Consider the following 71,504-nt stretch of genomic DNA (forward strand, 5'->3'; position numbering starts at 1 on the left):
TTATTCATGAGAGACACACAGAGAGAGGCAGAGACACAGGCAGAGGGAGAAGCAGGCTCCCTGTGGGGAGCCCGATCCAGGACTCGATCCCAGGCCCCCAGGTTCATACCCTGAGCCGAAGGGAGACGCTCAACCATCCAAGCGTCCCCCTAAGAAAGAAAATCTTAAAAAAATTCCTTTACAGCACGGGCGCCTGGCTGGCCCAGTCAGAAGAGTTGGCAGCTCTTTATCTCAGGATCTTCAGTCCAAGTCCCACATTGGGCATGGAGCCTACTTCAAACAAACAAATCTAAAACATTTCTTTTTTTTTTAAGATTTTATTTATTTATTCATGAGAGACACAAAGAGAGAGAGAGGCAGAGACACAGTCAGAGGGAGAAGCAGGCTCCACGCAGGGAGCCCAACGTGGGACTGGATCCCGGGGCTCCAGGATCACGCTCTGGGCCAAAGGCAGCGCTAAACCGCTGAGCCACCCAGGCTGCCCTAAAACACTTCTGTATAGCTTTACGTTACAAAATTGTTTTGGCTCTAAGTCTTCTTTTTTTTTTTAAATTGAGGTAAAATTTACATAACATAGAATTAGCTATTTTACAGGGAAAATCTCACCAGCCCTTAGTACATTTAGAGTGTTGGGCAACCACCACCTGCATCTAATTCCAAGACATTGTCGTCACCCCAAAAAGAAACCCCATACGCATTAATCAGTCACATCTTCCCCTCACACAGTAGCCTGATTTCTACCTCCATGGAGTTGCCTGTTCTGGACATTTCAAATGGAATCATATAACATTTGTCCTTTTGTCGGGCTTCTTGTACTTAGCATAATGTTTTTGAGGTTCATTTATGTTGTAGCATGAGTTAGTATGGATTCCTTTTTATGGCTGAATAATATTTTGTTTATCCATTCATTTATCAATAGAAATTTGGTTGTTTCTACTTCTTGCCGATTGTAAATACAATTGTGTACAAGTTTTTGGTTGGACCCTGTTTTCCATTCTTTGAGGTACATACCCAAGAGTGGAATTGCTGGGTCATATCGTAGCTGGATGTTTAGGTTTTTGAGGAATCGTCAAACTTTTCCAGAGCAGCTGCACCATTTTGCATTTCCACCAGCAATCTCACCATATCCTTGCTGAAACTTGTTACTTTCTGGCTTTCAAAATTTATCCACTTATATCAGAGCTAGCCTTGTGGGTGTGGAGTTGTATCTGTTGTGGTTCACACTGCTTTTTAGCTTTGCAGTGGCACACTTGGTTTTACATTGGAATCTCCAGGGTTTTTATTTTTTTTGTAAAAATCCCATTGTGTGGTCTGCACCTCTGTCAGCAGCTTTCAAAGCTCCCGAGGTGATTCCAGTAATCAGGCAAAGTTGAGAATCACTGTGTCGAAGATTCCAGGATGCTCTCGGTTACACGGTCTTTTTAATCAGAAATTCAGATCATGTTTAACTTACTGGGCCAGGCCCACATTTATCTGAAAACCGGCGGGGAAGTGATAACAGATTTCTGTCAGCCACTCCAAACCTAATAGCTAAGGCCAGGTTTTTGTTTTTGTTTTGCTTTGTTTAAAAGAAAGGAAGTGATTTCACCACAGCTGCACACAGGGGGCAGGGAGGCAGGGTATCTCCAAGGGTCCCAAGTGAACTGCTGAAAACAGAAAAAACGAAACGGTAAAACAAAAGGCTCCTGGCTTCGGTGGCAGGTGCAGCTGCTGAGGGCTGCTGGTCCCCACTCTGCCCCCCACCTCCGTTCACAAGGAAAGTCTGGAAAAGCAGCACCGGTGGTGGCCACTGGGTTCTTACACCCGGGAGAGGTTTCCAGTTAGCACCCTGCTTCTCTGCCACCACCTTCCCCTCTCTAACAGACAGCCTTTTACCACTTTCTTTTCTTTTTTTTTTTTTTTCCTTTTACCATTTTCAACTTCCTTCTTCCCACTAGGTAGTTACTTTTGCTAACTGAGCTGGACAAACTGTGTAGCTATACCTCTGAGTTTATAAAGATTTTATTAAAAAAAGATTTTATTTATTTGAGAGAGAGAGAGAGATTGAGAGAGAGAGCAGGGGGAGGAACAGAGGGAGAGGAACAAGCAGACTCCGAGCTGAGCACAGAGCCCAACGTGGGGCTCCATCTAACGCCCCTGAGATCACAACCTGAGCCAAAATTGAGTCAGATGCTCAATCGATTGAGCCACATAGGCGCCCCTATTCCTCTGAGTTTACAAAAACTGTCCAAGTTGGCCTGACCGGGAAGAAGCAGGTGGGGCCATGTGAAGGTGAGCCTTGGATAAGAGTAATACCTGACACAAGTAGCATTTTGCTCTAGAGGATCACCTCTGGTTCTTCGCTCTAAGCACTGACTTCATGTTATTGTCACAATTGTTACCGCCTTCCAGCCACTCTCCCACCCCCCGGAGCACACCTGACACCTGGTGTGGAACTCGGACCGCGGGGAGCCGTGTGGGCCTGTCACACGAGGACTGGGCCTGTGGCAGGGGCTTTAGGGGAGCTTCTAAGGAGGCCAGCTGTTCTCTGGACTGGAGGTAATTCCATGATTGGGGCCCTTGGTAGGTCTTATCATCGGGCAGCAGGGAAGACGAAGACAGGACAAAGGCTGTGAATGGTAAAGAAGCAGCAGTCACTCATATGAGCCAGGATCCGGGGATGTGTGGAGACTTCTGTGGTTTGGACAAGGTTCGCTTGTTCTCCGTGTTCAGACGGGATTACAGAGTGGTCTTGTTTTGGTCTTGTCCCATCCCGGTCACAGAGTGGCCTTGTCTGATGTTGGCGTTCTGGGTAATTATTTATGTTCAACGGAAGACTGTCTGGCCAGTTCCCAGATGGCAGGGGCTGCTTTTCTGTCTCAGGCCTCACTTTCGGCCAAGAGCAGACAAGGTCAGGCCAGAGGGTATGAATCCATGAATATCCACATTTTCACCTTTGCCAAGATTCTGTTGATTAGGAGGTTGTTTCAAGAGTGCAGGCTGTGGTTCGGTAAATTTCTCTTGCTTTTCTGTTGTAGGATAGGTTGCTGAATTGGCTGGTGTGACAAAAGCTGCTCAGGATACACCGGTCAACTGTACCACAAGCAATTCCCACAAACAAAATGATTATTCATCCTGTAACACGCCTTGAAGCCAGGGACCTAGATTATAAAACCTAGACAATGAGAACACATTCTAGCATCCCAATAGGTACTCACAGCCCAGTTGGAAGTGTTTATCTTTTAAAAGATTTTATGTATTTATTCATGAGAGACACAGGCAGAGGGAGAAGCTGGCTCCCTGCAGGGAGCCCGAGGTGGGACTCGATCTTGGGTCCCCAGGATCACACCTGGGATCACACACCAGGAAGGTGGCGTTAAACCGCTGAGCCACAGCGGTTGAGCTCTGCCTTTGGCTCAGGGCCTGATCCTGGAGTCCCATGTCGGGCTCCCTGCATGGAGCCTGCTTCTCCCTCTGCCTGTGTCTCTGCCTCTCTGTCTGTCTCTCATGAATAAATACATAAAATCTTAAAAAAAAAAAAAAAACTGCTGAGCCACCCAGGCTGCCCTGGAGGTGTTTAAAGAGGCCTCAAGGCTTCAAGCCCATGACTTACCTTTAACAATCTTGCCAGGATTGTGTCATTAGTAGGTAATATGCTACATTGCAAACATCTTCACAACTCCTAAAATCACCTCAACAATGTGCGCTGGATTTCGGGGCCTATTTATCTCTGATATTGTGGTATGTCAGGAAGCATTTTTGTTAAAGTCCACTTCTGTTACGGCTATCTGATTAGCTAATGGCAAAGCATCTCAAGGAATTCCATCTGTATTTTCCACCTTGCAGAGGCAAGGTGGGGGCACTTAGGCTGGCCACTGCTGGCTGCACGGCAGGCCCTATGCTGCTGAGCAGGATCGGCTACATCATTTGCAGGCTCAGTGCAAAATGAAAACACGGGGTCCCTTGTTCAAAACTGTGAAGAGTTTCAAGAAAGTGAGAGCAGAGAAACCAAGTATAGGGCCATTCTGGGTGCGAGGCCCTGTGCCAGTGCACGCTTCACAGGCTCTAGAGGCCCACCGTGCTGCGGCATGACAAGAGGTACACCTGAGACCTCTGGAGTCCTACTGTCCATGCTGCGTGGCGAGGGACAACTGTGTCGCCCTGACCTGAGTCCGGCGGAGGAGAAGCGTTGGAGATTACTCCTGGACAAAAGCAGGAGCTGCATGCAGTCTAAGGTACAGAGGCTGAGAGGCTGAGATAACAGAAGAGCTCAGGAACTGGAGGATCTGGGAATCCCAGGAGAAAGGAAAACACTGAGGGCAACAAACAGGTGGCTGTGGGTAGGAAAAGATGAATGCAAGTCGTGAAAAGGAGATCCAGTTCTTAACCGGATGGTCTGTTAAGAGAACACTAGTGAAGACATTGCCCAGTTTTTGTGAAAGGGTGAAAGACTCAGGAAAACAGCCACCAGGGATTGCTCTTGGGAGAGGTGGGTTGCCTGCCGAGTTTCTTCATGCTTTTTGGGGGGGCACGGAAGTTCACTCCTTTAACCTCGGTCCAGCCATTCGGGCACTTCCCGCGGAGCTTGGGGACGCGGGAGCCGCACCGAACACCGATGGGATGATGGAAGCGTCTGCCTCGTGGCCCTGTCGGTGGAAGGGAGGGGCTCAGTGCGCCCTCCTGTTCTGTCCTGTGCCACGTCGCGCCGCAGACCAGCCGGACACCCAAAGTGAAAGGCAAGCCCACGGCGGGAAGGGCCAGCGCCTGGAACAGGGGCATCAGCGGTGCGGGGGCCCTGGGGATGCCGCAGTTCCCCAAATCCACAGCAGCCGCCTTGCCCTCCTCCCACTCGCTTCTCCACCCTTCCCGTTTCTCACGCAAACGTGGGTAACTGAAATACCCAAGACGTTTTCGTTTGGTCCTGGAGTGCGAGCCGACCGTCGCTAATAATAATGGCAACGATTCCAAAGGGCTTAAGGGGAGCGTTTGAAGAGTCAGGGGAAGGGCGGCAGCACTTTCCGAGTACGGGTGGATCGCGGCGTCAGACTTGGCCAGGAAAGAAGAGGGGCCTTGGCTGGGGGGATGGTCTGGGGAAGTGCAGGGGGTGGGCCCCCCGGAAGTCGTGCTGCGCTGTTCAAACCTAAGGTGACCTAACGGATGGCGGGAGCGCCCGCCGATCCCGGGCGCGGGAGCGGCCATTGGTGACGCACGCCGGGGAGCTGGGCGCCCACGCCTCCAGCGCTGCCTGCCCGAGGCCCCACAGCCAGCGCGCCGAGGTCGGGGCGGCGGGCGTCCTCGCTTCCTCCCTCCTGGAGGCGGGCCCGGCCCCGCCCCCGCGCCCCGGAGCGCTCCCGCGGCCCCTCCCACCTCCTCGCCCGGCCGCCCCGCGCGCCGCACTCCCCGCCGGCCGCAGCCCGACGCGCCGCGCGGCCCCCCGTCTCCCGCGGCCGCCTGCCCCAGGCATGGCCCAGGGCCTCGCCTCACTATGGCAGCAGCACGGCACAGCACGCTCGACTTCAAGCTCGGCGCCAGAGGTGAGCGCGCGCGGCCGCCACCTGCCCGGCCGCCCCCGCCGCCCGCCGGGCTGGGGCCAGCGGGGACCGGGCGGGGCGCGCGCCGCGGGCCGAACAATGCGGACGGCCCGCGCGGCCCCGGCGTCCCTGCGGCCGCAGCGCCGAGCGCGCACCGGCGGCCGGGGCGGAGGCCGCGCCCGGGCTCCCGCCGCAGCGCCGGGCCTGGAGGGGCCGCCGCCCGCCCCGGCCCCCCGGCCCCCGCCCGCCGGCGGCGCCGCCCTTCGAGGCCCGGGTCGCCCACCCACGCCCCGTGCGGGCGTGGGCGCCCCTGCCAGGGTCCCCTTGGCGCCGCGCGGCTCGGGAGGGCCCCCCCCCCCGCGTCGGCGGAGCCCCTTAGGGCGGCGGTGCCGGGGCGGGGGGCGTGCGCCGCGCGGGGCCGCCCGCGTGACCTTTTCCTGTTCGCGGAGGCGGGTAAATTCCCTCCAGCCCGGGGCGGGGGCTCCCCTCGTGGGAGCGGTGCTGGGGCAGGACCGTGCGGCGCTGGCCGCATTCCTGGCCGGCTGCGTAGGAGACGGGTCCCGCCGAAGGGGACGGGAAAGGAAGCGACGATGGGGGGGTGAAGTCTGGGCGCGGGAACCCCAGCTCCCCGACCCCAGGAGGCTCGGAACACAGGCCACCCAGGGGGCTGGGAGGTCGGCCCGAGCGATAGTTACGAACGGGAAGGGCTTCTGCCTGCTTTTCTCTGCGGGTTTCTAACGTGGGGGGAGGGGAAGCACGCCCCCCCCCCCCTTTCTGGTGGCTCTGAAACCTTGAAGTGCTGCAGGCTGGAATCTGCGCTGCCCGTACCTCGCACTTGGGACGGCGCCTCTGATCGGGCCTTTTCACCGTTTTCCTCGAATGGAATGGATCAGCCTTTTCTGTTCCCACGTAAAACCTGCACTTTCTCACTTTCTCTTCGCCTTTTGTGAAATTCTGAAAACTCATTTTGCATTTTCGCCCCCAAGCTGAGAGGCCCTCCGAAGGCAAAGATTTAATAAAAACAAAACTTTGAGGATTCGAAGCAAGACCGGGGTTTTTGCATCTTGTCTTTCTCCATTGCCTCCGCATGGGACTTTGGCCTTCTGTCTCCACCTGAGTATTATTCTCCCGGTGGTAAAAAAAAAAAAAAAAAAAAAGGAAAAGGGGGGGGTGGGGGAAGGACGGCGCACACTTCATAAAGCTTAGCGTTTATATATATATATATATATATATATATATATATATATATATATATATATATATATATATATATATATATATTAAAGATTTATGCATGAGAGAGAGGCAGAGACACAGGCAGAGGGAGAAGCAGGCTCCATGCGGGGAGCCCCATGTGGGATTCGTTTCCTAGACCCCGGGATCACGCACGCCCTGAGCCAAAGGCAGATGCTCAACCGCTGAGCCACCCAGGCGCCCGCCCCCCCCCCCGCCTTTTTTTTTTTTTTTTAAGATTTTATCGGCTTAATGTTAATATTAAGGGACTTGCTGTAAAACACTACAATGTTCTTAAGTAATGTCAGTGTATTCCGTGGTTGGGAAGGGACTTGGACAAAACAAAGCACTTTTGAGTTCCCATGTTTTTTAGTTGAGGCTAGAGACAGATGACTGGGAGAGTCAGGAGATAAAATGGTGATTGGGGCGTGCAGATAGTGTTGGGTGTGAGGTGGCTAAGGTTTTGTTGAGGAATTACCCTGCCAATTTCAGGGATTAGTGGTTAGTGAAGGTTCTTGCATACTCAATTTAGAGGTGAGGAGGGTCCCTCAGCTAGGAGGGGCGTCTAGGAAGGGTCCCTGGTGGTAAGCAGGTGTGAACACTGACCTGTACTTATTGAACGTGGCTTTTCTAGGCTCTATGGAGGGTGATTTCGGGATGAGGCTGGATGATTCTGGCACTTCAGCCTGTGTAGGTTCCTGAAGCCTTAAACAGCTTTCAGCTTGATTCAGGTGTGGTATGTTGAAGTGATGGCTCACAACGGGCTTCTGTGTTCTCTTGGAAAAGTCGGGGGAACCTTCACTTTATGGAGAAAAAGAGAGCTTTATTTCTTAACATGCCTTTTAAAAGATTTTTTAATTTATTTGATAGAGAGTGCACAAGCCTGGGGGTGGGGGAGCAGAGGGAGAGGGAGAAGCAGGAAGACCCACACGTGGTTCCATCCTGGGACCCTGAGATCATGATCTGAGCCAAAAGGGGATGCTTACCCAACTGAGCTACCCAGGTGCTCCTAATCTTTTTTTTTTTTTTTTTAAATTAAGTAATCTCTTGCCCAGCACAGGGCTTGAACTCAGGACCTGGAGATCAAGAGTCACATGCTCTAGGGACTGAGAGAACTTTAACACTTGGGGCTGACCCTGGCTCGAGAGGGAGAGAACCACAGACGCACAGTTTAGAAGGAAGCAGGAGAAGCTGGCAGGTTCTAAGCTGGCAAGGTGTGGAAGCAGCATCTAAATAATTTAGTTGTGCAAGGAGAAAATAAAATTAAAAAAATTTCCCAGCCAATTATCCTTCAGTCTCAGCCTGTTGATCTTAAAGATGAGAAAATTTTGATGACGAGCTGAAGAACATTCTAGGAAGAAATAATGAGGGGGATGTGTATGTATTCATCTTTGTTCTTTTTTTTTTTTCAATCTTTGTTCTTAAGTCCCTACAAAAGTGTTTTGGGAGGAAGACCACTCTGATTCTTATTGTGTTTCCCCATCACTTAATTTGGGGGAGACCTGTCACCCTTGCCATCCATCAGTAGGTGTCTACACTTGGAAAACGAGAGGATCTGGCTAGATTGGGATCTTGTAAACTCTTTAATTTTCAGTGAGGGGAACTTGGTGAGAAATCTACCACCTGTGTGTGAGGTCTCCAAAAACATTTATTTTAATTGATAATAATGAGTCAAAAGGCATTAGTCTTGGCATGGTGAGTCCTGGATGTGACTCAAGGGTGAGTCAAGTGCCTGTGGAGCCTGGATACATGTTCTTTTTCCCATTTGTCAGTAATCCTTCCTAATGCTCCAGTTCCATGATGTGATTTTAATGGAATTAAACTTGAACCACTTAGTTATTATGATGCGATCCCATGTAACTTAGCAGTGCAAGCCAGCTAGTACCCAGCAGCCACCGGGCCACTAAGGGCAATTATAGGTTGGGCCTGGTGGTGCCTGTTTCGTGTTGTGGCTGATGATGTAACTCAGGAAATTTTGATTTTTGCTAAAAAACAAAACCTCATCTCTGGACTGGTGGAGGACACATGATTTCCTAGTCTGAGACTCTAGGCAGCAAGCGGGCTGCATACACAGACGTGAGTGGGGTACGCTTGGCCTCTGCCTGCCTGTTAACGTCTCAAGCCAGCCTCAAAAGCTCTAGCGATTTTCCTCTCTCCATGTCTCATTTCTTCCCCTGGGCTGGGAGTATCCTCATAGGCAGACCTCCAGAGTCTGTATCCTGGACACAGTTCTGGAACATCATAGATGTTTGATAAGTGCTGGTTAAGATGGACCTGATGGATGTTACGGTCAAGATGAAAAGCTAGTTCAAGTGCCCTGGGGAAAACAAGGCACACGTTTAGGAGTCCTGTGTGAGGAAACCTGCCTGATGCTGTTATGTTCTTCGGGTTGTGGACCACTGATCTATAGTTTACATGGGGAAATGAAGTGACTCACGTTAGTCCAATTCAGAAAGTTTTATAACAAAGATCTTGTTTAAAAAATAAAGAACAGGGTTGCCTGGGTGGCTCAGCGGTTGAGCGCCTGCCCTCCTCGGCTCAGGGCGTGATCCCGGGGTCCTGGGATCGAGTCCCACGTCGGGCTCCCCGCATGGAGCCTGCTTCTCCCGCTTCCTGTGTCTTTGCCTCTCTCTGTGTGTCTCTCATGAATCAATAAAATCTTAAAAAAAAAAAAGAACAGAAGGCTACTTGAGTAGGGCTTAGCCAGAAAGGTTTAGGACAGGGGCTCTTATTTTGTACCTTTGACCTTCATCAAGGAAGACTGGAGCCCCTCTTAGAGTAAGAATTTTACTTTTTTGGTGGGGGGGGAGGGGAAGAGGGAGAGAATTTTAAGCAGGCTCCACACCCAGGGGCCGATCTCACAACCGGGAGATCCTGACCTGAGCCCAAATCAGACTTAACCGACTGAGCACCCCCAGGCGCCTCTCAGTGTAAGAATTTTAAATGCATAAAGTAACCACATTATTTTAAGATACAATTTCAGAATTAAAATCCAAAATAATGTAGCATAGTAGTAATATGTGCTTCTTCAGTCAATAGCATATTTAATATGATACATTCTAGCATCAGGCCTAATAACTTCCATAATTTCGAAGCAGAGCTGAGAAAATCGTATTTCAGCTGTGATGTAAGAAAAAGCTGTGGTTTTATTGGTGACGATGGCCACCATCGTTGATGTGTGGTTTTACAAGCATAACTGAAGAAAATGCTAAGTTTTAATTAGTGAAAATAAGGATGTGTATTTTTTTTTCCCATCGGAGTTCACAGACCCCTGGATTGTATCCACTGGCCCCCGGGGAGTCCATGGACCCCTGGTTCAGACCCCCTACAAACTGGAGAGGGAAAGGAGGGGGCCAGTTCTGTATATTGTTTCTTTCAGGCTGAGTAGGTTTCCACTCAAGCCCAGACTGTAAGCAAATGTCCCTGGTTCCTCTTCAAGACAGACATCTCTTTGAAAACATAAAAGCCGGTATTTATTAGTTGCCTCCTGGGCTAGGCATTGCCCTAAGCGCATTACACGTTATTTTACGTAATCCTCACAACAACCCTGTGGTAGGTCCTGTTATCCCCATTTTAAAGATGAATAAATAGGCCCATTGAAGCTTTTCACCTTATAAATGGGGTAGCTGGGATTCAAAGCTCTGTCTGTTTGATTCCAAGGCCTTTGTTAATTCCACGACTGTGAAGCCTCTTAGTTTAAGGCAGTGATTCTCAAAGACCCTTCTCCCTTCCTCCCCCTTCCTGGGGACATTTTATGGTTATCGCAAGTGGGGAGGCACTGCTAGTATTTTGTAGGTCAGGGGTGCTTGCTCAACATCCTCCGTGCACAGGACAGCCCCCCCCCCCCCCGCAGCGTTGACAGCCCCAGATGTCAACAGTGCTGGGGCAGAGAATCCCTGATGGAAGTTCTAGCTAGGCCGTTGCTATAATGCACATGACAGATCATCAGCAAAATTTCCACGGTTCTTTTAGGAAGTCTCCATTAGGCATAAATCAGTAGTTAGAGGGGGAGGGTGGGCTTTACCTTCCTCCAGGGTTTGTCCTGGGGTCGGTTAGGAGCAGAGGGCTCGGCCAGTACTTCCTGCTCTGCTGAGCCTGGGACTTCAGATGATTCTGTTGACCCTCCCTCCCTCCCTCCCTCCCTGATTTCCCGAGCCTTCCACCCGTCCTCAGAGCTTCCACTCTTTCCGTGTGTTTCTTGAGCGAGCTGCTTTCTGGTAGAAGCATATTGTCTTTGTGTGATTCATAGCTATAAGCACAAAACCTAAAAAATCCAGTTTTGATTGCATCTAGTGTTTTGGTTGTTCAAGAGGAGAAGCTTTCCCCTTTGTCTCAGCATTAGCATCCCTTGTCCAAACACTTTATCTACCTTTGTGATAACAACACCCCTGCCCCCACACTCTCGCTTTAACAATGAAACCTGAAGGGAGCTGATGACTGGGAAGGGGGAAATGCGTGCCTGGGTCCTTTTCTAGATTGACTGAAGTCTGGGCTGGGGGAGTTTCTGGAATTTGCATTTTTAACCGGCTTCCTCCCAGTAATTCTGATGCTAAGTGAATCTGAGAATCACTATAATAGGATCCTCACTAAAAACAAAAACCCCTTGTACCAGGAACGTGGGGCACCCCCTAACCCCAGGCACCAGTCAGCAGAGCATTAAGTCCTGTGGATTGGGCCTGCTATGCTCTCGGTTTCCTTGCTCACCTTTTTCCTGGCTACACTTCTTGGCCAGAGTCTCCCAGTCTGTCTCCATTTTGGGGAAGGGCTCGGATCACCACAAACTCAACGGATTCCTGTCCCTTTTCTCATTTAAAAAGCCCCCTGTGTGTCCTCATCACCATGTGGATAAAGTAGAAACTCCTTGTCAGCTCTTCCTGGGGCCATCTCAACCCAGCCATCCCTCCTCCACACATTTTGAGTCTCACACTCCCTGTGCTTCCAAGTAGCTGGGAGGCACCCAGGCACAGAATTTAACAGCTCTGGGGAAGGCATTTTTCGTCCTTTAGGTATTCTCTCATACTTGAATGCTGTTTGCAAATGTTTTATGGACTGCTTGGGGGAGGTCTCAATGGAATCTCCCTGCATTTGGCACACTCTTTTGCTTTGTTGTTTTTTTTTTTTAACTCCCTTTCCCTTCAACTCTGCAAAAGATTCTTAATTGCACTAATCAAGCTCTATTTGACTCCAGGCTGAGTAATTGCACATTGCTGGGAATTAGTTTTGTGAGCTTGCCATTAAAAAAATTGTATAAAGCATAATGAATCTTTTTAGAGTGTAGTTCCAAGGCTACACCCATTTCTTTAAACCTGTAGAGGTAGTGTGCGGTAAAATGAGCTCGTGCTTTATCTCAAGAAGCCTCATCTAGTTATTTGGTCATTCTCTGTCGGTACTTTAAGTGCTGTGCAAGGGATAACAGCTGTTGAAGAAATTGACTCCATCATCCAGGCATTAGGAACAGTCTCCACCCCAGCTAATGAGAGAGGTGCATTTTCAAGTAATCTGAAGCCCTGCATGTGACATTTCTTCAGGATAGCATTTTCCAATTTACTAATCAGCTTCTAGACCCTTTGCTGTGTGTGTGTTGAGGTGGGAAAGGTGCTTTTAGGGTGGTTAAAATTAAAGACGAGATAAAATATACATCATGTGTGGCAAAAATTTAATATTTTTAACGAACAGCAAGCCAGAAGGTCTTATGAATAGATACTAGTATGCCATTAAAAACAAAGTCCTGTGATTAGGTAATGTAAAAAAGAAAAAAACATACAAGCTGCCTAGAAGTATAAAGGTGTCCCACGTAACAAGGAGAGAAGCAAATTGGATACTGAGAAAGACTTAAGGTATCGATATTTAGAGCATGAGGAACTCGTCTACCCAAATGGAAGGTTTTGCAGTGGAGGAGTTACCGGTTTCAAGATCTTTGCATCTTCATTGTGTGTGAAATGGGCTGTATCTGAGTGGCCACTCAGGCCTTTGTTACCTCCTTGGGAGACACAATCTCAGAGTTAGGAAAAGTTAGAGCTGTGGGTGTCAGGCTTTGTACTCGGTACGATTTGGAATGACAGGCTTTGTAATTTGACTTGAGACCCACAGGGTCATACTAATCCTTGGCAGGTAAGGATCAGTTAGAAAGTTGCTGGGCTGTGGTTGGGCATCTGTTTTTGTATATGTGCTGCCGAAGCGAGCACTGGGCGTCTGTTTTTGCAACCATGTACAGTAGAGCTGTTAGTGAGTTGAGTTTCTGGAGTCCAGCATCGCCCTGCACTTGTAACCCAGGCCTGCCCCTGTGTGCTGCCGCGCCAGCCACCATTTCATGGGAGTTTACTTCCAGGCTCAGTTCTTTTGAAGAGTCAGGAAACCTCCTCAATTGAATCTTGAAACCAAGTATGTAAACCATTGCACAAATGCTCTTTGAAACCCTTACAACTAGGCACTTATCCAGACCCCAGGAAAAACCACTCTGGGGCCCCATGTTGTGGTGGGCCTGGATCTCATTAAACTGATACTGTCATCTGTGTTCCGGAAGGAGCCACTGAGCTAGTGACCATGCTTGGGATCAGACGCGTGTTGGTGTTAAGCAGCAAACCCAAAAGGAGCTGCTAAGAACCGGTAGCATCTTCTAGATGACCCTCGGGTAGTTTCACACGCGCCTTAATTTCTCCCTCTGCGTAAAGGTGCTAATGATACCAAAATCCCACACACTGTGTTGGGTGGGATGTCCAATAAAATGTTTGGAAGACTGTCAAATGATACATAAAACACTTAACACTAATTGCAATACTTAGGGCTGAGTACTTTGAGATTGTGCCAGTGGATAAAGATGCTCAGTTATAAAGAGGTGTGAATTTAACTGAAAGATAAGGAAAGTTCTGCTGGCAAAAGTAGAGGCAGAAAATAATGCTTTGGCATGTGATTTGAAGGTTGGTCTTTATTTAGAGGAGCTCTTTAAGTGAAAGCAGAATTTTTTTAAGGTTTTATTTATTTATTCCTGAGGGACACAGAGAGAAGCAGAGATATAGACAGAGGGAGAAGCAGGCTCCTCAGGGAGTGCGATGTGGGACTCGATCCCCAGATCAGAGTCATGCCCTGAGCCAAAGGCAGACACCCAACCGCTGAGCCACCCAGGCGTCCCGAAAGCAGAATTTTTAGGGAGCACTTTAAGTTTTAAGATATGTGTTTGTGTTGCCTGACTCCACTTTCCCTAGAATAGAAATTTCTCCAGTGAAAGCCCTGAAAATGTATAGGATGCTGTTATATTTAAGACCAAGTCATCTTGGGTGCCTGAGTGGGCTCAGTCCGTTAAGTGTCTGCCTTTGGTTCCGTCCGGTCATGATCCCAGGGTCTTGGGAACAACCCCCGTGTTTGGGAGCCTGTTTCTCCTTCTCCCTGCCACTCTGGCTGCCCGTGCTCTCTGTCAGATAAGTAAATCAATGAATAAAATCTTAAAAAGAAAAAAGACCATGTCATCTCATCCAAAGGACTGCAGGTCAGAGTGGTTAAGCAAACTGTGATATGCTGGTGGACATTCTGAATTTCTAGAGGTGACTGTAAAATGAATATATCTTAAATTTGGTACAGCAGGGAATGCTTTTCTTTTTTTAATGGAAACGATGTAGAATAATAGTTTCAGATATACAATGTAATGATTTTCTATTTGTTTTTTTTTATTTTTTTTTTAATTTTTTTATTTATGATAGTCACAGAGAGAGAGAGAGAGGCAGAGACACAGGCAGAGGGAGAAGCAGGCTCCATGCACCGGGAGCATCGATGTGGGATTCGATCCTGGGTCTCCAGGATCGCGCCCCGGGCCAAAGGCAGGCGCCAAACCGCTGCGCCACCCAGGGATCCCTGATTTTCTATTTGTTAAACACTGAAATGATCACCAACAGTTAGTCCAGGTAACATCTACTACCATGTAGTTACAAGGTTTTTGGTTTTTTTTTTTTACAAGGCTTTTTTTTTATGAGAACTTTTTTTTTAAAGATTTTTAAAAAAATTATTCATGAGAGAGACAGAGGCAGAGACAGAAGCAGGCTCCATGCGGGGAGCCTGACATGGGACTCGATCACGCCCTGGACTGAAGGTGGCGCTAAACCGCTGAGCCACCCGGGCTGCCCTTGATGAGAACTTTCAAGGTCTACTCTTAGCAACGTTCAAATACACAATACAGTATTAACTAGAGTCACCATGCTGTGCATTACATCTCCATGACTTATGCCACCTTTTTTTTCTTAGAGTGTTTTTCGGGGCCAGTGCCATGGGTCACGCTTTGGGAAACAGTAATGGTGTAGGTTTTATAAACGATCTAACACTGAATCTTTGAACTGTGTATTGTCTGCTGCAGAGTGGCCTGGCTGGTTCTAGAGTTCAGAGGAGGAAGAGGGTCCTGGGCCTAAGTGTTTGATGTTCTTAAGTGGGGTTTGTCTAGGTTGGAGAGGAAAGGGCTTAATATTAATTTACACCCCTTGGTATGAGATGCAAGAATTTATAGGACTATTTTTTAAGGCATTTTGTGAATGTCATTTTTTTTAAGATTTTATTCATGAGAGAGACAGCGGTGGACACAAAGGCAGAGGGAGAAAGCAGGCTCCCTGTGGGGAGCCCCATGAGAACCTATCCCAGGGTCATGACCTGAGCCAAAGGCAGACACTTAAAGGCTGAGCCACCCAGGTGCCCTAGCTGTAGGTTTTTTATGCTCCTTACCAAGTTGTGGAAGTTCCCCTCTATTACTGGTTTTCTGTGTGTTTTTATTTTGAGTGGGTGTTGGATTTTGTCAAATACTTTTTCTGCATCAATTAATATGTAAGTTTTCTTTAAAAATATGATGGGTCCTATTGATTTTTCTTTTAATATTGAACCAGTCTTGCAAATCTGGAATAAATCCCATTTGATCATAGTATGTAATTATTTTTGTTTATTGCTGAATTCTTATTTGGTAAGGATTTGCAAAGGATTTTCATGCTTATATATTCATGAGGGATACTGGTCTGTACATTTCTCTGTGAATTGTCTCTGGTTTTGGTATTAGGATAATGGTTTCATAAAATGAATTAGGCATTCCTTTTTTGTTTTCTGCTAGAGATTTTGTATAGAATTGGTGTTATTCTTTAAATGTTTGATAGAACTCTCCAGTGAAACCCATCTGGCCCTCAAGATTGCTATTTTGAGAGTTTTTATTTTTTTATTTTTAAATTTTTAAAATATTTTATTTATTCATTCATGAGAGACAGAGGCAGAGACACAGGCAGAGGGAGAAGCAGGCTCCATGCAGGGAGTGACTCGATCCCGGGACTCCAGGATCACGCCCTCGGCCAAAGGCAGGTGCCAAACCGCTGAGCCACCCAGGGATCCCTGTTTTGGGAATTTTTAAATTACAGATTCAATTTCTTTGATAGTTAAATAGGGCTATTCAGAATACTTCATTGGTGAGTTGCGGTAGTTTGTATTTTTTGAGGAATTGGCCCTTTTCCTTTTTAAGTTGCTAAATTTGTGTGTGTAGAGTTTGTAGGATTCCTTTATTATCCTTTTGGTGTCTATAGGTCTATAATGCTCTCTCTCGTTCTGTTCCTAGTCCTGGCAATCTGTGTCTTCTCTCCTTTTTTTTCCCTTGTCAGTCTTGCCTAGAGATTGTCATTTTTATTTATCTTAACAAAGAAATAGCTTTTTGTTTAGTTGATTTCTTTTTTCTTCCTTTATGGTTTTTCTCTTTATAATTTCATTGATGTCTCCTATTAGCCTTATTCCTTTCCTTCTGCTTACTTTGGTTTTATTTTTCTCTTTGTCTAGGTTCTTGGAGTGGGAGCATAAATTAGCAATTTGTGACTTTAAAATGGTGACCGGTACAGCTTCTCCATCGTCTGCTAATGTTACTTCTATATTTTCCTTAAAACGCAGGGGTCATAGTTATATAGGTTATTAGCTGTTATTCACAGTCCACCCCCCCCCCCCGCCCCCGATTGCTAACTTGAATGAAGGAAGTATTCCTCAGATTATTCTAGTCTCAAATTCTAAGACTGTCCCTTCTGGAAATTCAGGTTGTAGAATTCCAGCTGAGTGCCCCTATGCCTATTGATTAGGAATTTAGAGCTGGAAGTGACCTTACAGAGGTCAAAAAACTTGGGCTGCTGGGCCATATTCTGTTCTTCTGGCCTCCTTTGTATGGCCCTGGTGACTGATAGAACCATGATTTGGCCTGCAAATCTTGAAATCTTTACTGTGTGGCTCTTTATAGAACAAGTTTGTCCACTCATGCCTTCAATTTTTTTTTAAAGATTTTATTCATGTGAGACACAGAGGCGCAGAGACCTAGGCAGAGGGAGAAGCAGGCTCCCTGCAGGGAGCCTGGTGTAGGACTTGATCCCCGGACTCCAGGATCACACCCTGAGCCGAAGGCAGATGCTCAGCCGCTGAGCCACCCAGGCGTCCCTGTCGACTCATGCCTTCAGAACATCTAAGTCCAGCTTTAGAGCCATCTGGAAAAATATTCAAGTACAGATTCCCAGGCCCCCACATGGCCTTTTTCTCATCTGGAATCCATCATCGTACACACTCCTCCCTCTGAACAGGGAGTTTTGACTTGTGTCCTTCGACTTTCATCTCTGTGGCACTTACTTTTCCAGCACTTTCCGGGTGCTGAGTAATCTCCTGGGAGGTTCATTCTGAAGGGCGCAGTTCTGAATGTTGACTTTGCTGAATCTGCCCTGGCCAAAGCTGGAGGAAGAGAACGTGCCGGGGGGTCATCTCAGGGACGACTCTGATAAAAATGTGATTTTTGACGACCCCAACTCCAAACTTATTTCTCTCTGGAAATATTATTTCATTGTTGATTTGCAGCCTGGCATGGAGTCTTGAGCACAAACCCTAGAATTGTCTGTAGAAACACAAATGGTTAATAGATCTGACCCTGGAAGGTAGTCTGCCCACCTAAAGTTAGTGGGAAGAGTGCTGGATATTCATGATACTGGTTAAGTTCTCCTGAACAATGAAAGTGACAATCCCATACTTTGGGAGAAAAATCTGGTTTTCTTCTGGGTGGATCTGAAGGAAACCATTGCCATCTGACCTTGGGCCAGCCTATAACCCGTTTCATCCTGCTGCTTGTGAGATGAAGGGAGGTGGCTGTCGGCAGCTGGGACCCTTTGCACTCACAGTGGACTGTGGATGGCAGTCACGAACTCAAGGGAACGGCTGGTTATTTTTCCTGGTCCAGGTGCCTTAGGTCTTCTCTTGGCCTCCAACCTGACCCTACCAGTCCCCACCTTGCTTATCCCTTTTATGCTGCTGCTGGATCTGGTTTCACCTCATTTCTTGGACTACTTCTGTTGGGTTGAGTACGGTACCCAGAGAGGGGACCTGGTCTCTTCGTGTCCTCTGCCTTGGTGGTCTTCTGCTTTCTTCCACAGCTCTAGCCAGAGTTTACTGCTTCCTCTTCTGAAAACATGGACCTTGAACCGTGCCTTACATTGCCCAAGTGACGCTGGGCAGAGTTCAGGTGGCCAGATGCCTCTCATCTCATGACCAAAATTGGCAATCTTCTCCCCAAGTGAAAGCCAGGCCTTTGCATTGTCTCCCCTCCCTGTGCCTTTCTTTATAACTCATGCTTAGCCTCCCACGTGGGCTTGGTCAGGATGTGAGGACTGGAGAGTTAGAGCTCTATGAGCACTCCAAGGGGGTGCCTCCCTCTCTGGGCTGACTGAGGCTTGTGGGTTGTGGCTGCTTTGAAGACTCTAGTCTTGGGGGGAAACGAGTTTACCAGGAAGAAGAGGGTAGAAGATTGCATTGCTGTTTGGGTTCCAGACTAAAGAGGGCTTAGGATTGTGTCTCATAAATTATATTTTTATGAACCCTTCTTCAGTGTTCTGAGGGGATTGGCTCATGGAGAGACCTAAGTGCTGAGATTCAAGTAGAAGGGGGCTCTGGCCACTTTCCAGTAGGTGTTAGGTGTTGGGGGTGATGGGAAATGCCTTTCTGACTGTGCTCTTGGAGTGGGGAAGGAAAGGCAGGGCAGCGAAATAATTAGCAACACGTTTACAGAACGCCTAGTATACTGTAATGTGGGTTTTAAGAAATAGTCCCTGTGGCTGGTACTGTAAACAGTCCCATGTGGTTTTCCTTAATGCGCACTTGCATGAAAAGAGCTTGGGTGTTATTTCTGTGTTGTGTTGTATGGCTGTCAATCCAGCGTCAGTAGGTCTTTTTCTTTCTTTCTGTAGCTGATTTTTCCTGGTTTGGTGGTTGTTCTGTATGAACATCAGAAACTGCTCTGGGACGCTTGTGTGGCTCAGTTGGTTAAGCGTGTGACTCTTCATGCTTTCAGCTCAGGTCATGATCTCAGAGTCGTGAGATGTAGCACCACATCTGGCTCTGCGCTGGACATGGACTCTGCTTAGGATTCTCTCTTTCCCTCTTCCCCTCCCCCTTCTCTCGCTCTCACACACTTGCTCTCTCACTTTCTAGAAAGAAAAAAAAAAACTCTGAAAACAAGCCCTCCCAATTGTTCATTTGGCCCTTTCTGTGTTCTTTGGCGCCATGTCACTGCTATGATTTTTAAATTTATTTATTTATAAAGATTTTATTTTCATGAGAGACACCGAGACAGAGGCAGGGACAGGAGAAGCAGTCTCCATGCAAGGAGCCTGATACGGGACTCGATCCCAGGACTCCGGGATCACGCCCTGAGCCGAAGGCAGACACTCAACCCCTGAGCCACCCCGGCATCCCTGATTTTTAAATGTAAAAGATTTTTTTTAAATTGAGGTATAATGGACATAAACCATTGGGTTTAGGTGTGCAACGTGATTTGATATTTGCATGTCTTGTGAAACGATCACAGGAAGTCTAGTTAAGATCCGTCGCCACACATAGTTAAGTAATTTTTTCCCTTGTGATGAGAACTTTTAAGACCCACTCTCCCAGCAGCTTTCAAATACATGATACACAGCTATTAACTGTAGTGGCTGCTCTGTACATTGCCATTGTGATTGAACTGAGGCATTGAGACTGGCTGCAGATGTGCATTTGTGGCATGAAAGCCATGTTCAGTGCCAGGGACAGAGCCTGCACATAGCAGCTGCTCAAACACTTGTTAGTGGTTGACAGGTGGGGAGTGGGGATGGGTAGAAGAGAATGCCCATTGCAGCCCCTTTAACCTGGTGCCTAGGGCCTGGCTTATGGTTGGTTGAAGGGGAGCAACTGACTTCTGGAACTTTCCCTTTGATTACCTCATAGTAATTGAGAATCTCAAAGTTCAGTGTGTGTGTTGGGATTTTTGGGGACAGATTTATTGAGGTGACTCCTTTGCCACACTCTTCCCTCATTCAAGGTATACAGTTCATACAGGTCAGTAATTTTCAGTACATTTGGAGTTGTGTGACCATCACCACAATTTTATTTATTTATTTATTTTTATCTTTTTTTTATTTTTTAAAAGATTTTATTAAGTAATCAATTAATGAGAGACACACACAGAGAGAGGCAGAGACACAGGCAGAGGGAGAAGCAGGCTCCTTGCAGGGAGCCCGATGTGGGACTCGATCCCGGGTCTCCAGGATCACGCCCTTGGCCGAAGGCGGGCGCTAAACCGCTGAGCCACCCAGGGATCCCCTATTTTTATTTTTTAAAGATTTTATTTATTTATTCATGAGATAGAGAGAGAGGCAGAGACACAGGCAGAGGGAGAAGCAGGCTCCTTGCAGGGAGCCCAAAGCGGGACTCGATTCCAGGATTCCAGGATCACACCCCGGGCAGAAGGCAGGCGCCAAACCACTGAGCCACCCAGGGATACCCATCACCACAATTTTAAAACATTTTCATCACTCCAGAAAGAAACCTGTACCCCTTAGCCATCGTTCCCATTCCTCCCAGCCTCTTGTTCCTCCCTGCCATTCAGTAATTTGCTTTTTATGTCTAGGGATTTGCCTTTTCTGGCTATGTCATATAAATGGAATTCTACAACATGTGGTCCTTTGTGACTGGTTTCTTTCACTTAGCATCATGCCATCCATGTTGTAGCAAGTATCAGTACTGCATTCCTTTTGTGGCTGAATAAATAGGTCATGGTATGGATAGATCACATTTTGCTTATCCATTTATAGCTTGATGGACAGTTTGAGTGTTTCCACTTTTTGATTATTGTGAAACCTGCTGCTCTGAACTTTGCTGTTGTCTTGGGTTTTGTGGGATTAATTGTCTTGCAGCTGTTGTAAAAAGAACGTGGGAAATTGAAGATGAAGCTGTCGGAGTAAGAGAGCCCGAGGAACCACCTGCTTGACCTTCACTTTACTCTCTGGGAATATGTTAGGCTTCGGAATGTCTGAGAAGTCTCCCGATGCAAAGACCTTTTGTTAAAATTTAAAGATGAAAAAATTAACAATTTTAAGTGTTAAGCTCCTTTTGCTTGTGAAATATGCTTTCTCTGTATATCACTTGATTGCAGTAATCTAGACTTGCTGCCTATCAACACTGATGTTTTTGGTTACATCTAGTGTATTCCAAGTGAGTTCGAATGATGTTCTTACACCCTCAGGCACTTCTGAGCACCCATGCGGGTGAAAGGGAGCCCATAAGGAACGCTGTGCTATTTTGTTACTCTCAGAGCAGTTATGCCAGTGGTGGTGGTGGTAACTGGAACAGATTTTTTAATTTTTTAAATATTTATTATTTATTTATTTATTTATTTATTCATTCATTCATTCATTCATTCATTCATTCATTCATGAGAGACACAGAGAAAGAGAGGCGCAGAGATTGAGGCAGAGGGAGAAGCAGGCTCCTTGCAAGGAGCCCAATGTGGAACTCAGTCCTACACCCCAGGATCACGCCCTGAGCCGAAGGCAGCCGCTCAACCGCTGAGCCACCCAGGCGTCCCTGGAACAGATTTTCTAAAACTTGATATAATTTACATTGAGGAAGTTTTGTGTACACTTCTGAGTTTCGACCAATGTATACAGTCCTGTGACCACCACCACTGTCAAGATTAGGACATCTGGGTGGGTGCTTAAAGCAGATACTCGAATGGCTTCAAACTGTGTTGGAGTCCAGATGTCCCCTTGCTGTGAGCTGCTGGTGTATCTGTTGCCACTCTCCATCAGGGGAGCCCAGCTCTCAGGGAGGAGGGGGTGAGGGGGTGGTCCGTGACCTGGATATCAAGCGGAAGGAGGGGCAGGTGGGGGGCGGGGAATCAGGGCACAACGGACTTTGGGGGAGAGGGGCTCGGACTTTGGGGGAGAGGGGCTCGGGACTCAAAAGATACCAGGGTCTGTGGAGGAGGGATGAGCTGGAAGGAGGCCAGCATTGGGCTTCACTCACCGCTTGGGCATGGTGCAGTGATAGGAATGATGGACCTCTTGGTGATGGAATAGCTTGGGCCATCGTGGGGAGAACTAGGAAGCAAGGTAACGGGCCAGGGGCTTGAAGGGGAGGTGTGGAATTTCCAGTCCTAGTTAAAGATATGCTTGGCAAGGATAGAAATTTGTCTTTTAATTTCATGACCCAGATGCTGCCAGATTGTGAGTGAATCGCACTTTCCTGCCTTCTGGGTGTGGGGAGGCCAGTGCAGCTCTGGCCCGGTGGCCCCCGTGGTGGGGCAGGCTGATGGTCCTGCACAAGGGGTGACTGCTGCACACTCTGTCCCTTTGCTCAAGTTTGTGAAGTTGGAAAGGAGTGAAATGTGCAAGTTGAGGTCCTCTGGTTTTTTCTGGATGTGGGAGAATTGCTTATTCCCTCAGGGCAGCCGCTACTGGAAATCACCATGTTTTTTTTTTTTTTTTTAATTTTTTTTTATTATTTATTTATGATAGTCACAGAGAGAGAGAGGCAGAGACACAGGCAGAGGGAGAAGCAGGCTCCATGCACCGGGAGCCTGATGTGGGATTCGATCCCGGGTCTCCAGGATCGCGCCCTGGGCCAAAGGCAGGCGCCAAACCGCTGCGCCACCCAGGGATCCCTGGAAATCACCATGTTAAGGAGATTACTGCATTTTATCCACTACTTGAAATGGAAGAAAGAAGTGGGAATATGTATAACTGAAGCACATTGTGCCCCCCCCCATTTTTAGATTTTATCTATTCAAGAGAGACACAGAGAGGCAGAGACATAGGTAGAGAGAGAAGCAGGCTCCCTCCCTGTGGGGAGCCTGATGTGCAGGATGATCCAGAACCCTGGGATCACCCACCCAGGAGCCTGGGATCATGACCTGAGCCAATGAGCCACCCAGGAGCCCCTGTTCCCTCCCACCCCACCCCCCCCTTTTGCCCAGGTTGGGCTAGTAAGCCTGGGTGTGTGCAGCTACTCCATGGAGCTTAGGCACTCAGGGCTGCCTCCCTTTAAAGAGCACTGGTTATTATTTCTATTTTATTTGTGTGTGTGTGAGAGAGAGAAACAGAGAAGAGAAGAGAGCATGAGCAAGGGCAGAGGGAGAGGGAGAAGCAGATGTCCCGCTGAGCAGGGAGCCTGATGTGGGAGTCCATCCCAGGGACCCCTAGGATCATGACCTGAGCCAAAGGCAGATGCTTAACCCACTGAACCACCCAGGCGGGCCTGGAGTGCTGATTATTATTATTTTTAAAGATTTTATTTATTCATGAGAGACCGAGAGGAAGAGACACACACAGGCAGAGGGAGAAGCAGGCTCCATGCAGGGCTGCCCTGGAGTGCTGATTAAATGGCAGTACCAGACCACGAGAGATGGAGGGAAGGAACACTGGTGCCCCATTCCCTACAGGAACCCTGCAGAGTGCTATCCCCATCTTACGGTTGAGGCAATGATGTATATGGGTGGCAAGGGTACCTGGCCAAGTGAGTTTGGGTAGGTAGAAAGGCTGTGGTGGGTGATTTGTGGGAGAAGCTTCAAGGGGAGCATCATGGGAATTTTAAATAGTGGCAGGGGTATTAACATCTGGGGAGGGAGTAAAGAAGCCCAAGTCCAATTTCAGACTTGACTGGGACAGTGTGGTAGGCAATTAGGCAGGACACAGTTTCCATATGGATTTGGGATTCAGCCATCTGGATGGAGCTGATGGTCAGAGTCTGAGCCCTCCCAAGAGCGGCCTATAGATGGATCTCTGGGAGAAAATGAGGCAGGGAGATGAAATTTGGGCCTTCATTCCCTGTGCCACCCCCACCCCACTTTTTTCATCCTTTTCTTTATTTTGGGAGTGGTACATTTAATTTGGACCAGACCTCCAAGTCGATTCTTTTTAAGTTATTGTTGAATAAACACAAAGTGGGCAATGGTCTGGAAACGGGGACATTGAGTCATTTAACGGACAAAGGACACATTTTGCCCTGGGGACAGGTCACTGTGTTGCTGAGCGCTTTGGAAGGCTGAGTCAGATACTAGTCACATACTAGTTGCATGTCAGTTAGAAAGTTTGAGGTCAAAATCGAGGTAAGTGAAGTCCTTAAGAGTTTTCTAAGAAGTTTTGTTAGCCTAGTTTGGATTACCTTGCCCTCTTGAAAGCCCTGTGATTATCTCTCTTTTACTCCTAACTCTGGGAAACGAACAAGGGGTGGTGGAAGGGGAGGTGGGCAGGGGGTGGGGGTGAGTGGGTGACGGGCATTGAGGGGGGCACTTGACGGGATGAGCACTGGGTGTTATTCTATATGTTGGCAAATTGAACACCAATAAAAATTTCAAATTTTCTGATTTGCAGCCATTTATGACATTGCAGTCTTGTGTTTCCAAATTTGGGTATGCTCTGACCTAAGGCTTATTTTCACTCCTGTGGAGTATCTAGTAGTTCTCAAGGGATTGTATTGCCCGCCCCACTTCTGCCCCTGGGTGGTGGGGGTGTCTTTTTTTTTTTTAAACAAAAGGGGACACTACCTACTTGTAGTGTGTATGACTGGGACTGCCAAAGACCTGTGAGGGACAAGACACTCTTTCACACCGTATGTTGTCAGTCGCAGTTGAGGATACAGTCAAGTACGTTTTGTTTGGTCATGTTACATGTTTCTACTAGACAGGCATGAAGACTGAAATTGGATAACTGCAAAGCATTTTCTGGGGCACGTCCTAGGCTACTTGTTGTTAGTAAGGAGTTTGGGCTTTTTTCAGACCCATTTTAACATTTTCTATAACCATTGGGTGACTCGAGTGTAATTAGTTTGGAAATAGTGGGGATTTCTTGTTCTTGTATCTAGTGGTTTAGCTCGGTGGTTCTCAACCATGGCTGTACATTGGAATTTCCCAGGGACCTCTGAAAAATACTGATGCCTGGTTCTTACCCGCAGATTTTTATTTAATTGATCTAGGATGTGACATACTGGTTTTAAAAACTCCCCAGGTAATTATAATGTGCTGCTAGGATTGAAAACCACTGGTTTAGATATTCTGGAAACTCTGCAAAGATCTAGCCATATGGATGATGAATTTAGCCAGCTGAAATAAATTTTCATTTACCCACAAAGCATTTATTGAGCCCCTGAGATCAAGATGACCAAGCAAGCCACATTGTTGAACCTAACGGAGCTCATGTCTTTGGCTTTGTTTTCATTTTCAAACCTTGGTTCTGGAAAAGAGTTATTGGGCAGTTGTTTAGCTCTGGAGCCCTTTGCTGGAGTCTTCTCCCAGGGCCGGGAGCAATGTGGGGGACCAGAAGACAGGAGGAGAGTGTAGAAGGGGCACGGTCCCTGTAGCCCCGCAGGGCTGGGCACGTTCAGTGCCCACAAAAGACCAGGTGGTGGTGACAGCCAGAAATAACATTCAGATCTGGCAGATTTCTTCTGACCTGAGGAGCAAGCCCATAGTATAGAAATAAGTGACAACTCTCAAGTGGGTCTTTCATAATGTGTTTTTCTTCCATCTGAAGGCTGACTGGAGGCCTCCATTAGCCCCATCGGTGCTTTTCTGCTACTGGTGCCAGTTAGAAAGGGGGTGGTTGCCAGGCTGTCCCTGGCTGGGTCAGGGGTTGTAGGAGACAAAGCCACCCCTTTCCCTGGCCCAGGAGATAGTTCGCCCCGGCTCAGCCCTGGGGCCCAGGTGCTCCTACGCTGTGCAGCCTGGCCAGTGACGTGCAGGGTGGCCCTGTGTGGGCTGTCCCCCTCACCAGCGGAGGGGACTTGTGTTCCCTGGTGTACTGTGCCAACAGAACCCGTTCTTGAGGCCGTTTACCAGGAGTGATGATTTGTTTTATACACTTCCAAAACAGAAAACATCTGTTCTAGCCAAGGAGGGATTGAATAATGACACAGTGGCTTTCCTGTTCAGGGCAAGGACTGCTGGGATACGTGCACGTCGGGCGTGCCGGGCGCCCCGTGTTCACCACGGTGGCTTGGCCCTGCCAGGCTTCAGTTGACAAGCACACTGAGCAAGATCAGTTCTTTTTGTGAAGTTTGAGATCGGAATTTTTTTTGAAGGTTTTATTTATTTCATTCATGGGGGGGGGGGCAGAGGGAGAAGCAGGCTCCCCACGGGGAGCCCGACGTGGGACTCGATCCCGGGACCGAGATCACATGCTCAACCGCGGAGCCACCCAGATGTCCCTAAAATTGGAATTTTTTTTTTTTTTTTTTTTTTTTTTAGGGAGTGGATTTCTCTCTTACAACCGAGTATCACTCAGAGGGTATAATTCAGGCTCCCCCCTTTTTAAGTTCCGAAACCGGTTTCAGAATAGTGAAGCCAGCTATTTTCTGCCAAATGAGTTTCCCGAAGGCACATGAGACACGGTCACCCGTCGCGTCAGTCGGTGCTTGCGCTGGTGGGGGCTGTGCGTTCTGCAGGCCCTGTCCCTGGCGAGCGGCCTTGCCCTGGAAGCGGCTCCGTTCGCGGGGTGCTCTCGGGGTGCTCTCGGGCTCCGCGGGCCTCCCGGGGCTGCCCTCTCCAGGAGATGCCTGCCGTGGGGGCAAACCCCAGCCGGTGGGGCCGTGAGAAGTGTGAGGTCCCTTTGTTTCCTGCCTCCTACCGGTCTCGAGGTCGTGACCCTCTGGTCTCCACCTGCTCCTGTTGGGGGGCTCAGGGCTGCACACCCATCTGGTTTGGTTTTAAGTGGTGTCCGTGCCTTTTGGTTGCACCGTCCTAATAGCTCATCCACGTTCAGGGACTGGAAGGATTAAAAAAGGATGCCCTCCTGCCCCTTGGGCCACGCTGTTTGCTATGGTGTTTAGTGAAGTTGAAAATAACACATTTTGGAGGGTGTGTGAGTCACCAGAGCCCAGAGCAAAGTGCTACAAATTGGGTGGCTTAAAACAACAAACATATTCTCTCCCAGTTTTGGAAGCCAGAAGTCCGAAAACACTGTTGGCCAGGCCGTGGTCCTCCTAAGGGCTCTAGGGGAGACCTGGCTTGCCTCTTCCAGCTTCTGGTGGCTTCTGGTGTTCTCGGCCTGTGGCTCTTCGGTCCAGTCTCTAATTTTTTGTCTTCACCTGCTCCTCTTTATCCCTGCGTCTCCTCTTCTGTCTGTCATAAGGGCACTTGTCGCTGGATTTAGGCCCCTCTGGATAATCCAGGATGATCTCATCTCTAGGTCCATAATTACATCTGTGAAAACCTTTCTCCAAATCAGGTCACGCTTCCAGGTTCTGGGGGTTAGGATGTGGATATATCTTTTTGGGGGCCACCGTTCCACCCAGTACAGTGGGGATAGGTGAAGTCTGGGCTCTAAGTGGCAACTAACTTTAGATTTTTAAGATGTTGCCTGTCAGAATAAGACACATCTGCTGTCTACGTCAGCCTCTGAACCCAGTTTGTGGTCTTCATTCTTCCTGTGCTCTGGAAGGTCTTCAGAACACTGTTCCAGACATCGCTGGAGATAGATTCTATGTAAGGTGAAAAAAATCTTAACCTCTAGTCCAGGCGTTGGCACTACTTAGTTTATGGAAGAAATTCTAGTGTGATTTTCCTGGGAAACCGCACTGCGGTCAGCTGTGAATGTTTTTTTCCTTTTGCCTGGGTTCAGGTCACAGACATCTTCGTTTTGATGCTTTGCAGCCCACACTGTTTTTTCCCCCGTCATGTGGAAAAAGCACTGGCCCGTGGAGGGCTCATGGGACGGTACAGAGTAATTCCTTTTGTCCCATCTCAGTTCTTTGCCTTAACACTTCTCAGGCAGTTAGGGGCAGGCAGATCGAACTACAGGGGACCAGACTGCATTTTGCCTCTCCTCTCTCATAATCTTGGATGTTCTTGAAGTTTCTGGCTTTAGTTGACCCTGCAGAGATGAATGCACTTTCTATAACCTTGACCGAAGTCCTACCCAGAGTTACAGGTGATACTGAGCTCCACTTTGGCGGTGGGTGGGAGGGAGAGGGGAAGATGGGCATCTGGCCAAGGAGGGGGTCACAGTGCGGAGTGAGAACAAGGAGTTCCTTGTCCCATAAGGAACCGTTGTTCAGTCTCTACCATTTAGAAATGTATTATTGAGTGGCCCCCTTTATTTTTTCCTATTATAATAACAACCCAGCCTTACTGTGAGATACCTGGAGCATAAAGCCAAAAGTTTCGAAGTCATTTAGGATACACATCAACAGCGGGTGGACATGTCCCTTCTAGTACTGTACATCCTCATTAACTTCTTTACTCTAAAATGGAAGCTCATTTATTTGCGTCTCTTTGATTTCTGATTAGGCTAAACATTGCGTCATCTCTGGTTGCCTGAACACCTGTCTGCATCCATAACACGATTATTTTGTGGTTGGTTTTTTTTTTTTTTTTTTGGTGTCTTTCTTGTGTTACCTGGTAATCTGTGTAGCCTCTCCTCACGGGTGTGAGTGACATTGGCAACTCTTTGTTCAGGTTTTCTTAAAAAGTTCAGTCCTCAAACCGTGCCTCATTGGCTTTCCTTTGGAATGTGTTTCATCCTGACCACCTTGCCTTCTCTCTCTTCTTCTCCAGCTGATGGTGAGACCATTCTAAAAGGCCTCCAGTCCATTTTCCAGGAGCAAGGGATGACAGAGTCGGTGCACACCTGGCAAGACCATGGTTATCTAGCGACCTACATAAACAAAAATGGCAGGTGAGGCGGCCTTCAGATTTGAGCACTTCAGCTCTTGGGGGATAGGGGCCAGTCAGAAAAGGGGGGTGGAGGGCTAGTATCCAGATATTCTTATTTTCTCAGTGACATTTTGTTGCGGGGGTGGGTGGCTAGAATTCAGTGTTTCACAGCCCTAGCTGCACAGTAGAACTCTCCCGAGAGTGCTTTCACAAGAGGCCATTACCCCAGTCACTCTCCCAGAGGTTGAGGCCACTGGGCATCAGTATTTTTCCAAAGCACCCTTTCCCCCCTGCCGAGGTGATTCTGCTGTGTGGCCAGGTCCCAGAACCCCTGGGCAGCAGAAGCAGTGTGAACTGGCAAGCCACAATTCAGACGTGGTCACAACAGATTCCTGGGCCCCACTCCAAGAGTTTCTGATGCAGCAGCTCTGGGGCAGCACTGTAAATAGCATTTTCAGCAAGCTCCCAGGGCGTGCTGATGCTGCTGGTCGGTGGACCTCACCATGATAAGTTACTAGCAATTAATGTGGACTGTAGTCAAGTGCAGAATGAGAATGTTTACCGGGAGGTTGACAGGAAGCTGAGGGGATCCAAGATATCCGGTTTCAAGTTTTTTTCTTTTCCTTAAGACCTTTATAGACTATCTAGACTTTACCTAATCAATATGTAGATGAGAGCCAGTGTGTTCTGGGACTAGGAAAGGAAATCTAAATTGAGAACTGACCAATAATCGAAGACCCCAGAGTGTTGAGCTCTTTGCACTTTCCTAAGTCTAGGTTTGTATCCTGTCTAGACTGGTTTAGTATGCAAAACTAGTAAGATGCTTCATAATTGGCACTGTTAATTTTCACATGTGAACTCCTGGGTATTTTCAATGGCTTTAATTCCATTTCCCCCAATGAGTACAAAGTACTAGAATTCCACATGGTTTCATTAGTGTCCCACATTCTCTCCCTTGTTTTTCTATTAAAAGGAAAAATAACCACCCCCCAGGATCTCACAGAGGCCCAGAAGGCAATGCTGGAAGATGAGGGGAACTTTTACTTTTGAGCACCCCCTCTCGGTATTCTCTTTATAAGTCAACGTGCCCCACCCTGTGTGTGGGGGTAATTGGTTTTCTCTTTCTTAATGCCTCTCGGAGTTTTCCTGGCTCCTCTCTCCCCAACCCAGATTTGTATTTCCAACTATGTAGCAAATCTCCACATATGTGTTAAGCAGATACCTCAGATATATCTAAAATGATTCCCTCCTCAAGCGTAACTCCAAATCAACACCACCACCAAACCCTCCTACCTTCCCTCCTCCATGCTCCAGCCCATAGCACCTTTCCTGGAAATAGAGGTTTGCAGCTGTCCTTTATCCTTCCAGCTCTGCAGGCTTGCATTCAGCCCCTCTCTGTCCTGGCCTCTTTTCTCCACCTTGCCTGCCACGATCTCTTGCTGTCCTGGATGTGGTCCATCCTTTGGGAACCACAGCAAATTGAACCATGTCACCTTGTCACCCCCGCAGGCTCTCTGAAGCCTTGATTCTCTTAGAATCTCCTAACTAAACTGCCTTTGTAGCCCGGCCCCGCCCACCTCTCTACCTCACTTCTTGAATCTTCTACTGATAACACCATTTCCAGTTGTCTGGGGGGCCTAGCATTCTTCCTGGAACAGAATTTTGGATGACAAGAGCTGTTTAGAAGTTGCTTCTGAAAGCAGAAAATGAAAATTGACATGCTTAGTTTAAAAACTTATTTTCAACCTTGGTCTCCCTCTTTTCTCACTTGGTCACCTGGGACCCATCCCCATGGTACCTGTCCTGAAACCTCACTTATCTACCCCTGCCTAGGCGACCAGGCACCAGCTCAGGTGGACCAGGGGAACTGCACCCTGCTTCTGGCCTGACTTCTTCTGGTTAATGGCCACTTTGTGATGCTAGAGCCCTGGTCCTCAGCCACCTTTTTTTCCTTTTCTCCAACTCACCCGCCCTGCAACTTTTCCTGTCTCTTTTTTTCTGGTTTTACTCTCTTGAAGTTGGTACTTGATCTTAAATTCCAGCATCGGTTGTGTTCTTGGAGGTCTCGGACAGAGGACACCACTAGAACCATCCAAGTGGTTAAGGTTAATGTTTTTCTACCCTTCCCTCTCCCCAGCTCCTCTCCTTTGTGCTGATGGTGGTGGAGGGGGAAGGGATGATAGGCACATTCAGGTGTAAATGATTTGTGGTCTCCTGGGCCTGAACTTGATTGGGGGGGGCCCACTTAAAGGCTGAAGGTGAAATTAACTACTAGTGTTTACTTTTTAATCCAAGCACACAGCCTGTACTCTGAATAGAATTCTTGTCATTTAGTATTTTTCAAATGTTTAACTATGACTTCTACCAAGAAATAGTTTTTTTAAGGGTATTTATTTATTCATGAGAGGCAAACACATAGGTAGAGGGAGAAGCAGGCTCCCTATGGGGAGGGGAGCCTGATGGGTGGGGAGCTCAATCCCTGGATCCAAGGATCACACCCTGAGCAAAAGGCAGATGCTCGGGTGGGGGTGAATGGGTGACGGGCACTGAGGGGGATACTTGACGGGATGAGCACTGGGTGTTATTCATGTTGGATATGGAATTGGTTGGGAATTGAACAGCAATAAAAATTAATTTATTAAAAAAAACAACAACAAAAAAACAAAGGCAGATGCTCAACCACTGAGCCACTCAGGTGTTCCCCAAGAAGTAATTTTATATTATAAGCCCGTGCATACTTGTCAGTGTCTCTACAGTACATATACACATTTATGACCGAAACAATACTTTCTCCAGATAATTGACTTTTATTGCATGTGATACACTCTGATATTTTAAGAAAAATGTGCTGACCCACTAAATTAAGGGTCAGAAAGCTTGTTTGGTAAGGAGCCATGAAGAGTCTCTGTCGCATTCTCTGTATTTTAAACAACTCTTTAAAAATGTAAAAACCAGGACGCCTGCGTGGCTCAGTGGTTGAGAGTCTGCCTTTGGCTCAGGGTGTGATCCTGGAGTCCCAGGATCGAGTCCCACATTAGGCTCCCTGCGTGGAGCCTGCTTCTCCCTCTGTGCTTCTCTCTCTGTCTTTCATGAATAAATAAAAAAAAATCTTAAAAAAATAAAAACCATTCTTAGTCTGAAGGCTTTACAAAAAAATGTCCTGCAGGCTGGATCTGGTTTGCAGTCCCCAAGCTAAATCAGTTTAACCACCACCTGCTTGCAGTCAGAAAACCACGGCTCTAGTTTGAACTCTCTGAAGGTTAATTGGGAGTACCTAGTTTGCGCTTCTTACCCTCTCTTCACTTTAAGGCCGTGGTTGCTAAACCTGGCCGGATCATGTGGCAGGGAATATTCTTTTTTTTTAAATTTAATTTTATTTTTTTTAAATTTATTTATGATAGTCACAGAGAGAGAGAGAGAGAGGCAGAGACACAGGCAGAGGGAGAAGCAGGCCCCATTCACCGGGAGCCCGATGTGGGATTCGATCCCGGGTCTCCAGGATCGCGCCCTGGGCCAAAGGCAGGCGCTAAACCGCTGCGCCACCCAGGGATCCCGCCAGGGAATATTCTTAAAACTGAGGTTCACAGGGACACCTGGCTGGCTCATTCGGTAGAGTATGTGACTCTTGATTTCAGGGTTGTGACTTGGAGTGGAGTTTACTTAAAAAAAGTTATATATATATTAAAAAATCAGGTTCACAGAACTTGCTGCTAAATCACTTTCTGGGCCCAAGAACCTGTTCTGTATGAAAACATTAGCATCAGGTGACTGTATAAATCTTCCCTAAATGATTGGTGGCTCCCTCACCCCTAGGAGGTTCTCCTAAGAAAGCAAAAGGGTTAACTTTGTAACTTAGGGACAAAAAGAACAATGGTCTTTCCTTTTAATTGGGTGGATTGGTGTCGTCTTTTGAACGCCATGATACAGTTCCTAACCTTAAAATTATGCTTTCCTTTGTAGCTTTGCCAATTTGAGAATTTACCCACATGGATTGGTGTTGTTGGATCTTCAGAGTTATGATGGTGATTCGCAAGGCCAAGAAGTTGACAGTGTTGGTTTTCACTTTTATTTATCTAATTTTTATTTACTTACTTGTAATTATAAGTATTTGAGGATCATCAAGTCTCATATTTTTAATGATAAAATGATTTTGCTTAATTGCTGATCTCCCAGCTAACTTTAAACTTTCCTCCCAACAGATAAGTGATTTTAGAAGAAAAACAGTGGTTCCTCAATTGTTAGGAACCTGGCTTGTCATCATTCCCTCGACTGCTTGAATACTGAGTAATTTTACTTTCCATTGGATGGAATGTAAACCTTTAAGCAGGATGTGATATCTGCATTATCCTTAGGTTCTCTCCTGTCCCCATTATCTGGCTGGTGACTTACACTAAGGCTAGGTCAGCGCCATGTGGGCTAGTTGGTGTGGGTGTGGAACTGAGCCAGGCTTGGAGGCTGCTGTAGGAATGCAGGAGGACGGGAGTATCGCACAGCTCTGTCACAGTGGCTTCAGCCTTCTGGAAATTTAGCTGTTCCACTCCGCTTATTCTATAAGCCCTTGACTTCTTTTCTTTTAATTGTAGCTTTTGAACAAAGTAGAAGAGAGAATGAAAGAATTGAGTCAGGACAGTACTGGGCGGGTGAAGCGGTAAGTCCACTCCTGAATGTCCTTTCATATTTATTTCACTGGTAAAATAATTGGAATGGTGGCGTTTTCCCGGAGTAGTGTCCGCTTCCAGCAACATGGTAGACTGACTGAGCTAATGGATGCCTCACACTCAAACAAGACCAAAATCTATGAACACACACTATGAGCCATCACTGAGGGAAGCAACCAGAATACAGATTTATGTCGTTGACACTTTCTAGAAGATAGAATTTGTTTTGGCAAGACCTAGGATGTGAAGGACTTAATAGCTCAGCATGCATAGTTTCATCAGCCCATAGGAAAGCTCCAGGACTGATGTAAGAGAACTAGAAGGTTGGTTAATCTCTGGTAGGGTAGAAAGCAGCAAACTGCTGGTAAACGAACCTAACAGTGTACAACTTACCTGCTTTGTTGGAATCTGTCGGAGCACCTAGATTTGTTTACCCCACCTAACTTCAGTATGCATTTCCTCAGCTCTAAAATTTCCCTCTTCCCTGTCCTTAAAAACATGTCTACACCCACACACTTTTCTGGACTTGTCATCTTTCCGTGCTTGCAGTTTTTCATCTATGCACCAACTTGAATTCCTGCTGTGTTCTGAAATGTGTTAACTCGATGACAGATAAAATGCCTCTGATTTTTCTTGGTCTTGCTTTTTATTGGGGCTAGGTTTCAGGATTCATGAGAAGTCTTTGTTTTTTTTTAAGATTTTATTTATTTATTCATGAGAGACACAGAGTGAGAGAGGCGCAGAGACACACAGGCAGAGGGAGAAGCAGGCTCCACATAGGGAGCCTGATGTGGGACTCGATCCAGGACCCTAGGATCACACCCTGGGCGGAAGGCAAGCGCTAAACCGCTGAGCCACCCAGGGATCCCGAAGTCTTTGTTTTTGCAATAGGAGTTTTATAAGTGAGAGTGCAGTCAAGCTTCAGATTTTCAGTTCAAAATACAGACCTTGCTTTTGCAATGTCCCTGTTCTTACATCTTTTCATAAAATTAGGGTAGAGGGAGTCAAGAAGTTATTGGGAATACTCGATGGCAGACTTTTTGTTATTGGCCTCAAAAGGACAAGGATGGCGCCATTTTTCTGTCTGAAGAATGACCTGTTTAGAAATTTTATCATTAACAGTAACTTATAACATTATCTGAAATTAGTATTCCCCTGTGGCTGGTGAGTTAAATCTGAATTTTCAGTATTAGAAAGTTTATTTTTGTATTCTGTTTTTCAAAAGAAAGAAACCAGGAAAATAAGCTTACATCCATTAAGTTTTGTTGAGGTTTGGGGGTGAGGGAGATGTCACAGTTGACGCAGTGTATGTGAGACCCAGGAGATGTATTCTGACTTTCTCTCTCGGAGTCATTTTTGATTTTTAGCAGTGAACGTTGAAGCCAGAGTTGTGCAGGGCTCCAGAGTATCTCCTATAGCCCATGACAAGGAGATGCACTTCATGCGAGGAGGAGTACTTCATCAAGATCAATGGCTTCCTCAACCCGTTAGAGATCCTTGTTTCTTGGCCAGTCTTTAAAAACCACTGTGCTGTGAGCTGCCTGGGTGGCTCAGTCACTGTGGTGTGCAACTCTTGATCTCAGGGTCCTGAATTTGAGCCCCATGTTGGGTGTAGAGATTACTTAAAAATGAGATCTTAAAAAAAAGAAATAAAATTATAAACCATTGTGTTGCAATCAAAGAAAGAGATCTTTAGCACTTGGTGCTAAAGAGGCACTTGGTGACACCGTTGAGAATGGATATTTATTTTCATTGAGTTTGTGCATAGTTAGTAATTGTGTCTAGCTGGCTGGGTGTCAACTGGAGGATGGGTTTCCTCCCCTGAAAACCAATGACTTTTTTTTTAAAGATATATTTATTTTATTTATTCATGAGATACAGAGAGAGAGAGAGAGAGGCAGAGACATAGGCAGTGGGAGAAGTAGGCTCCATGCAGGGAGCCCAATGGGAAACTTGATCCCGGGTCTCCAGGATCACACACTGGGCCGAAGGCAGGCGCTAAACCACTGAGCCACCCAGGCATCCCAAAACCCATGACTTGATACTTGTCACCTTCATCTAATGTACAGGTGGTTTACTCTCCCACCTCCCTCCATGCGCCAACCATCAGCCAGGGGCAGAAGAGGCCTCTCCCAAGTTCTGTTTGCTGCTGATGGTGGAGGAGGTGGTTGGTATTGCCTGTTTGGGGTTCTACGTTTTACAAGACAAACCTCTGGTCTGTGAACATTCCAGCAGCTGTATTTGTTCACTTGAAAAGTGGTTAAATCAGGAGTTGTTAGGATTGAATGAGAGTTCATGGAAATTTGCTTTGTAAATCTCAGTGTCCTTTTTTCTTCTTAATAGATTATTTATTGAGAGAGAGTGTGCTTGGAAGTGCAAGTATCGGGAGGGACAGTGGCAGAGGGAGAGAGAATCTCCAGCAGACTCCACACCCAGTGAGAGTCGGGGCTCTATCCCATGACCCTGAGATCATGTCCTGAGCTGAAATCAAGAGTCAGACACTCAACCGACTGAGCCACCCAGGCACCCCGATCTTAGTGTTCTTTATAGTTAATAGTGTTAGCTCAGAGGAAGCTTCAGTAGGGTAGGTTCAGACTAGTATTCCTGGAAACAGGTGAGTGGGAGGGCAGACTCCTCACTACAGCAAGTCCGAGGTAGCAGATCTCAGCATACAGTTGTTTTACTGTTGAACACCACCGTGTTTGAGAACACGTGACTTGGATGCAGTTGTGTTCTGTATGCAGCGAGTTCTCATTTTGTGTTCCTGTTAGATTTGCCAACCCCCTTTTCTGGGTCTGGTTTTCATTGTCATTTAGTGTCCTCTGCTGGTAGTTTCTAATACATTCACGTCTGAAATACTGAGCATTTACAAAAGAAGGGAGTGGGAAAATCATCACTTTGCAGTCCTTCTAGTAATAATTGATTCAGGCAAGAATCGTCCAGATGCCAAAGCCACTACTGGAGGTTTGTTGGGAGATCAGACCCTTCATTCGGCAGCCTGTTTAGTAATTTCAAAGGGAGAAAATGTACCTTTGCAAATGGAGGGATCTGATGCCATCCACTTTAACCAAGTGGTCACATTTAGTTAGCATCTCTAATAATAGGACATGCACACATCTTCTGGCCCTGATGGTGATGCTTGTGTAAATATATGCCAACCTGACTTTAATGAAGAGATCTTCAGGCAAATCCATCTTAGGGATTTTCTGCGGAATACCTGGTCTGGACTTCCTGAGATGTATTGAAACACATAGGGCGATAAAACTATACTAGATGAAATGAGGGTTAGAAAGGAAAACAAAATACAGCATATGATCCTTCATTCAAAAGCAGAACAGCTATAAATGACATGATTGGGACAGTTGTGGGGGTATTTGAATATGGATTCTATACCAGATGATGGTATTACATCCATGTGCGCTTGCACGAATGTGGAAGTGGCAGTGTGGCTGTGTAGGCAGTCTTAAGAGATTCCTGCTGGGGTCCTTGAGTGGCTTGGTTCGTTGGGCTTCTGCCTTCAGCTTGGGTTGGGTCGTGGTCCCGTGATCCTAGGGTCGAGCCCCGTGTTGGGCTCCCTGCTCAGTGGGGAGTCTGCTTCTCCCTCTGCCCTTCCCCCTGCTCATGCTTGTGTGCGCGCACTCTCTCTCTCTCTGAAATACATAAAATCTTTTTTTTAAAAAAGATTTTAAAGAGCTTGAAAGCTCAAGCTTCAGATTTGTATACTATTCAGGAATTGGCCTGAGGTCATGTGACCTGCTTTGGTACGCTCCTTCCCGGTTTGCTTTTTTTTTTTTTAAGTAGTACACCCAACCCGGGGCTTGAACTCCCAACCCTGAGATCAAGGGATGAATGGTCTTGACGGCTAACCCAGCCATGCGCCCCTCCAGATTCACTTTTTTAAAAAAAGATTTATTGAGAGAGAGCACAAGCAGTGGGAGTGGGGTGGGGAAGAAGCAGGCCTCCCCATGGAGCAGAGAGCCCAACACGGGGCTTGATCCCAGGACCTGAGATCATGACCTGAGCCAAAGGCAGACGTTTAACCAACTGAGCCGCCTCCAGGTTCACTTTCAAGGCAGCATTACCATTAGCAGTGTTCCTCTGTAAGGCTCATTCTTGTTTTCCCTTTTTCCAGATTACCACCCATAGTTCGAGGAGGGGCCATCGACAGATACTGGCCCACTGCTGATGGTCGCCTGGTTGAGTATGACATAGATGAAGTGGTGTATGATGAAGATTCACCTTATCAGAACATTAAAATTCTACACTCGAAGCAGTTTGGAAATATTCTCATCCTTAGTGGGGATGTTAGTAAGTATTCCATCCCTACCCCAAACACATGGCAAAGTGACAGTGTTTTTTAGATTGTGGTGCTTTCCTGACAAATACCACCATTATGGATTTGTCCTAGTTTGTCCTTGGAAGTGCTGTTTTTTTGAAAGGAATATTTATGTCCTGTTAACCTGTGGATTGTCTGGGCTTTCATGTTTTCTTTCGTTTATTGATTTTTAAAAGATTTTATTTTATTTATTTGAAAGATAGAGAATGCATGAGCAAGGGGAAGGGCAGAGGGACAGAGGAAGCAGACACTGCTCAGGGCAGAGTTGGACCTGAACCTGGGGCTCTAACCTACGACCCTGAGATCATGACCTGAGCTAGGCGAATACGTAATCAACTAAGCCACCCAGACGCCCCAGGCTTTGATGTTTTATAGCAGAACCATGAAAACTTTGTCTTGATAATTCCTATTTCTTAGTATTCTTAGTGTTGAGTATTTAGATTATACTTCTATAAAGAAAATATGATTGCTTATTTTTTTAATCTTTTTGTTACAGAAAATTTCAAACCTAAGTAGACAAAATAGTATGATGGACCCATGTGTCCTCGCTATTGAGTGCTAACAATTAGCAACTCCTGACCAGTTTTGTTTCCCCTAAACCCTGGTTTACTTTCTCCCTCTCTTATTATTTGGAACAACTCTTAGATGTCATATTTCATGTAATAAAAGATGTAATTGTTTTTAATTAGCATATCAGAACATTCTTAAGACTGAATTTTTTTCCCCCACTGACCAAGGTATTGGTATGTAATATACTGTATTGGGTGTCAGATGAGTAGGGTTGATGGAAAGTCCACAATCAAAAAAAAAAAAGTACCTCTTCTGCACATGGTTACAGTTTTTGAAGATTGAAAATGAAAAAAAAAACTGCCTTTTAGACTAGATTCCAGCACTTTCTAGCGTGATGAGTCCAGTTACAGTGTGGGTTTGGGTAGAATAACCATTTTGTACCTGTTTTTCCTCCCTAGATCTGGCGGAGAGTGATTTGGCATATACCCAGGCCATCATGGGCAGTGGAAAAGAAGATTACAGTGGCAAAGATGTACTGATTCTTGGGGGTGGAGATGGGGGCATATTATGTGAAATAGTCAAACTGAAACCAAAGATGGTCACTATGGTAGAGATATCCTTTGTTTGGAGATCAAGTTCAATTGGGTTCTTACGTTTTCTTCCTCCTTTGTCTTAAGACTCCAGTTACTGTTATGAGGCAAATGCGTTATAAATACTGCCTTGAACAAACATTTCCATTTAGTACCAATAGCCTTTTTAAAAATTAAAAAACATTTTTTTAATGAAGTTCAATTTGCCAACATTTAGCATAACACCCAGTGCTCATCCCACCAAGTGCCTCCCTCAGTGCCCGTCACCCAGTCACCCCAACCCCCCACCCACCTCCCCTTCCACTATCCCTTGTTCATTTCCCAGAGTTAGGTGTGTCTCGTGTTTTGTCACCCACACTGATATTTTCACTCATTTTCTCTCCTTTCCCTTTATTCCCTTTCACTAATTTTTATATTCCCCAAATGAATGAGACCATATAATGTTTGTCCTTCTCCTATTGACTTATTTCACTCAGCATAATACCCTCCAGTTCCATCCACGTCGAAGCCAAATGGTGGGTATTTGTTGTTTCTAATGGCTGAGTAATTAATATTCCATTGTATACATAGACCACTTCTTTATCCATTCATCTTTTGATGGACACTGAGGCTCCTTCCACAGTTTGGCTAACCAATAGCCTTTTTATGTGTCTACAAATAGCAGCAGAGATGATGTAGTTGAGAAAAAGAGAAAGCATCCTTGGTGCATCCTTGGTATTGTGTCTACTGCTTAGCACTTTCTGAAAGGTCTTCATGAGAAGAGAAAATTTCTTTTTGAGTGACCTTGGTATAAAAATGAAATCATGGTCTCATTCTTTTTTTTTTTTTTTTTTGGTAGTAAATCTGATATCCACATTAGTGTTGTAAAATTTATGTTTGTCTTACCTTTATTTTTTTTAAGATTTGATTTTACTTTATTAAGATTTTATTTATTGGGGATCCCTGGGTGGCTCAGTGGTTTAGCACCTGCCTTTGGCCCGGGGCATGATCCTGGAGTCCCAGGATCGAGTCCCACATCGGGCTCCCTGCATGGAGCCTGCTTCTCCCTCTGCCTGTGTCTCTGCCTCTCTCTCTGTGTCTTTCATGAATAAATAAATAAAATCTTTAAAAAATTTTATTTATTCATTTATTTATTAGAGAGAGTGTGCGCACAGGGAGGGGGCATAGGGAGAGGCAGAGAGAGAATCTCAGGCAGACTGCATGCAGAGCCGAATACAGGGGATGATCTCACAACCCTGAGATCATGACCTGAATTGAAATCAAGAGTTGGACGCTTAACCGACTAAGCCACCCTGGTGCCCTTACTTTTTCTTTAAAATATTATTATTTCAGAATTCTTTAATAGATCCAAATTCAGGATAGATTTCTCCTTGACTTGTTTGAACATCGACCAAATGGTGATTGATGGATGTAAGAAATACATGCGGAAAACATGTGGCGACGTCTTAGACAATCTTAAAGGAGACTGCTATCAGGTAATTATGTTTTCTAGATAACATTTTTAAGTCAACTAATAATATGTTATTGACTTGAATTACACCTTCCTAAACAGCTTTAAGTATAATTGGTTAAGAAGGTAAATCCTCTTCCAGGGAAGGAAATTTACCCCCCTAAACTGAGAAGGTACTTTGTGATCCTAAATCAAAGTAGGCCATTCCATAGGTTTACACAGAGTTTTATTCAGGGACACTGACTGGCAGGATTGGGCAGAGAATGATCCATGGCAGCTGTGTAGTTATTCTCTGCAAAGTCCAGACTATAGCCCACAGATTTTATGGAGTGAAAGGACAGGAGGAAAGGGCATGGAACCAATAAAAAAAATACAAAAAAAAGAAAGGGCATGGTAGTGAGATCAATACAGTTCCCATGTACCTCAGAGGGTAGGGTAGGCATGCACCTAATTGACCTTTAATCAAGCTAACCTTTAATTAGATTTTATGGCACCACCTGTGCATCAGGAAGGGGAAAGGCTGTTATCTCTAAGAGATTCATGGGAAGCCAGAACCCATCCCAGCCTTCCTTGGCAGGCATTTCTGAGGTACGGATATTAATTCCAAGGTGCTGGAACATGTAGTTCCAAGATAAGAGGGGCAGCGATGGACTCCGTATTATCAGCACCCTTACCTTCTGCTCTTCTAGTTCTTTGCTGAGACTTCTATAATAAAAGAGTAACAAAAGCAGAAGTTGATTGATGTATATACGTCGCGTATACTTGGGAGAGACCCAGAGCTGAGTAACTCAGAGGTAGCTTTAGAATTTAGGTTTAAATATCATCTTAATAGGGAAAAGGGTCAAGGTGCCTTGGGGAGTGAGTGACTTGTAGGAAAGATAATGGGCCCTTGCAAGACTGGATGGGGTAGGTACAATATTTGTGACTAAGTTTGTCTGGATGGTGGTATCCATCTCCTGTCCCGTGATAAATAAAGGTCAACCTTCCCTTGTAGAATCCCCTAGAGAGGGTATCTCTCCCAAATTCAGTTTTATTTCAGAGGATCTATGTTTAGACAGATTAAAGGGAGAGTCCAGAGAAATCTGCTTTTTGCATTTGTTGTTTTTCAAGTGCCCACAGCTCAAAATAATCAATATACCGAAGTGCCATATTTTGAGGTGGCATATTCTGCTGCACTTCAGACTCTCTGTGTGAGTTCTATGAATGTCTGAACAGTTGCTTCTTGCTGAGCAAATTAGTTTCTCTCCTAAATTGTACTGTACTTGCAAGTTGATCAATTACTAGTTTGTAGGATATGTTTTGTATTGTATTTTGAGCATGCATATGTTCAGTGCTCATATCTATACTACTTATTAGAGCAATAGAACATACGTTTTATTTGAACAGGATCTTAAATGTCTCAAAAAAAAAGGTATCTGTCTCCAGATTTATTTTTTTTAATAAATTTATTTATTCGTGAGAGACACAGAGGTTCTGTGGGGGGAGAGAGAGAGAGAGAGAGAGAGAGAGGCAGGGACACAGGCAGAGGGAGAAGCAGGCTCCATGCAGGGAGCCTGATGTGGGGACTCGATCCCGGGACTCCAGGATCACGCCCTGGGCTGAAGGCAGGCGCCAAACTGCTGAGCCACCCAGGGATCCCCTGTCTTCAGATTTATAAACCGTTTAGACGAGTGCCTTAATTTATTGATCTGTAAATTGCTTAACCCTACCCCATCTTGCCTAATGTATTTGCATCCAAATTTGATCTCGTGGTGCATACAAGTTAATTTTTTAAGCAGAGAGAATTCTTTCTATATTGAAATGTAGGTGTGATTGTTTTGTGGGCAAAAGGGAAAGGAGGATGTATATATATATATATACACACATACATGCATATATATATGTGTGTATATATTTCACATGTACTGTTTGAGAGTTTTAAGAAGGGACAGGGGGTTAAGTTAATCATAGCACGACAGATTTGTTTAACATGGAGCTAAAAGTTACCATTGTTGTCAAATAATGTTTCCATTGTTAGCCAGACTCTCTGCCTAAGGTGTTTTAACCTGTCATCCTCAAACCTGTACCAAGTGGCTATTATTTCTATGTTATAGCTAAAGAAGATGAAACTTAACAGAGTTTAAAAGACATTTATTCAAGGTTGTAGGGTAACTTTAGAAGAGTAATTCAGTCAGATTCCTGTCTCCCTGGCTCCTTCTGTTAACTCCCTTGTATGAATTCAGAAAAACAATTTAAGCATAAATAGAACCACAAACCCAAACCTACAGTAAGGTGGAGTTGTAGGTTGTTATAATTAGAGGCTGAATGTATGTGGGATGATTTACTAATGGCTTTAGAAGACAGCTCTTGACTTGCAAGTCTGTCTGAAAGCAGAGCACCAAAGGCAGGTGGTGACTTTGACAATTGGACATTCCAGGGAATGGAAAAGTAGTATTTTATTTGAAGTGGTTCTGCTTTTGAGGAAGTTGGATGCCTGAATGCACCTGCCTACCCCTCCTGTCTTGCTGGATTAGAACAACCATTAAGGGAATCCTGGAAAATTCTTCTGAGGTTGAGGGTTTTCTGAGTCCTCTCAAGGGGTTGGGGGTTGCTAGTTTGGGGATAACAACAGGCAAGCCCCTTAGCCATTAAAATACTACCATTAAAAATACACCAGCTCTTTGTAAATGTTTATTTTTATTTTTTTAAATTTAATTATTCATGAGAGACACAGAGAGAGACATAAGCAGAGGGAGAAGCAGGCTCTGCGTGGGGAGCCCGATGTGGGACTTGATCCCAGGACCCCACCTGAGTCAAAGGCTCAACTGCTGAGCCACCCAGGTGCCCCTTTGCAAATGTTTATTACTTGGAAAACACATAATTACTCCATTAGTCATCTTTTATTTTTATTTTTTTAATTAAAATTTTTTTAAAGGTTTATTTTTTATTCATAAGGGACACACACACACACACACACACAGAGAGAGAGAGAGAGAGAGAGAGAGAGGCAGAGACGTAGGCAGAGAGAGAAGCAGGCTCCATGCAGGAAGCCCAATGTGGGGCTGGATCCTTGGACTCCAGGATCACACCCTGGGCGTGAAGGCAGATGCTCAACTGCTGACCACGCAGCCGTCCCCTGTTAATCATTTTTAGAAAATAGAAAATGTTCCAAAGCGCTCCCCATTCCTTTTATAATGGTGGAGTAACCTTCATGCTAAAATCCTTAAGGTAGTACAAAAAGGAAACCTAAAGATTGGTTTTGAGGAGTGTATACGATTTTCAAGTAAAAGAGTAAATTAAATATAGCGGTTCATTTAAAATAACTCCATTAGGCCCAAGAAAGATTTAGTTCAGAAACGTAAAAATGGGAATCTTAAGAAACCTGTCAACATGATTCATTATTAAATGAATTATTTTAAAATATTGACAGATGACAAAGTATTTGGGGGATATTTAGCAGTCATTCTTAATAAAGTCTTTTATCTTAATAAAGATAAAACTGCAATAGAAGGGAGACTACCCAAACATAACAAACTATCAAATTTAATATTAATGTAAAATGGTGAGATACAGAAGGCATTTCCAGTAAAACTGGAAGTGAAGATGCTTATTGTTACCTTTATTCAACATTGTTTTTTTTAAGATTTTATTTATTTATTCATGAGAGACACTGAGAGGGAGAGGCAGAGACATAGGCAGAGGGAGAAGCAGGCTCCATGCAGGGAGCCCGATGTGGGACTTGATCCCAGAACTCTGGGATCACGTCCTGAGCCGAAGGCAGACCCTCAACTGCTGAGCCACCCAGGCGTCCATCAACATTGTTTTTGAGGTATTAGCTAATGCAGTAAGGTAGGAGAATGAAAACAGTATAAATATAGAAAGAATCATTATTTGCAGATGATATATGAGTGCTTTGAAAATCTAGGAAACTCATCTAGAAAATTAGTTGAGTTAATGAGAATTTGGTAAAGTGATTGGGCAATCCAAATTTTTTTTTAAGCTATGTTAAATGCAAAAACGTTTGAATAGAAATTGGAGGTAGAGAGTGGGCTGGAGAGCCTATTCAGAATAATCAATTTTTTTTTAAATTTGTAATTTTAATTCTAGAGTAGTTAATGAGTATTATATTAGTTTCAGATGTATAATATAGTGATTCAACGATTCTCTGCATTGCTCAGTGCTCATCACGATAAGTGTACTCCTAATCCCCATCACCCTGCCCACCTTCCCTCTGTAGCCATCTGATCAATATAATTAAGAGTGGTTTTTGGTTTGTCTTTTGTTTGCTCATTTGTTTCTTAAATTCCACATATGAGTGAAATCATATGGCATTTGTCTTTCTCTCACTGACGTTTCACTTAGCATAATACACTGTAGTTCCATCCATGTCATTACAAGTGGCAAGGTTTTGTTCTTTTTTATGGCTGAATAAAATCCCGTTGTGTATATATACACACACACACCCCACTTTTTTATCCATTCATCAATTGATGGACCCTTGGGCTGCTTCCATATCTTGGCTCTTGTAAATAATGCTGCCATAAACGTTGGGGTGCACGTATCCCTTTGAATTAATAATGTTCTTGTATTCTTTGGGTAAATATCCAGTAGTGCAATTGCTGGGTCATAGGGTAGTTCTTTTTTTTTTCTTTTTTAACTTTTTGAGGAACTTCCATACTGTTTTCCATAGTGGCTGCCCCCGTTTGCATTCCCACCAATAGTGCAAGAAGGTTCCCTTTTCTCCACATCCTCACCAACACGTGTTGTTTCTTGTGTTGTTAATTTTAGACATTCTGACAGGTGTCAGGGGATACCTCACTGTAGCTTTGATTTGCATTTCCCTGACGATGAGTGAGGTTGAGCATCTTTTCAAGTATCTGTTGGCCATCTAGATGTCTTTGGAAAAATGTCTGTTTATATCTTCTGGCCATTTTTAAGTTGGATTGTTTGTATTTTGGGTGTTGAGTTGTGTAAGTTCTTTATATATTTTGGATCCTAACCTTTTATCAACTATGTCATTTGTAAATATCTTCTCCCATTTCATAGGTTGTCTTTTAGTTTTGTTGATTGATTGTGTCCTTTGCTGTGCAGGAGCTTTTTATTTTTTATTATTTTTTTTAAAAGATGCATTTCATATTTTATTTATTATTTTTAAATATTTTATTTATTTATTCATAGAGACACACACACAGAGAGAGAGGCAGAGATACAGGCAGAGGGAGAAGCAGGGTCCACGCAGAGAGCCTGACGTGGGACTGGATCCAGGGTCTCCAGGATCATGCCCCGGGCTCTAGGCGGCGCTAAACCGCTGCACCAGTGGGGCTGCCCAGGAGCTTTTTATTTTGATGTCCCAGTAGTTTATTTTTGCTTTTATTTCTCTTGCCTCAGGAGACCTATCTAGAGAAAGGTTGCTATGACTAATGTTAGAGGTTACTGCCTGTGCTCTCTCCTGGGATTTTTATGGTTTCAGGTTTCACAGTTAGGACTTATGACCAATTGTTAAATACCTGGGAATATATTTAAATAAGAATGGTATTGTGGTACTGGTAAGAATTATGTCAAGATCTTCTTGAAAGACCATAACTGAAGTTGGAATATATGGAGAGACATGTTATATTTTTAAGATGAGAATACCAGAACAATGTCTGTAACTTCCTAATTACAAGTAGTTCTAATCAGAATCCGAAAGTTTTTAGAATTAGATCAAATGATTTTTGAGTTCATTTGTAACAATAAATACCTAAGAATAGCCAAAAAAATAAATTAAAAAAAAATCATACTGCTGGGAGATTTTCCTGTTGTTTATCATTTACTGTTAAAGCATAGTAACTAAATAGTGTGGTGTTGACACAGGAATGGATAATAGGAATGGCACAGAGATTTTGAACATGTCTGAGTATATATTCGTACTAGTAATAGATGGCCTAAGCTATATTTCAGTTTGCTTGGGAAAAGGAGATTTAGTTGATTTCATAGGCCATGCCAACACAATGGGCTGTCCATTCCCATGAGAACAAAGTTAACATGACCCTGGAAGCCATAGAAAAGTTAATCTCAGATGGCTTAAGCTCTGGATACAAAAACTTAATACATTTAGAGAAATTCAGCATATTTAACTTTGGAGTTAGGAAACCTTTTAAAAGAAAGACAAACCCAGAAACCATAACAACAACCTAATCCCATAAATGAAACTGGAAAAACTGGTAACAAACACGACAGGGATTTAATCCCTTTAATAATATAAAGAGCCCCTACAATTTAAAATTTAAAAATTAAGATAATTAAATGGAAAAAATGTAAAGGGCATGAACTGGTATTTCTCAGAAGACGAAAATTAAATATCCTGTAAACTTCTAACAAGATGCTCACACCTTTTAGTGGCCCAGCAAGTTCATGTGAAGACATTAGCGAGGGACCTGTCGCAATAGAAGAGGGACAACGTCCAGTGTTGGGGAGGATGCAAGGAAATAGGTGCTTGCATGCATAGCTAGTTGGGGCATGAGTTACTATCCAAACTATAAAAACTAAAATCTACATCCCTTTTTTGTCAGCAACCTAGTGTTTTAATGTCTGGCTTACAGTCAGGCATCTATACAAGGAGGTTAAAGAGTAGTTTTTTATGGAATGATACAATATAAAAAAAAAAATCAGGGGATCCCTGGGTGGCTTGGTGGTTTAGCACCTGCCTTCGGCCCAGGGCCTGATCCTGGAGTCCCGGGATTGGGTCCCGCGTCGGGCTCCTTCCATAGAGCCTGCTTCTCCCTCTGCCTGTGTGTCTCTGCCTGTGTGTCTCTGCCTCTCTCTCATGAATAAATAAAATCTTAAAAAAGATCATTATCCCCCCCCAAAATCTATGATGACACCGAACAGTGTTAGATGAAAATTTTCAAGTTCAGAATATGTGTGATCCTAGTTCTAAAAAGAACAGCATGTGTGTTTATCTGAGAACGTGTGTTGGTAAGAGTGTATACGAGCATAGGAGAAAACTGAGCATATCACACAGGATTGATTAGTGTCTTCTAGATCTTCGAATGGTTGTACTTAGATGATACATTAAGTGAAGCAAGTTATAAAACCTTAGGGCTATAAGATCGAGTTCTTAAAATTGTGACTGAGGATCTGTGTGAGAACATTCATAGGAAAAATGGAATGGGTTATTTTAGGGAATTTTGGCAAATGACTTCTGACTTCTATGAATTTTTCATGAGTATGTATTTTGTAACTAGAAAAATATAAGGCAAGGAGAGTAACTCCTCTGTTAGTTCAGGATGTTACCTACATCCAGATGGGTCCCCAGCCTATGGCTTCAATACTTAAAAGATAAGGCAAGCCCCAAACTTACTTCCTTGTACAGTTGACCCTTGAACAACATGGGGGTTAGGGATGCTGACCCCTACACACAGAAATTTGCACATGACTTTTTAAAAAAATTTTTTTAGATTTTATTTATATATTCATGAGAGAAGCAGAGACACAGGCAGAGGGAGAAGCAGGCCCCATGCAGGGAGCCCGATGTGGGACTCGATCCTGAGACCCCCAAGGGTCATGCCCTGGGCCGAAAGCAGTGCTAAATGGCTGAGCCACCTGGGCTGCCCTGCACATAACTTTTGACTCCCCCAAAACTTATAACATTCTGTTGACTGGAGGTGTTACCAAGAACATAAATAGTCAACACATTTTGTATGTTATATGTATTATATACTATATTCCTACAATAAAGTAAGCTAGAGAAAATGTGATTAAGAAAATCATAAGGAAGAGAAAATATTTTTACAATATTATATGGTATTAGGGGAAAAAACCTGCAAATAAGTGGACCCAGACAGTTCAAACCGATGTTGTTCAAGGATAACTGTTTATTGTAAAGGATCTGTTCGAGAATTCCAGCTCTTAACTGCTGTACTCATTAATAATTGTGATTGTGGGAGTTGGTATTCTTTTACATAATTGTATTACCAACAGTATTCAAAGTGGTAAAAAAAAATCTTGAAAAACCGTAGGTTAATAGTTTGAGGTGAGATGTAAAAAATCAATAGACAATGTAGTCATTAAGTGGCATAAAAAGAAAAACTAAAAGTAGAAGAAAATATAGATAGTAGTAGGAGAGGCAATATAGATTCAAGTGTGAACTTGGCTTTCATATAGATCTAGGTGTACTTCTTGGCTCCATTTCCTATTGGGTACCTTTGGGCAAGCTACGTAACCCTTCTCCTCTCCTCCCCCCCTTCTCCCTCTCCCTCTGTCTCCCAAGAGTATGGGATGCTTCATGAATTTGTCTCATCCTTGTGCAGAGGCCATGCTAATCTTTCTGTATCCTTCCAATTTTAGTATGTGTGCTGCTGAAGCGAACACTACATATCCTTTCTCTCTCTCTCTCTCTCCTCTCTCTCTCTCTCTCTCGGAGCAGAGGGAGAAGAAGAGAGAGGGGAGAGAAGAGAATTTTAAATAGGCTCTACTCCTCACCCAGCACAGAGCCCAAGTAGGGCTCCATCCCACAACCCTGAGATCATGACCTGAGCCAAAATCAAGAGTCAGGTGCTTAGCCAACTGAGCCACCCAGGCGCCCTTTTGTAACCCCTCTTATTTTTTCCCATTTTAAACTGTGGATAATAATAGTACCTGTAGATGTGTTGCTTATATTAAATCAGAAGGCAGACAAAGCATATAGTAGGCACTGATTTGTAGCTGTTATAGGCATGGATGGAAGTCATTTTTGTTCATGTGGCAGGTGCTGTGGATCCCAGCAGCAGTTTGCATTTTCCTCCCTCCTCTAGAAGGGTGTATATGCTTCCACAGGAGCCAGCTTACACGCATCTATTCCTTTTTTGGAAGGTTCTAATAGAAGACTGTATTCCAGTACTGAAGAGGTACGCCAAAGAAGGGAGAGAGTTTGATTATGTGATTAATGATTTGACAGCTGTTCCAATCTCCACGTCTCCAGAAGAAGGTAGATTCTGTTTTTTTTCTTTTATAACCAACATGTTAATGAAAATGATTTTTTTTTGGGCGCACCTTGTGAGAATGGAAGGCTCTTAGAGATTGTCTCCTTAATAAGTTCCTTCATGTTTTCAAGGGTGGTTCAACTGAGGCCCACAGTGGAAGGATGGCTGGGTTTCTGTCACCAAATGAGTAAATTTACTCAGTCATTTGAGAGAAACATTAAATAAAATGATGCATAATCACATCATTGAGAAATTAGCTTGTTTGGTAATTTTCTATTCTGTGATTTTTAACTTGTCATGGGACAAACTGGTGACTTTTCTAAGCAACACTAGAAACAGTTCCCCATTCTCAAAACACACACTCCAAACCGCTGCCCGCTCGGCGTTTTGGTGTTAGTGTTCTTTCTATAACTTTGCCTTCCTGCTGAGTTTGCAAACTGAGTCCCCACCTGATGACCCTTGCTGTTTGTCTCGGGATGTCACTACTTCCCCCTTAAAGCTGTTATTTTTCAGAGTTCCACTTCTGCCTTTCTGTCAAATCATTACTGGTATCGTGAAAGCAGTGCTCAGCACATGGATATTTGTTTTTGATCATGCTTGTCTGTGCACGTGTGTGCAGGACACCCAAAAATGACAGCAAATTTTCACGAATGAGCTCTTGAATATTGGGTCTTAAGCTCTTGGCTGTTTTCTTTTTTTGGTATTGTTGAATATTAATGTGGATATTTGATTTTAGATGTTGTTTCTGATGCAAGCAAACCCATGTTTGTATAACATACATTTTTCTTTTTAACATCCAGATTCCACATGGGAGTTTCTCAGACTGATTCTTGACCTCTCAATGAAAGTACTGAAACAGGATGGGAAATATTTTACACAGGTAGACTGCTTAACTGTTTCTTCCCAAAACTCTCCATAAGAATTTTATATTTGAAATTTGCATGCATTTTATTGGAATTTGTCTCTTAAGGATAGAACATTATAACTGAATTATGTTCTTTCAAACAGTAGGTTATAAATAGCTGACCTGTCATCTTGTGGGAATTAATGAGTTCTGTTGTGTCCTTTTATTGCGCAGTGTCCTCACTCACTGACCTGGGGCTGTGGCTGTACTATGATGTACTGCCACCAGATGGAGACACAGATCGTGATATTTTTGTTTGGTTTTGTTTTTTACAATTTTCCCTCTCATCCTCTAGGAGATTCTTCACTGGAAAGCCGATTTATCAACATAACTTTCATAAATTGCTTTGACTGTAGTATGAGCTCCTACCACCAGATGGAAGCAAATTGTTTTTTTTTCCTCCTCTATGGGATTCTTAAATTGGAAAAAAAAAAAGTTTAAAATTTGTATCTGTTATATAAAAAATATACATATAACCTACTAAAGCCCTGAAGAAAATTCTGAAAATGACCACAAAAGGAGCTAAATGATGATCTGAGTCACTTTATTGCTACAACAATCCCTTGATTCATTAGCAGAAGATAAGCACTTACTTAGGTAGTACTGCACTGCACTATGGTCCCTATAATTCTTATTAAGTGCTTTCGGGAGATCTCCCCCACCCCTTTAAAAAGCATTAGTATATTTAAATGTCAAAAACTAGTAGAGAGGTCTTAACTTTATTCTCCCAAGGAAGCATTTTAATGCAGGCCCGGGGCAGTTGATGGGATCTGAGATTAATAATGCTGAAAACAACTTGGCAACTGTCAGACACCTTGAATTCGTCTTCAGCCCATCCCATTCTCTTCCCCTTCCCTTCCCCATGGTGATTAATCCTAGACCTTGCCCTTGGTGAAAGTATTGGGAACTTCAAGGGAAACAGATGACTATATGAATGGATTTTTTGGCCTGATGTTTAGAAATGAAATTTTTTTGACACATTCTAGGCTTGACTCTTAAAGCAGGGATCTGCAAACTATGGGCCAGATCTCTCCTACTGCTTGTTTTGATAAGGTTTTCTTGCCAGACAGCCACACCCATTTGTGACATTTTACCTTTGGCTTCTCTAATGCTCTAGGTGCCCACTGAATGGTTGGTTGGGATGGGGACTGTGATCTGTATGCATAAATTCTACATTCTGGTCCTTTACAGATGGAGTTTACAGACCCATGATTTATAGGAAGTCCACCATGAAACCTGCTTAAAGTTGTCTTACTTTTGTGAGAACAAACCAAATTCAATAAGTTAGGTTTTTTTCATGAGTGGCTATTTCTCAAGCTGAGCATATGGCTAGAATTTGGTTCTTAGGTTTCCGTAAATAGAACTCTCCAGCAGCTTAAGTTGGGGAAGAATGGGAGGTTCTGGGATTTTTCACCAAAAGAGACTGAAAACCGTTCGGGGCCACTGTAGGCAGCGTGGCACAGAACAGGCAGACTTAGGAAGGAAGTGTGACTGTTCTTTTGTTGTGTTTGCCTGCTAGACTGCTGTCTTGGGGAGCTGGTATCGTAGGGTGGGGGGCTAATACAAGTGCTTGCTGAGCAGATCACCACAGCTGGTTTGTAGATACTAATGATCCAAGCTTTGATAATTTGCCATTACCAACCAACTTTTAGGAAAAATCACGCCCAGGGCTGTTCAAAAGATACATTAGGATAGGTTTCCTGTCCCTGCATTCATTACAGTTGGAAACACAGGGCAAGCTCCTTTATGATATTCTGGGATCATATAGTACTTTTGGTGGTTGAATGTGTCACATGGTGCAATCCATGTGGAGTAAGAGTGTAGAAGAGGCAGTAGTTGAGTCAAGAGCACAGGGTGGTTTGATTCAGGATATGCTGATTTGTCATGATGTATGTTTTAAATTTTTAAAAGTTTTTAAAAGATTTATTTATTTTAGAGAGAAAGTGCATGTGTGCGCCCACGTGCATGACTTGAGGGGAGGGGTAGAGGGAGACTCTCCACTGAGCCTGGAGCCCAACCTGGGGCTCGCCCACAGCCCACGAGATCATGACCTGAGCTGAAATCAAGAGTCCGACATTTAACCGACTGAACCACTCAGGCACCCCCGTAGTCCTTTTTAAAACTGCCATGTGGTAATGTTCAGGAGATACTCTTGATTCACGCCTACCTCCCCTTCCCAGAGCATGTAGCTCAGAACTGAAGTGTCAAGATGGGATGAAAATGTTGTTTGACCTGTTACTTGGCGACAGACAAAACCTGAATGTCCTGCCTCAAATCGCTTGCTTCAAATCGCTTGCTTCATAGTAGCAAGTTCTTGATGTCACTAGTATGACTGTGACTGCACGAACACAGCCTAGTTACTGCACCACAAAGCTGGGGAGGTGTAGGGAACGCTGTGCTGTGGAGTGGGTGGGAATTGAGTGGCTCTGGTGGGCCAGGGCGGGGGGCGGTGGGGGTTGAATCCAGGGAAGATTTGCTTTCAAGAGACTGGAAGAGACAGGTCCTGGGACCTTACCTCCCTCACTTGTCTTCCCCACTCCCCATTAAGATAAACCCTGAAGGTCTTTTGATATAAAATTATGTGGCATTCGCATAAGTTATGCAAAATACCACCAACCCTCACTTGAGAAGTGGACATTAACTAGTACCTTCGCTTGACACATCAACATTCCTTCCTAATCCCTGTCCACCTTCCAGAAGGTAACCTATCTTTACTGTTATTCTTTTTTATTCCTGTTTTTCTCTTATTTCCTCTTCCTCTCCTCTTCTCTCTCGTAAACTCTGTGCCTAATGTGGGGCTCAAACTTATGACTCCAAGATCAAGAGTCACACACTCCTGACTGAGCCAGCTAGGTACCCCCATGTACTTTTCTTCCTTTTTTTTTCTGTTAAAGATTTTATTTATTTATTTGATAGAGTGAGAGAACACAAGCAGGGTGAGCAGCAAAGGGAGAGGGAGAAGCAGGTTCCCCCACTGAGCAGGATGCCTGATGCAGGGCTCGATCCCAGGACCCTGAGATCATAACCTGAGCCAAAGGCAGACATTTAACCAACTGAGCCGCCCAGACACCCCTCCACCCTATACTTTTCTTTGTAGATGTTTTACATGTGTAATTTCCTAAATCATTATATTTTGTAGTTTGCTTTAACTTGATGAGAATGGTGTTGTTAAGGATGTATTCTTCTGGACCTGTTAATTTTTTTTACATTACAGAATTCATAACCTAACTTAAATTTAAAAGAAAAACAAGGGTGCCTGGATGGCTCAGGCAGTTAAGTGTCTGACTCTTTTTTTTTTTTTAAGATTTATTTATTTATTTCATTAGACCATGAACAGGAGCAGCAGAGGGGGAGAGGGAGAGAATCTCAAGCAGACCCTCTGCTGAGCATGGAGCCTGAAGCAAGGCTTCACCTCATGACCATGAGAACATTACCTGAGTCGAAACCCAAGAGTCAGACACTTAACCGACGGAGCCGCCCAGGTGCCCCATGCGTCAGACTCTTGATTTTGGCTTAGGTCGACCTCCACATTGGGCTGTATGCTGGGTATAGAGCCTACTGGGGATTCTCTCTCTCCCTCTGTGTCCCCCTCTGTGCTCTCTCAAATAAATAATAATAAAAGATAAAAACAATACAGAATTCTATAAAAAGTGTCACCTACCCACAGCTAACACGGGGCAAAGAAAACTTTCTAGAGCCGAACTACTGAACTGGGATTTACCTCTTAGGATGGCACTCCTCCCCACCCCCTCCAACATTACTCCCTTCTCATACTTTTTTTTTTTTTTACTCCCTTCTCATCCTTAAGAGGTGTTTAACTCTCTGCTCTTGGGTTTTTGTTCTGCATCTCCAATATGTCTTTTCTTCCTTTTTTTTTGGGGGGGGTCCATTGAGGCATTTTATTTGCATCTGTGTATTACATCCCTAGAAAAAGGAATCACAGGATTTTCCCTCTTGTGTATTTTTGTATTGCTTCTTCATGGTCCATGATGCCAGCTAAGGTTGTCAGCACAGTGAAACCAAACTGGTGGAGGGGGAGCCATTTTTCTAGATCTTTCAGTTGTACATCAGATCTGGGGCTGATCACTCTGCATACACTTGTTTTACCTGCCTGTGAGGTTGACAGCAATTTTCCCAGCTCTGTGATCATCAGTGATTTCAGATTCACCAATGTAACCATGCTTCATCATCACAGTTAGAAACCGGACATTGACTTTGGAGCATGGCTTATTAAGTACCTGGCATTTGCCTCTCTTTTCGGCATTGTTAATGTTCTTGAGAGCATCTGCCAGGACATTGATGTGCGCCATTATGGCAGCAGAGACAGATCCAATATGTCTTTCTTAAGAAAAAAAATGTATTTCCATTTAAAAACAGGAAAGTAAAGTAAAATGTATCACATTACTTTTTTTGGGTAGGTCTCCATTTGTGGTGAGGTTTTTTTCCTTTTTTTTAAACTACTTTTTGACGGTGTTGGGGAAGAACAAATTGAAACTTTCCTATTTCCTTACCACATTCTTACTAAGGACATCCTCCCATATGCCCTCAATAAAGAGAATGCAGTGTCAATTTTAAGATGGCAAGAAAAGCCATTGAACTGTGCACCTAGGTGGCATTTCCATTCTATAGCTTCCCCAGTGGTGATGTGTTCTAAAAACATCCAGGCAGTGTTTTCTATTTGTGAATCTAAAATTACACATGTGGTGTTTATATACTCTCACAGTGAACTTAATGTTGAAACCAAATTATATACTGGTGAAGGGCACTTTGGCCAAATCCCACTGCAGGACCCTAGATGATGGGTTACTAAACCGGCTGGCACTAAAGGACGACGTCATGCTGAGCAAATGTGCTAAGTTAAAACCACGGAGGGCAGCTCTCAGAATAGTTCTTTTTTGCCCACTTGCCTGTAACTGGTTGGTTGATTTCAAAATATCCTTCTTGGGGATGCTTACATCACAGGATGCCTTGCCTTCATTTGTAAGTGATTTTCATTTTACATTGTACTTCCCTATTCTAAGGCACAGTGATAGTGAAGAAGAAATAGAATCAGCACATATATTCAGTAATCTTCAGAATGTTAAGAACTTTAGAGGTTAAAGGGAAATAGGTGGTATTAAGTACCCATTTTGAAAAGCCCTTGGGGGAAAATTGTGCTAATATGATAAGCCCTACCCCAGACCTACTGAACAAATTAAATTAAGAAGCACTGCTCTAGGGGTGCCTGGCTGGCTCAATCAGTGGAACGCAGAAAGTGGCACTCTTAATCTTGGGGATGTGAATTCAAACCCCACGTTGGGTGTAGATATTACTTTCAAAAAACAAACTGCAGCACTGCTGTAGAACCATGCAGATACTATATCCAGAGCTCTACCCTGTTCTTGGCCAGCATCTGATTCATCCTTTTTTTTCTCCACGGTCACAGAGTAGCTCACTCTTTATCCTTGATGGTCCAGAAGTGGAAACTGTCCCTGTAGCCCCCAGCTGACTTCACTGTGTCTCCTTGACCACAGATTAGAACAATGAAGTCAGGAGAAAATGATAAGGAGTCGAATTTCAGGATAGCCTTAGCACATATATTCTGAGTAAACTTTTGTCCTCTTCGACCTTAAAATCAGATATTTGGGGGAAAGCATGGAGATGGGAATATAGTTCTGTGTCATTGTTTCAGATTCTTAGGGAGGTTGTAGTTTTAAGCCATTCTGGAAATGGAAAACATGATCATTCTGATGCTTCATTCTCAACACTGTGGTGACAACTGGGCAAACATTTTGAATGACTGTGTATGAATCTTTGCTCATTGCAATGAGCAATGTTGATACAGTGACTCTGTTACTAGTGAGACATTGGTCTTCCTGCTTTCTGTTGCTTCACTCTGAAGAGTTTGAAATGGCTTGGTAAATGAGGTAGAAGGATAATGAGCTAATGGATCTGTAAGTAGAACTGAATGCAGTTTGTCAAAGTACAGAAGCCTTATCTTCAGAGATGAACTTTTTCATCTAATGCTAAAATTGGTTTCATTTATTAGAGACCTTCCCATGAGCAGGGGCCCTCAGTAAGACTCAAGAATCCCATTGTTTGCTTTTCTCTCTTTGATTTAGGGTAACTGTGTGAATTTGACGGAAGCCTTGTCGCTCTATGAAGAACAGCTTGGGCGCCTGTATTGTCCTGTGGAATTCTCAAAGGAGATCGTCTGTGTTCCCTCATACTTGGAATTGTATCCTTGGACCATAACACTGTATTGTCAGATCAGAAGACCCAAGTAAATCCCATGCCAGTTCAACATTTGAAATCCAATAATAAATGGGATTAGCTCTGTACTATATAAGGCCACGGTATTCAATCGTGGCCGCACGTTGGCATTCCCCAAAACTTTGAAATAGTGCTGCTTCCTGGGTCCCACCCTCCGATTCTGGGGTGTGGCTTACCACAGCCTCCCTAGGTGGTTCCGCTGATTAAGCGCCATTGGTTGTCAAAGGCTAGCCCCAGAATTGCAGCATCCCCTGGGAAGAAGTTAGGGTGCAGATTCTCAGGCCCCACCCAGGAGAGGCTGGAGGGAAGTCCTGCTGAGCCATCTTAACCGGCCGGCCAGGAGACTGACGTACATATATAGCTTAGGAAGCCCTAGTCGGGGAAGCACCACTTGAGCTGTAGCAGGCAAAAAGAATGAATATACTCATGTTATTTTATTTTTTTACACTGAAAAAGTACTCAAATTTTTAATAAGATTTTGAAAAATATGGTTCTAGAGACTAATATCTCAATGTGACAGAAATATACTTAATTGTGTATCACTTTATTTACAAACTACTACCACATTCTTATTTCTTTTTTTTTTTTTTTGCTGGAGTTTTAGTTAAAAATTTTTTTTTATTGGAGTTCGATTTGCCAACATATAGAATAACACCCAGTGCTCATCCCAAGTGCCCCCCTCAGTGCCCATCACCCAGTCACCCTAACCCCCCGCCCACTTCCCCTTCCACTACCCCTTGTTCATTTCCCAGAGTTAGGTGACTCATGTTTTGTCACTCATTTTACTTTTATATTGAAATTCTCCCACTTTAATATTAGCTTCTACACTTCACCTGATCCTGGCTTGTACTAGAAACCACGAGCCAAAAATAATGCCGGGGATTGCAAAGTTAATGACGTTGGTCTTCTTTGTTAGTTCCCCTTTGTAAAGTGAGTCCTGAGAAAAACCAGAATGAGAGTATTATCGTTGGAAATTTAAGATGCTGTTCTTCCTAAAAGGCAGACTCTAGTCTCCAGATAAAAGCTTCCTTATCTGAGGTGGCCGAGTCCAGTTTCCTGTCACAGCAGTCTTCGTTGCTGTCTAGGATCCTGTGACTGCTCCTTGCCCACGAGCCCTGGCAGCCTGTGGCAGAGACTCAAGCCCTAAGAAACCCCCTAGGTCCTGGGAAGGAGGGGAGCAGTCTTTGGGGTGGCCGTTTTCTTCCATGGCCTGTGGGGATCCTTGACCTCTCTCCCCCTCCCAACGGTCTCATTTTGGAGCACTTTTTACAGTCAGATCTGTTTATATACTGAGAGATTGTAGAAACTCTCAGTCCCTCCATCCTTCTACCTTTTCTCCTCTTTCTCCCTACCTCTCCTTCCCCCCCTCCCCCCATCCCCAATCTCCCCTCCCTCCCACCCTTCCTTGTCATATTCATTCCCTAAAACATCTAAAGACTTAGGAAGCGGTAGCATCACCCAAGGGAATATTTGTATGCCTTTAGCTTTTTCTCCACTTGGCTCCCTTCTCCCTTCCAGTGTCCTCCCGGTCACAGAGGGGAGGAGTCCAGGTGGTCAAGTGGCCATGTTTTAAGAGGCCTTAATTGCCATCACCTCAGTGCTTCAATCCATGAAGCTTTCAATCTATCTTCCAATTAGTAGGTTAGCAAACAAATTTTAAGTGCTGTCTGTTCTTCCTTGAATTGCCTGCTCTTATTCCTTGACTCCTTGTCCAGGTGGGTATTTTACACTGTTTGGAAGAAAGCTAAACCTTGAAGACCAATCTCTCCTAATCATGTGTGCTGCAAATAGCCTTCCTGACCTTCATATGCTGTACATGACATCGAAATGAGTCAGGCAATTGATTGTGAATTCCTTCAAGTTTTCTTTTTTTAATTATTATTTTTAATTTAAACAAAACAAATGGAAAATGTATATTTTGATGCGCTGGGGTGTTAATTTTTTTGAAAGTCAGCTGAAGGATGATTAGACAGCACAGCGAAGGCTGCTAAATGCACTGAACCCCTAGAATGTGATTTTTGTTACTTTTCTGTGTGTGTGTGTGGGCTTTTTTGTTTTGTTTCAGTAGACTTCAAATTCGGTTGTTTGGAGGAATGAACATCATTGTTTTATTCTGGAGGGAAGTTCTTTGATGGTGTTTCTTTCCCAAAAAAATTGACCTAGATATTAAAATTTGGTGCTTATAAGAAAGAGTTAAGAAAAAATGAATAGCAATGCTTCGATTAAAATTATAAATGAGAAATTTCATGTGTTTGTTGTTTTATTTCAGCCAGGTCCCCGTTTTCTCACTGTTGATCTTACAGAACAAAAGTGTCTCCTGGTCTCATTTATCTCTTTATAACAGGATGGCCTTAGGGCCTTTTTTGAACAGTAGTAATGACTTCATTTACCACCGTGGTAAATGATACACAGCCTATTACATTCACCAGTTCTTCGTTATAAAATTGACCCGAGGATAGGAAGAGATTTGGCCTTACTGTAAAGTTGAAAGTCAGAAGCTTATTTCTATTCCCACTGTTATTGGTGTATCGGATGTGTATCGGTCCTTTTCGATTGCCGCAGTGAAAGCAGGGAGATTTTTTAGAGACACAGGGATAGGATGATAGTTTGTGGAGAGACCCGCAATGAGAGCAGTGTACGCTCTCCTAAGGAAGTGCGGGTAACTAACAGCTTGATAGTGTGTGGATAACAATCCACATCAAAGGGAGAGGTCTGCTGACTCAGGTTATTAGACATCAGTGGTTATATTGTTTTTATAAAAGGTTTATGCTTTATCAAGGGCTTGAGTTCATTTATGGTGAATTTGCAGTGAGCACAGCATTAGAAATTAAAATCTTCAGTGTGGGTTTGGAGATAGAATTAAGTGTCAACCTGGAACCATCCCTCTTCCTCCCAAGATAGATTTATCTAACAGATGTTCTTCTTTTTTAATCGTATTGTTGTTGCTTTTTTAAGATTTTAAGTAAACTCTACACTGATGTGGGGCTTGAACTCATGACCCCTAGGTCAAGAGTCACATACTCTACTGACTGAGCCAGCCAGGTGCCCCTCTAATGGATACTCTAAAAAAAAAAAAAAGAGTGCATGCTGACTTTTCTTTTTTACTACGTTGGCATGGAAGAAGAAACAGTAACAAAGGGAGAGTTAGTCATGTTGGTACTAGATTGGCTTTCAGCAAATATTTTTCTTGTGCATAGAGCTTAAAAACAGCATTGGTAGACAGAATCCTACCTACCCTCTCAAACTCTCCCATTATGCTTTGCCAGAGGCGCTGTATTTGCCTACTGTGTGAGATTAGAAATGGTGGTATTGTAACTGTTAGACCCCATCTTAGCTTAGCGGAATTGGATTTTTTTTTTTTCCGTTTTAGAAAAGAAACCAAGTCTATCTGCTGTCTGGATATGGTGTTATTAATATGTGGGCATAACTTTGTCCTTAAAGGCTAGCTTGGTGCTGAGGCTAAACCCCACTGATGAGTCTGATGATACACAGGTCCTGCCCAGAGCTGAGAGTTAGAACTGAGACGGACTGGGCTCTGCCAGACCACAGGGGATGCATCGGGAGAGAGTAAGGGGAGTGCTGCATGGGAGCAAGAAGCAAATGAGATACTTGCTTTGTGGTGGTGGTGTAGATTCCGACCCTACTCATGTCTTTGTATTGGAGAAAGGATGAGCCTGATTGTTTTTGAACATCTTTGTTATTTATTTATTTAAAAGATTTTATCTATTTATTCATGATAGACATAGAGAGTCAGAGACACAGGCAAAGGGAGAAGCAGGCTCCATGCCGGGAGCCCGACGTGGGACTCGATCCCGGGACTCCAGGATAGTGCCCTGGGCCAAAGACAGGCGCTAAACCCCTGAGCCACTCAGGGATCCCCCTATTTATTTTTATTTTTAAAAATTTTAAAGGATTTTATTTATTCATGAGAGACGCACACACACACAGAGGCAGAGACACAGGCAGAGGGAGAAGCAGGCTCCGTGCAGGGAGCCCGATGTGGGACTCGATCCCGGGACTTTGGGATCACGACCCAAGCTGAAGGCAGATGCTCAACCGCTGGGCCACCCAGGTGTCCGTTTATAATTGTTTTAAATGAAGCATGCAGACTGAACCCTGATAGTTCAAAAGGACCTCTACTTTTGCTGCATTTTAAGGAAATGTTATAAGATCCAAACTGTTACTTTAATGCCTGTTGTGCTTGATACAATCTAAAGCAATATACCGTCGTCATACAGCCACTTTTTAATTAAAGACAAGTAACTGGCTGTAGTAGAAATTCCATTCAGCACATTAGCAGATATCAAGGATTGGTTCATTTTAAAAAATGCTGCTTTCCCCTACAAATGTGATTGAATATTTTATGAAATTTTTTTTCTAATTTGAGAGTAGAGGGAGAGAGAACCACAGACTCCCCCGTTCAGTGTGGAGCCCAACATGGGGCTTAGCCCCATGACCCTGAGATCATGACCTGAGCCAAAATCAAAAGTCAGACGCTTAACTGACTGAGCCACCCAGGCACCTCCCATTTTAATGAAATTTTTAAATTATTATTTGAGAGCAAATGAGCTGAAGGAAGAGCAGAGGGAGAGGGTGATTGAAAATTTTGAAAGCTAGATTAATGGTGGGCTGGAGGAAGGCTGGGTTAATAGTGTTTTTACTGGGTGAGAGTGGTGCTGATGTCAAAAAGGTGCCCACTACTTCCTGTGCACTTGAATAATCACCCCCTTGCTTGCGTTAACCATTGTTGATGGAAGAGTTTGTATCTGTCTCATTGATGAATTTTGTTCTGTTCCCATGACTCCTAGGATTGGGTGAAAGAAGTGTGGGTGTGAGGTCATATATCATTGGCCTGTATTTGAGACTTGAGAACAACACTACTGTTTTTTTCAAAGTGTATTTTTTCAACCAGTTCTTCATTTTCTAAGTACTTTGTTGACTTCAGCTGAACTTCTTGTTCCTAGCAAGCCCTTCGTGAAGGAAGCTGTCTGCTGATTTACACCACAGCTGTGCTCCTTACCCAGTCTTGGAATAGCACTTGGAGTAGGTTAGTTGGGCTGCATTGTTTGATAGGAGCTGCTATGTGGCCATGAAGAAACATTTAACCTCTTTCTATCACCCTGTTGCCGAGTGTCTTCGTACTAAATCTTTTATATTGCTGTGATTTGGGCTAATAAACCACTTTTATTTACATTTTCTTGTTTAGTTTTAAAATAACTCTGTGAATATCACTGAGTAGGCCAGCAGTCAAAAATTGAAATGTGCCCGACGGGTCCCATAGCTAGTCATGATTTGAACCCAGCATTCAGTTTTGGCTCTCTGGAAGCCTATGACAGGGGCTTTTAACCTTTTTTTTTTTTTTTAAACCTTGGACTCCTTTGGCAGCTTGGTGAAATCTGCAAGCCCCTTCTCAGAAACCTGTTTTTTACGTAAAGTAGATATGATTGATTACAAGGAAATGAATTACATTGTTTTTTTTTTAAATAATGACTTAATATTTATGCTGTAATAACTTCCTACATAGCTGGATCTGGTGGTGGATCAGGTACCATAGTTTCTGGAGTAGTAATGAATATAAATATTTATAAGATCTGTAGCAACAGAAATGTGGTTAAGAGTACATCTGATTTCTCTTCTTGACAGAGTCCTAGTTCCTGCCAGTACGATTTGTTACCTATGTTCATGTTTAAAGAAAGTGCTAAATTTCAATTAGAGGTCAGTGAAAGTAAAGAAGAAATGTTTTGCCATTCAAGTTGAGGGGCACATCGTTCTGTCCATAGGTCCCAGCTTAAGAACCTCTGGCCTCCGGTGTTTGCTTCCATTGTTTGATTATATTTAGGTGATGGGGAGGGGTAGCTGGGTCCCTTTTCTCCTGGTGTCAGAACCTCAAATCAATGCTGGCAGATCTGTTCTTCTCGGCCAGAACCATTTAAAATCTCAATTACCTAGTGCTGTCATTCCACTGATTTCTGCTTTACTCATTATTTCAAAAATGAGAAATAGAACGTGGGCAAGAAATAGCCCAGTGCTTTTGGAAAGCTATTTGAATACTCTTGGATGTGATTTCCCTGGGAAATCAGACGATAAATGTGACTGGACAGATATGCTTATCTCCTGTATCTGGGGGTCTGGGAGATGCCCTGGCCAGCTCATGAATGCAGATGCCGTCCCTGGGCAGCAGCCAGTGATGTGGTGGCCATTTTGGTGAGCAGTTTCTTTATGATGAGGTATAAAGGAACAGGCCCCTCTCTGTGCCACTTTTGCTCAGGAATGTAGCAGAATAAATGGGGGGGGGGCTCTCCCTGGAAAAGCAAGCTGAACAAGCCAGGTCTACTTTGACAAAAGCTTCCCAATATCCAACAAGGGAGTACTGGAGGGTTGTCCCTACCTGTTGGCTAGAGACGAAAACCCAGGATTGTAAATACAGGCAACAGGCAGATGTCTGTAGACGAGGGCTTTGACTCTGGTGTTAACTTAGGAGAGATTGCTCCTGATAGGTTGATGATTATGTTGGTAATTTTGGTTCTCGCTAAAGTGATGTGGACAGTCCAAGTTCATTGCAGAGGGACAGAAATGTTCCTTGGGCTACATTCCATGGCTTCTACTTTCTAGACAACTCTTTTTCCTGCTTCCAGTTGTGCGAGTTAACTTGAAATTCCCCGTCCGTCCTCCCAGTGCCAAGAGAGAGCTTCTGCCGACATACCCCTTACAGTCATTTCTTGGGGCCCTTCACACTCAGCGTTTCTAATTTTTCCTCAAGGCATCTTAAGTATTTTTTATTATGTATCCACATATGTTTGTTTGCTTATTTTTTTACAGATTTTATTTATTTATGAAAGTGTGTGTGAGAGAGAGAGAGAGAGGCAGAGGCAGAGGGAGACACAGGCTCCATACAGGGAGCCTGACGCGGGACTTGATCCCTGGTCTCCAGGATCACACCCTGGGCCAAAGGCAGGAGCTAAACCGCTGAGCCACCCAGGGATCCCCTCCACATATGTTTAAACGTTCAATGTCTGAAGGGACAGTCTGTCCTGGTGAGAAAGAGTACACCTCAGTCTGGGTTTTGACTGCCATGTAAGAGCTGGAGGTTTTTAACTGAAGTATGGGGGCAGACGAAGCAGTTTCTTCAGCCCAGACTCGGGGATGATGGCTAGAATGTAAGCTCCAACGACCATGAGCTGGTTCATCTTGGTCACGTTTGTGTAACGCTTTGCACATGTAGTAGGTAGTTAGGAGGTTAAAGTGCGCCATAAAAGGGAATTCTTAGAATTCCCATGGAGGAAGTAGGCTGGTGTGAAGACGTTACACGGGGTTGGGTATGTTCAAGAAGAAAAGCAGTCCAAGAGAAAGGGAAAAGTCCTTGCGTCTTCACGCATAGAAGGAGGAAGAATGTCCACCCTTCCTGAGCAAGGGTACCATCTCAGTCTAGGTGAAAGTGCTGTGTTGGTGAAAGGGGCCTTTCACCAGGGCTTGTGTCTTTTGGGTTCCTTCTTGGTGCCCCAAAGGGCTGAAGAAGTACAGAAACTCAGGAAGGTGTACAGCGTTCAGACCGCAAAACTGGAACAAGAGGATCTGCGGCCATTTTGGCACCAGCTGTTTCTGTGAGTGAGTTTTCTTTTTTTATTTCCTGTTTGTTTGCAGTCCAGTGTCAACTCCATCGCTCTTAAATGTCTCCATCCTTGGTGATTTCCCTCCCATTGGGTGGAATTCTACTTGGGGCCATGGCTTGGGTCCCAGTGCCAGTCCATGGAGACCAGACCAGCAAGGCCACGAGATCACCTGGCCCTTGGCTTCAGTGAATTCATCCAGAAGGGTTTGCACACTAAAATAGTTATAATGAAATTTAAGCCATTGAAAAAAACTGAAAGTGATGAGGGTGTGTGGAAAACAAATGTACCAATAAGTGGTGAATATACAAATAGATAAGGTGCTTATCATAGAATGCTGAGTGTCAACTAAGTGTTGTGACTGCTGGAGTTGAAAAATTAGCATTTTGAAATCATGACAGTGAAGACTGAATCAGGCAAAAGTCACCCTCTGATGTAAAGTATTGGGGGAAAGTTTGACAGAGCCTGTTTATGTGGATGTAAAACGCCTCCTTACAGATTGCTTATTTTTGAGTTGTCTATCAGTTTCCTAGAGCAGCTCCAACAGGTTACCACAAACTTCCTTAAAATGACACACATTTATCTTAGAGTTCTGGAGATCAGAAGTCTGAAACTAGTCTTAATGGGGCTCAAATCAAGGTGTGGGCAGGGCTGGTTGCTTCTGGAAACTCGAGGAGAATCCATTCTCTGCTTTTCTGGCTTCTAGAGGCCATCTGCGTGTGCTGGCTTCTGGCCCCTTCTGTTTCAGAGCCAATGTCGTAGTATGCTCTTCTGGTCTCTGCTACAGTCTTCAGGCTGTCTTCTCTTTTGGACTCTTCTGCGTCCCAGTGGTAAAGCCCCTTTGGGATTACATAATAATCCCCAATAATCCACCACCTCGCCAATTCGAGATCCCTACCACAGCTGCAGAGTTCCTTTTGCCATATAAGGTAACACTGACGGAAGGTAACAGATAAACGTGCTTCTGGGATTAGGATGTGGACATCCAGAAGGGGCCCCTCTTCAGCCTCCCATGCATTGTTGGAGAAAACAACTTGATAGGGGAAAGATTGAACACCTTGCTCAGGTGATCAGAATCACCAACAAGGGGGAGATAGATGGACATGTGTGCGTCTAGTACCCTGAGAAGCTCCTGTCACCACCTGTTCAGTCCTGTATCTGGAGAATATTATTCTAAAGAGGCCTGTATTCTTTAAAAGTACTCATGTCAAAAGACACAAGGCTGTGAAAAGGTTTTCTGGCTAAAGGAGGCTAAAGAGATGTGGCAACAAAACGTGCTACCTGGCCCTACTCTGTGTCCCGTATTGGAGGAAGGATGCTTAAGGGGGATACTGTATCCATGGACAAGTTGGAATATGAATGGTAGTTTCAGTGCAAGTATTGTATTAGTGTTAAAGTTACTCAAGTTCTTATTGAAACTTTCTCTAAGTTTGAAATTCTTTCCAAGTAAAACATTAAAAAAAAAAAGAGGGGTGCCTGTCTGGCTCAGTTGGTGGACCATGCAATGCCTGATCTCGAGGTTGTAAGTTCAAGCCCCACGTTGGGTGTAGAGATTGCTTAAAGTAAAATAAAGTCTTTTTTTTTTTTAAGTAAGCTCTATACCCAGCATGGAGCCCAGTGTTGGGCTTGAACTCACAACCCTGAGATCAAGACCTGAGCTGAGATCAAGAGCTGGATGCTTAACTGACTGAGCCACCCAGGCGCCCCTAAAGTAAAATCTTCAAAAAAAAAATTAGGAAAGAGTGCTCCTGGCAGAGTTGGTCTCCTGTCTGCCTGATGGACATGATGGCAAGATTTTTGGACCCAGAACCAAAAATCTAAGAGGAATAAGGCTCAGGGGACCCAAATAAGCATGTTCTGCTTTGAAGATCTAGTACGGAAGACCATGACCTGTGATATTCATGAGGCAGAAGTTCTAATGGCTAAATTGCTTTTGAGGCTCTTCGTGTCTACACGGTACCTGCCAGGGGCCCCTCCGGAGACCAGGCTGTGGTGGAAACAAGACACGCCAGCAAGAGTAAGAGGGTGGTGTGCCAGTTGGCCCTCCATCCACTCGGGTTCTTGTGGACAGGAAAAGGTCTCGGTGAAAATCTTGCTTGAAAGAACCCACTGTTTCTTTGCTGTATGATGTTTGTTCCTGAGCTGCTGCTAAGACGATGCAGGGCAAGAAGAGGTTTACTGTTCTCTTTCCCCACGTGTGTGGCAGAGGAGAGGGAGAGAGAGCCCAAAGCCGCCTCTTTACTGAAGGCACAGAGCCCTGTATTGTACTATTTTAGATTTACAAGTAGGATCACATTAAAAAGCTATTTAATTAGTTTTACAGGAAAGCTGGTTGAGGACTTTAAAAGGTTCAACTGGAATAGTAGTTGTCTCGCTGCTGAGAAACAGGAATAGAAAAAGGAGGGCAGTGCTTCTCAAACTTGAGTGTGCACAAGGATTACCTGATTTTATGTCCTTAAAAGACAGTCTGATCAGGAGGTCTGGGGGCAGGGCCCAGGGCTCCGCACTTCTCACGGTCCAGTCCATTGATGTCAGTGCTGGTGAGTGGAAAGCGAGATGGGGGGCCCTGTAGGAAAATACAGAAAGCTGTTGCATGGTCCACGGCTGAATCCAAGTGTCTTGGATGTCAATTTACTGTTCCAGGCAGCCTGGAAAGTCCTAGATCTTGCTATAGGAATTGCTAACGTGAGTTTCTGTTTGATATCCAGGGGTTAGAAATGTTCTCGTGGATTTTGTTAAAAGGGCAGTTGGATAAACCATTCATTTGGGGCTTGATTTGAAGCTCCCAGTACTCCCCAAACCAAAATGTATTTATACCCCCAACATTTGAAAAACTGGCAGTGGATGGAAGCCATTTAGTGTCGAAATTTCCGAGGCAAGGAAAGGAACAGTGTCGAAATTTCAGAGTCGTCCTCAATTCCGAAAGGAGATGGAGACCCCATTCAGTGTGCAGACCTTGCCCTGACAGCTAGAAGGTTCTCAACACAAGGATAAGGGATTATACTTCTTAGTCGACTAAACATGCAACTTACTGAACCCTGGATTGTGCTTTGATTTCATGGGCATAGGTTGAGTTTGTTTATTTCTGTGGAGAGTAAAATCGGAACAAATTTCAGTTGGAGGTCAGATCTTTTGCAGGTTTATTCAAAATGCAGAGACTAATAAGGGTAAGGATTAGAGGTTATGTGCTTCAGTTCTGACCTATTAAGAGCTTTCACTAGCACTTGCTGGCCGCTTTGGCCCCAGCAGCCTCTACGTAGGGGGTCATAGAAGACAGGTTGGAGTCTGTTCAGGGCATTGTGTAGAGAAGAAAACCTGTGGGCAGCCTCTTAAGGAGCAAAGAAAAATAAGCATTAAAACACCAGCTCGAAGCAACAGGACAAACTCTTGAGGGCTGCAGGAAATGGAAGCACACACGAGTAAGTGTTAAGACTCAGTAAAGTGAAGGCTAGAAAGAAAACACAGGTTTTTGTTAGGGGATGGGGAGGGATGGAGGTGATTTATACAAGTGGTGTATAAAACACCAGAAGTTGAGAAGAAGATACCAAACCCTAATATTTATCCCAGCTACGGCTATACAAAAAGATGAACTCATGGGTGCTTGGGTGGCTCAGTCATTTAAGTGTCTGACACTTGATTTTCGCTCAGGTTGTGATCTCTGGGTCTTGAGATCGAGCCCTACTTGGGGCTCCCCACCCAGCATGGAGTCTGCTTGAGATTCTCTCTCTCTCTCAAATAAATAAAATCTTAAAAAAAAGATTTGCCTTAGCCAAAGGCCATCAGGCCCTTCCAGTCTTATTTCTCCCCCCACCAGAAGGATATCTGGGATGATGCTATGATTGTGTCCTCCGCAAAAGATGTTGAGGTCCCAACCCCCAGTACCCCCAGTGATCTTGTCTGGAAACTGGGTCCTCGTAGGTGGTCAAGTTAAGATAAGGTCATTAGGGTGGGCCCTCATCTGATATGACAGGTATCCTTATAAAGGGACATTTGGGACCAGAAACAAGTACATTGTGAGGACAGGAGAACATTAGTCTACAAGCCAAGGAAAGCCTAAGGAGAAGGCATGAAACGGATTCTTCTCACAGCCCTCAGAAGGACCGGCCCTGCTGACACGTTGATTTCAGAGTTTTAGCCTCCAGAACTGTGAAGCAATAAATTTGCTGTTTAAGCCCCAGCTTGTACTTTGTTTTGTTTTTTTTTCCTAAAGATTTATTTATTTATTCATGAGAGGTTTTCTTTTTTTAGATTTTATTTATTTATTTATGAGAGACACAGAGCGCGCGCGAGAGAGAGGCAGAGACACAGGCAGAGGGAGAAGCAGGCTCCATGCAGGGAGCCCGACGTGGGACTCGATCCTGGGACTCCGGGATCACGCCCTGGGCTGAAGGCAGGCGCTAACCCGCTGAGCCACCCAGGGATCCCCCCTAGCTTGTACTTTGTTACATTCATCCCAGGAAACGAATATAGGTGGTCTTCAAGATAATTGGATGGCAAATGCAGGAGGGTTTATTATGTATCAGCTGTTACTGCAATAACCCTGCCTAGCAAGCAAACTTCAGATTTCAACAGCTTGGAGCAGCAAGTGTTGATTTCTCTCTCCCCCACCTGTGGGGGGTTAGCTGGGGTTCAGTTGATCCAGGCAGGGCTCTGCTGAGCTACCTGAGACGTGTTCTCATGGTGGAGGACAGGAGAGCAAGCGCAGTGGTGTGGGTACATTTCTAGCCTCTGTTCCATGTCTGTCACTGGCCAGTTGGTCAAAGCACATGGCATAGCCAAGCCCAAGGCTGAGAGAGGTGAGGAAGTTCGCTCTGGTAGCATGAAGCCACAGCAAAAATAGGGATGACAGTGGGGTGAAGAATTGAGAACAACTCAGTCTGACTTAACAATTTTTTTCTTCCAACTTAAGAATTTAATGTAAAATCCAAGGAGTGTTTAATGCCCCTGTCCAGAACTTGTGGTGTTTTTGTTGCTTCTTGTTTGGGTTTTTTTGTTTTGTTTTTAAAGATTTTTTTTTTATTTCAGAGAGACAGAGTGGAGGCATGGAGGGGGTGCAGAGGGAGAAGTAGATAACCCGCTGAGCAGGGAGCCCAACGATGCCTGGCTCCATCCTAGGACCCCGGGATCATGACCTGAGCCAAAGGCAGACACTTATCTGACTGAACCACCAAGTGCCCCTTGTTTTTTTTTTTTTTTTTTTTTTTTTTAAGTAGACACCACAATCACTGTGGAGCCCGACACAGGGCTCGAACTCACGACCCTCAGATCAAGACCCGAGCTGAGATCATGAGTCTGATTCCCAACCGACTGAGCCACTCAGGTGCTCCTGAAATCATGGTGTTTAAGGAAATAGGAAAATGTCTTTTTCAGAGGTAGTAGCACAGACTGTCCATCTTGAGTGGCAAATATGTGAAGGCAATCTTTTTTTTAAAAAAAAAATTTATTTATTCATGAGAGACAGGCAGAGACATAGGCCAAGGGAAAAGCAGGCTCTCTGTGGGGAGCCTGCTGTGGGACTCGATCTCAGGACCCCAGGATCACCACCTGAGCCAAAGGCAGATGATCAACCACTGAGCCACCCAGGCGCCCTGTGAAGACTGAATCTTAAAATCCCATATTGCACTTTGAAGCCGTCAGCAGATGACCTCTTATTAGGGAAGAGATGGCAAAATCTTGAAGGACAAAAGCAAAGCACTAACAGGTGCCTCATGAAGTAAACTAGTACTGCGAATTGTAAAGCTAGGCTACATTGCTATGAGATGCCCTACGCCCGTGGCTTCCGGGAAGGGACATCATTCAGGAAACTTAAGAAAGGTGCCATCTGGCAAACATTTTCTTGGTAATTAGGGAGCATGAAACCCAAGACTGAGAATTGTTGCACACGGAAGTCAAGGCAGCATTGTTACTTCTCTCCATTCCTTGCTTTTAGTAGCAGGTTCACGACTTGCCTTGGGAAACCATTAGAAATTTCCAGATCTAGAAGTCAGTAGTGCTTCATACATAGTGATGTTACAGTTTACCCCATCACCTCCACGACAAGCAATGCCAGCTCCTGTGAACACTATTTACTCGTGGGATGCAGAATGCAAAGGTGATTTTGAGCAGAGGCCCTGGGCCCAGACCACTGGTTTCAAATCCTGGCTCTGGAATACTGGCTCTCTTGCACATCTGTAAAATAGGACTAATAATGGTGACCCTGTCTTCATCCATTTGAGCTGCTAGAAGAAAATGCTGTAGACTCTGGGGTGGGGGTGGTGCTTATAAACCCCAAGTTTATTCCTCCTAGCTCTGAAGGCTGGGAAGTCCCTAGAGGCAGGTCTGGCAGGTACATTATCTGGTGGCAGCCCGCTTCCTGGTTCGCAGATGGCCCTCTTCTCTCTTTGTCCATGTAGTGGGAGGGGCAAAGAACTCTCTGCGGTCTCTTTGATGAGGGTGCTAATCCTATTCATAAGGGCTGCTCCTTTATGACCTTGTCAGCTCCCAAGGGCACCGTCTCCTGATACTTACACATTGGGGGTTAGGATGTCAGCATAGGAACTTGGAGTGACACAAACACTCCATCCACAGCAACTGTCCCCTGGATCATTGTGAGGCTTAGATTGGTACTTGGCACAGAGTAAGGATTCAAGTGTTAGCTTGTATTTTTTTATTATTACTTTTAAAAGATCTTATTTGTTTATTCATGAGAGACACAGAGGCAGAGACACAGGCAGAGGGAGAAGCAGGCTCCCTGCGGGGAGCCCAGTGTGGAGCTCGATCCAGGACCCCAGGATCATGCCCTGGGCCGAAGGGAGGCACTCAACCGCTGAGCCACCGGGCGTCCCCAAATGTTAACTTATTATTGACCAGCAAGAATCAAGTTTCAAAAATGAGTCATGCAAAATCTTAATTGATACCACTGCAGCCAAACTCAAGTATTTCGGGTCCCTGCTGCCTTTAAAAGAAATCATGTGGTGGAACCCAAGTGCTATGCCCTCTTCAATCTTTATACTCCCCAAGAACAGTTACTCAGATTTGGTTTTACTTAATTTTTAAAAACTACAATAATTCTCCCAAATGTTCATTTTTTTCTCCCAATTTCTCTGCACGTCTTCAAGGTAACCGGCTATATTAAATGATAATTAAGTGGAGGCAGTAAGGAAGTTAGGTTTTTTTTTTTTTTTTTGATGGGTCCTGGAAGGACTCTATTTAAGGCAGGTTTGGGTGATCTAATATTTGTGTGTTAAGATCAGGTAAGGTTAGATATTTATTATATAAGCTCCGGGAGAGTAGGAAGCAAGTCCTGATGAGCTTCACACCCCCAGACTGGAGCAGACACGCAGTCCTGAACAAAGAGAATGAAAGTGTTAAGTGATCGAAGAAGATTCTGTAGGATGTAAATCATCAGAAAGATAGCACATCTGGTAGTTTGGGTAGGAAAGACCCAGTAAAGTACAAAAGACTTAGCGATTCAGTGTAGCAGAATTGTGACTAGTTTGGGTTTCAGCTTGGCACTGACAGAGAAATTAGCAACCAAAGAAAGTGACATGACCAGCTTTCTCTTCCAAGGAGCAGGTGCATTTAACCTGGCTGGAATCCACAGGCCATCAAAACTTAATTCTGCCTCAC

At 44.6% G+C, this 71,504-nt stretch overlaps 1 protein-coding gene and 1 non-coding gene across 2 annotated transcripts; one reads left to right on the forward strand and one right to left on the reverse strand.

Annotated features, from left to right (window-relative positions):
- Positions 1-5,349: 5,349 nt before the first annotated feature.
- SMS (spermine synthase) lies at positions 5,350-58,531 on the forward strand. The gene is made up of 11 exons (XM_055338815.1): positions 5,350-5,513; positions 28,570-28,690; positions 32,629-32,719; positions 33,252-33,316; positions 37,459-37,634; positions 38,631-38,785; positions 40,148-40,237; positions 49,024-49,138; positions 49,934-50,013; positions 56,139-56,254; positions 58,005-58,531. The coding sequence occupies exons 1-11, from the start codon at positions 5,465-5,467 to the stop codon at positions 58,042-58,044; spliced, it is 1,098 nt and encodes a 365-aa protein (XP_055194790.1). The 5' UTR covers positions 5,350-5,464; the 3' UTR covers positions 58,045-58,531.
- On the reverse strand, positions 48,440-48,543 carry LOC129518929 (U6 spliceosomal RNA). The gene has a single exon (XR_008666267.1). It is a non-coding gene; the product is annotated as a U6 spliceosomal RNA (small nuclear RNA).
- Positions 58,532-71,504: the final 12,973 nt, after the last annotated feature.

The sequence above is a fragment of the Nyctereutes procyonoides genome, unplaced genomic scaffold (genome assembly GCF_905146905.1).
Source record: "Nyctereutes procyonoides isolate TBG_1078 unplaced genomic scaffold, NYPRO_anot_genome, whole genome shotgun sequence".
NCBI classification, from domain to species: Eukaryota; Metazoa; Chordata; class Mammalia; order Carnivora; family Canidae; genus Nyctereutes; species Nyctereutes procyonoides.

Excerpts from the sequence above, each read along its gene's own strand:
- SMS (XM_055338815.1), top strand. The coding sequence starts at position 5,465 with ATGGCAGCAGCACGGCACAGCACGCTCGACTTCAAGCTCGGCGCCAGA. Across the intron at positions 38,786-40,147 it reads AGATGGTCACTATGGTAGAG|ATCGACCAAATGGTGATTGA; the intron begins ATATCCTTTGTT and ends ACTTGTTTGAAC. Across the intron at positions 50,014-56,138 it reads ATGGGAAATATTTTACACAG|GGTAACTGTGTGAATTTGAC; the intron begins GTAGACTGCTTA and ends TCTTTGATTTAG.